This window comes from Syngnathus leptorhynchus, chromosome 5 (genome assembly GCF_054491065.1).
Source record: "Syngnathus leptorhynchus isolate UIUO chromosome 5, UIUO_Slep, whole genome shotgun sequence".
NCBI lineage: Eukaryota > Metazoa > Chordata > Actinopteri > Syngnathiformes > Syngnathidae > Syngnathus > Syngnathus leptorhynchus.
In genome coordinates this window covers 2,777,127-2,848,867 of record NC_141199.1, presented here as the reverse complement: position 1 = coordinate 2,848,867, position 71,741 = coordinate 2,777,127, and the positions used below count along the sequence as shown (strand labels likewise).

Below are 71,741 nucleotides of genomic sequence, written 5' to 3'. Positions count from 1 at the left end.
CCTTTCAAATGTGAAGCGCAGTCTACCATCATCAGGGTTGTGCCGTGTGTGTGTGTGTGTGTGTGTGTGTGTGTGTGTGTGTGTGTGTGTGTGTGTGTGTGTGTGTGTGTGTGTGTGTGTGTGTGTGTGTGTGTGTGTGTGTGTGTGTGTGTGAGAGAGAGAGGAGGAAGTAGGCGAGTGCCTGCCAGCGAGTGTATACAAACAATGCAGAAACAAAAATGCACGTTTACGGACAGATTTATAAAAACAATTGCGTGGTGTCACCAGCGTCGTGGAGCCCCTTTTTTTTCTTTTTATAAATGCTGTACCGATGGTCGTATTTCTTTTGTCTCATTTTAAGTTAAACTAAAAAGTGTTAGTGTACATATGTTTTTGCTAGTGTAAATATGTTCTTGATGTTGTACATATGTTGTTGTTATTGTAATATGTTGTTTTGTGTTAATCACCAATAAATGCAATTGATATACCTTTTTCCAAAAGTTTTTCCAAACCGAACTGATTTCAGGTTTTTCATTAGTTTAAACTATAAAGGAAAAAAAACATGGTGCCCCAAGTAGCGGTTGATTATACTGCTGGCAGTAGATTTCTGTCACCACTAACTTATTTAACTAACTGATTAATAATTTGTGACTTATTTAATTAATTCGATCGTTAATTACCCCATATTCGCCACATTAAATCAATTTTTCCATCTGTATGCTGCATGCTCACTGACTGACTGATGGATTCATTGATTGATCAATCGTGGATCGATTGATACTTAATTGATCCCGGGGGGAAATTCGAGTTTCTAGCAGGATTCATACCACAGAGTGGGCATCTAAAAGACATAGCAATGACATGAGCGCAACTCAATAGGCTTCTAGAAAAGGCTTCCCCTCAGAACGGCGCCACAAAGAAATCAATGAGTGCGAAAGTTTCAAGTCATCAAAGCAAAGCAACAAAGACAATAACAATGGAAAAAAAATAACAGCAGGCCAGCTGGTGAGAGGCCTAAATATTGTAAATGATGTATATGATCCTGAGGTCTGCCACACACCACCCCTCAATACCCAGAATAACGCCCCAAAACACACAAAAAGCCTCCACAGGGTCCACATATGGGTGTAGGGGCAGTTCAGTTCAGCGGGCGAATCGCAGACAACAGTGCGAGCCGAGTCCCGATGGACTGTGGTTGTGATTCGCCAAAACCTCACAAAGCAGGCAAACATGCATGCAGTGTGCTGGGCGCTCAGGTGGGGCAGATGCAGATGGTGTGCATCATCACCACGGGGCAGGCACGGCGAAGGTCGGCCACATCCAGGTTCCGACGAGCACGAGGAAGCGGACCTCTCACAGGGGTCGCAGCTGCGAGGCTGAGGCATGGGAGCCTCGATCAGCACCAGGCGGATGAGCAGGACATCTGTCACTGGGTCATGCCGATCCCGTCCGATGCCCACAGCCATCCCGACTGCCAGGAGAAAAGAAGGAATAAAGAGAAAAGGAGAGAAAAGAGAGAACACTGCTGGGAGGCTTCCACTCACGACGGACGCCATCAAAAAGAAAAAAGCTGAATTTACAATGAGTCTTGGTAATTTACTTCAAATGATGACCAAACAATAATCTATGGAAAATTGTAAATAATTGATGCAATAATTGCTGTTAGATTGCTGTTGATGTTATCTGTGTTAAAACAAACTCATTGTTTGTTATTTTAATTGCAAAATAAGCCCTTTTTTGTTACAATTAAATCTTCTAAGCAGCTATGCTAACACCTGAAAATGAAACAGTCCTCCTGACTCCTCATAAATAGAGGCTTACTCCTAATGAAATCCGGTTTCCATCCAATAGATTGAATAAGTATTAGAAAGATTTCTGAAACAAATTATTCACAAAGCACCAGTACAGCAATGACAAATGAAAAATATAAGACTGTGTTGAATGAGGTAGCATTCAAAGTCTGTTTTTGTAGAACAGAAGTGTGACTTGAAATGTACTTTGAATAGCTTGTCCCGTATTTTGGCTCTTTAGCACACAATGTGTCCATCATTACCTGTCAATCCGATTTCTATTGTCTTAGCGCCCTTGATACACTATAATGCTATAATAATGCAATAATGCTAATAGCATAGGTCAATTCTATTATTGAGTTGTATACTATCATCAAATATAACTCAGACTACGATGTCAGTAAGGCTGGGACAGTTGTACGTATAGATAAACCACCCCAAATGTTTTCTCTATCTTCTGTTGCTGTTAAAATTTTATACTTTATGATGTTCTGACTATTTCATTTCCATGTCACTTAAATCTGTGCACTGGATGGGCAAACTGTTATATTAATAATAGGAAACTTGCTTGAATAGCAGTAAAGATGGCAGCAGGGTTTCTCCAGCTGAAGTAATGATGATGTCGTCATTTGTTTTTTACATCAGTTAAGTCAGAAGTTTGTAATTTCTGTGTTCACGGACACTGTGCAGCCAGTCAGTGGGAGGCTGGAATTTTCCATTTGCAGAGTTTTGTCGGCTTTGCTTTCTATATTATTAAACCTTCTGAAGTAATGCTGTATTGGACACTCAACACAGTATGATTCGGGACACCATAGATGACCACACTGTAACTTTAGGAAGAGGCAGGAGGCAAGGGTTTGCAGGCAAGCAAGTGCGACTTGAGGAGCTTTCCCATGACGCTGAGAAAAGTGATCCCGCGGTTACTGTTGCCTGTGATTATTATATCCATCCATCCATCCATCCATCCATCCATCCATCTGTACTGCTTTTTCAAACCTTTAAAACAAAAAAATAAATGTTACTTTATTCTTGACCTCCTAACTGCTTGGGGGGGGGGGGGGGGGGCTGTTCTAATTTTCTACACTTACCGAGAAGGCACACAAAAAGTCAGACTAACGAATTATGGTATGCTTTCACGAACTACTCCTTGCAACCTGCAGTTGCCACGAGAGGTGAATGTTAAAATAAACATCAGTTCATAATCCCTGATGTTACAGAAACACAAGACAATTGAGAATATTAATGATAGAATAGACTGTATATATTTACACTTATCCTCCCGAGTGCAGGTTAAATCTTTAACTGACTGGCCAAATGCAAAGGGTTTCTCTGACATCTGTTCAGACAGCCACTCTATTTGAATCAACACAGTGTGCAGTTTAGCCTTTGAGGTGTGACAAGAAAGCAAAACATAGGTAGACAATGACATATCGAAGATGATCGTATTCTGCAACCTTTTAAAGCCTTCATTTAAAACCCTAGAGTGTTTTTGAGTTGCTTCATTATTTAGAGAAGATGGGAAGGGAGAAAGAGGCTATGTGCGTTATTTCATTATTAGTTGTGGAGGAGGTAGGAGTAAAGTACAAGAATTGTCCAAAGACTTAATTGGATGTCTAAAGCACCTTCTTAATTGACTTTTGTATTCTCACTCAAATAAAATGTGTACACCAAATTGAACCCAGGGGTTCAGGGTTAGCAAGAGGAAGAGATTTCATGAGTTGAACACCGGAGGCTTCTGAAAAAAAAAATCTATTTAGACAACCTTAGATTGACTGGTTAATTTCTAACACCTTACCTGTAATAGCTTTTCTTACTGTCGCCTTAATTACGTTCTCACAGTAACACATTAGCCGGGGAACAGCACTAAAAAACTGTAAAGATATGTTTCCCTGGTGGTCAGAACACACAATACATAAACAGAGAAATAAAATCACAACTGCTAATACAAGGTAAACGAGGATGCACTTCCCAATACACCGTAATTTTCTGACTATAAGTCGCTCCGGAGTATAAGTCGCACCAGCCATAAAATGCACAATAAAGTGAAAAAAAACATATATAAGTCGCACCGGAGTACAAGTCGCACTTTTGGGGCAAATTTATTTGTCAAAATCCAACACCAAAATAAGACATGAATCAGTAACAACAAGCTAAACAATACGGTATGCTAACGTGACATATACACAAAAAAGGAGCTGAGAACGGGTCTGACGTAACATTCAGAGTTAAAAGTATTACATAAATAACACGTTTATCAAACCATCTGTGTCACTCCAATTCATTAAATCCATGAATGCTTTATGTAAACAATGCCGCGTATGCGCCGCATATGCTGACGTCGGACCCGTTGTAAATTGCATTTTTAATTATTCCACAGACCCATATAACGATATATAAAGTATTTCAAATAACTATCATATTAAAACAATATTATCAAACCATCTGTGTCACTCCAAATCATTAAATCCATCGATATAATTCCTCGTTCTTTATGTCAACAATGCCACGCGTGCGCTGCAGAGATCTAGTATATAACTATATTGTAGCGTTAACAAAGTACCAGGAAAGACGTGGGTTTGGTAAACGGCTCTTTATTTAACAAAACAAGAGTTCAACGAGCCAACAACTACTGAACTTCCAGCCACGGAGGTAAAAAAAAGCTCCGTAGAGTATGACCGGGCGTGCGTAAAAGCCATGTCCGAGCCCCATCCACTGTCCCCAGACAGCCACCCGGCTGAGCGCCGGCCCCCAACTTCCATCCACGGAGGTGAAAGAGAGCTACCGTCGAGAAGGACCGGGCGTGCGTAAAAGCCATAATAGTTTTTCAAACCTTCTGTGTCACTCCAAATCATTAAATCCTTCAAACTCTTCGTCCTCCATGTCACTTACAAACAAAGCCGCTAATGATGCCGGTAGTACTTGGGGCCCTTCGTCATCTTCATCATCCCGTGATCGAATCCTTTGCCCTTTAGGTAAACAACTGCCGCGCGGCACGGGTGACGTCACTTGCAGTTTAAATGACAGTAATCCCTTGCTACATCGCGGTTCGTTTATCGCAGTTTCACTATATCGTGGATTTTTGAATTTTGAAAATTTGTGAAAAAAATCACATGTAAGTCGCCCCCCCCACCTTTGCTGCGACTTAAAGTCCGAAAATTACGATATACAAGTATTGTATTATATACAGTGCCTTGCGAAAGTATTCGGCCCCCTTGAACCTTTCAACATTTCGCGACATTTCAGGCTTCAGACATAAAGATATAAAAGTTACATTTTTTGTCAAGAATCAACAACAAGTTGGACACAATTGTGAAGTGGAACAAAATTTATTGGATAATTTAAACTTTTTTAACAAATAAAAAACTGAAAAGTGGGGCGTGCAATATTATTCGACCCCCTTGCGCTAATACTTTGTAGCGCCACCTTTTGCTGCAATTACAGCTGCAAGTTGCTTGGGGTATGTCCCTATCAGTTTTGCACATCGAGAGACTGGAATTCTTGCCCATTCTTCCTTGCAAAACAGCTCGAGCTCAGTGAGATTGGATGGAGAGCGTTTGTGAACAGCAGTCTTCAGCTCTTTCCACAGATTCTCGATTGGATTCAGGTCTGGACATTGACTTGACCATTCTAACACCTGGATACGTCTATTTGTGAACCATTTCATTGTAGATTTGGCTTTATGTTTTGGATCATTGTCCTGTTGGAAGATACATTTCTGTCCCAGTCTCAGGTCTTTTGCAGACTCCAACAGGTTTTCTTCCAGAATGGTCCTGTATTTGGCTCCATCCATCTTCCCATCAGTTTTAGCCATCTTCCCTGTCCCTGCTGAAGAAAAGCAGGCCCAAACCATGATGCTGCCACCACCATGTTTGACAGTGGGGATGGTGTGTTCAGGGTGATGAGCTGTGTTGCTTTTACGCCAAACATATTGTTTTGCATTGTGGCCAAAAAGTTTGATTTTGGATTCATCTGACCAGAGCACCTTCTTCGACATGTTGGGTGTGTCTCCCAGGTGGCTTGTGGCAAACTTTAAATGAGACTTTTTATGGATATCTTTGAGAAATGGCTTTCTTCTTGCCACTCTTCCATAAAGGCCAGATTTGTGCAGTGCACGACTGATTGTTGTCCTAAGGACAGACTCTCCCACCTCAGCTGTAGTTATCTGCAGTTCATCCAGAGTGATCGTGGGCCTCTTGGCTGCATCTCTGATCAGTCTTCTCCTTGTTTGAGATGAAAGTTTGGAGGGACGGCCGGGTCTTGGTAGATTTGCAGTGGTCTGATACTCCTTCCATTTCAATATAGTTGCTTGCACAGTGCTCCTTGAGATGTTTAAAGCTTGGAAAATCTTTTTGTATCCAAATCCGGCTTTAAACTTCTCCACAACAGTATTTCGGACCTACCTGGTGTGTTCCTTTGTCTTCATGGTTCTCTCTCCGCTTTAAACAGACCCTGAGACTACTTCTTCTTCTTCTTCGTTGGGGTTTAACGGCAGCTTGCATCCTATTAGTTGCATTGCCGCCCCTACTTTTTTTTTTTTTTTTTTTTTTTTTTTTAACATTACAACTCTAAATTCTCCTCACCAGACCAGTGCTTTTTAAAAACTCAAAAAAACAGCGCTTACCCCTCCCACTTGACCCTACTTCCAGAATGGTTTTCACCGATATTCCCTCAAGCCCTTCTGTCCGCAGCTTCTCCACCAACACAACCCTTTGCCCATAATATTTCCTACAGGAAAGCAGCGCATGTTGCACCGTCTCCTCCTCCTGACACTCAGAGCACATCCCATCCCGGTGTTTCCCCAGAAGGTGGAGAGTGCTGTTAAGAAAAGTATGTCCTATCCTCAGTCTGGCAATAATGACTTCATCCTTCCTTTTCCACCCTCCTCTCCCACACTCATGAACTGACTCAGCCACTCTACTACACACTGAGAACAGGTGCCTCCCTCTGCTCTCCTGCTCCCACCGCTGTTGCCACTGCAGCATCACTTCCCTCCACACAATACTTTTACCCTCAGACTTGGACAGTGCAATGTTGATCTCCACTCGCTCTTTTTTCACTGCCTCTTTTGCCAGTTTGTCAGCCCTCTCATTCGCCAGGATACCCACATGTGCTGGAACCCACATCAGTGCTACCTTAACCCCCCTCGCTGCGACATCCCTAACAGCCAAAAGAATTTCCTGAATAAGGTCCTGTCGGCTCAGGGAACTGCCCCTCCCAATACTTTTAACTGCAGACACAGAGTCACTACATACCAAGAAATTACAGTTTACAAGTTGCTCCGCCCATTGCACTGCCATCAGGATAGCAGCCAATTCCACAGTGAACACACTTAGATTGTCTGATGTTCTCTTACATGACTGTACATTTAATTTATTTATGTAAAATGCTGCCCCTGTAGCCCCAGTTTCCTGGTCCTTTGAACCATCCGTAAAGGCTAGTATATGGTCAGTGTAGGTCTCCACCACCCGGCACTGAAACTCATGCACCAGATTTGCCTCTTTGTCCCTTAACTTGACTTCAAGCAGCTTTAGATCAACCTCTGGGGCCCTCAGCTGCCACAGAGGAGTCACTGGCCACAATACCACTGGGCAGAAATTCATGCCGTAAACAGCCACCTCTTGCGCCACTGTCTCCCCAGTCCACCCAAAGCTTTCCCCTCTCCCTGCCCCTCTCTCCCAGCTCGCCTGAAATGCCGACTTAACTGGATGGTCATCCCCTTGGCACCTCAGGCTAACCCAGTAATTAGCCTGGAGCTGCTTCCTTCTAAAACTGAGTGGCATTTCTCCTACCTCCACTTGCAATGAGCACACTGGAGAAGACCTCACAGCCCCTGTGCACACCCTCAATGCTGCCGCTTGAACCACATCCAGCCTAGCTGGGACTTTGACGCAGACCCATAAACCACACTCCCATACTCTATTCTGGACCTTATCAAGGATACATATATCTGCCTCAAAGATGACTTACTTGCTCCCCACTCTGTTCCAGCCAGACATCTCATTACATTTAAAACTTTCTTAGATTTATCAATCACGTATGTAATGTGGTCCCTCCACGTGATCCTTACATCAAAAAACACTCCCAGAAACTTAAAACACTTCACCTTCTCCAGGCCCTTTCCATACAGCTGCACCTGCATACTCTCCTCAACCTTCCTTCTAGTAAAAAACATACATTTAGTCTTATCTACAGAGAATCTAAAACCCCATTTCCTTCCCCAATTCTCTACCTGCGTTACAGCTTCCTGTACTTTCTTCACAATATGTTTCATATTTTTTCCCCTCTTCCACAAACCCATATCGTCTGCAAACAATGACTTGCCTACTCCTGGGTGCAGGTCTGTAAAAACATCATTAATCATTACATTGAACAATAATGGGCTTATCACACTTCCCTGCGGGATCCCATTTTTAACAAAGCACCTCCTGGAGATTTCTAGGCCTATCTTAACCTGAATACTTCTGTTACTTAAAAACTCTATTACCCAATTAAACATACTTCCACCCACCCCCAGTAAGTGCAACTTTATCAAAAGACCGTCCACCCACAGCATATCATACGCTTTCTCTACATCTAAAAACACTGCCGCAACCGTCTCTTTCCTTACCTGAGCTGTCCTGATTTCATGCTCCAAGTATACCAGTGAATCATTAGTACTTCTCCCTTTTCTAAATCCACTCTGACAACTGGCCATCAGTCCTCTTTCCTCCATAAAATGCATCAGTCTCCCATTCACCAGTCTCTCCATTAATTTACCCATATGTGATGTTATGGCTATAGGCCTATAATTTGCCGGATTGCTTGCATCTTTCCCTGGCTTTCTAATGGGTATAATAACCGCTTCTTTCCACCCTGATGGGATCTTCCCCTCCTCCCAGACTTTATTATACAAGTTCAACAACTTCCGCAATCCCACATCCCTTAAATGCCTTAACATGATATAACAAACACCATCTTTACCCGGAGCCGAGTTCTTACATTTAGCCAGTGCCCTCCTCAATTCCCCTACTGTGAATGGGACATTATACTTATCTTCCAATAACCCTTTCTTGTGAAAAGCCCCTGCATACACACCTTTAGTTTCCTCTCTGTCCCTACTCTCTTCCTCTGCCAGGTTATTGGGACTATGTACTTTGCTCAGAGTGTTCACCATCATTTCTGCCTTTTCCACATTTGTTACAGCTATCTGGCCCCCATCCAAGAGGATTGGGTAACCCCACTCCCTCCTATTACCTCCCATTTTTCTAATCATCCCCCACACTTCACCTATTGTGGTTGTGCTCCCAATAGAACTACAGTACCCCCTCCAATACGGCCTTTTCGTTTCTCTGATAGTCCTCCTGACCACTGCCTGCATCCTCTTATACTCAATCAGATGTTGGCAATTATGAGTCCTCTTCAGTACTCTCAAAGACCTATTTCTGTTCTTAACTACCTCTCCACACATCATTCCACCATGGAACTGCTTTCCTCTTATTCCTGCCTGTACTTTTGGGTATTGTAGTCTCTGCCGCCAGAAGAATAAACTGCCGCACCTCTAATTCATATTCCTCCACATCACTAGTTTCTCGCCCTGCACTGAGAAGTGCATCACTCACTACCCCAAAAGTTTCCCAGTCGGCCTTACTGAACACCCACCGTCCACTCCTATCCTCTACATTCAACGCCACACTAACGTCCATTTTACACAGAATGGGATAGTGATCACTCCCTATGGTCCCCCCTTCATATACCTCCCATTCACACCTCGGTGCCAGTCTACCAGACACTAAAGTAAGATCTAATACGGATTCCTTTCCAGTTCTTACATCTATCCTAGTCTTTCTACCATCGTTAACACACACTAAGTTTCTACCATTCAACATATCTTCGATTAACTGCCCATTATTATCTGTTTTTTCCCCTCCCCATGATGTATTATGAGCGTTAAAATCCCCGCACCATATAACACTATCACCATCCTGTCCCTCTACCTTCTCCAACTCATTCAACTTCAGCTGCTTACTTGGATTATAATAGTTTATTATCCCTACTTTCCTCCTGCCCGCCCAAACTTCCACCACCACATACTCCTGCTCTGTCCCTCGACCCACTACCCTGTACGGCACTCCCTTCCTTACAAATGTTGCACACCCCCCTCCATTACCGTGATCCCTATCCCTCCTGAAGACAACATAGTCACTCAAAACGAAATCCAGGTTAGGTCTTAACCATGTCTCCTGTACACATATAATATCTGGCTTCACACTCCTGCTGTCAATAAATTTCTTAAAATCTTGGCCATTTGCCACCAAACTCCTAGCATTCCATTGTAAGAGTAACATAATCAGTAGATTATCCTACACTACCTGCTTCCTGGTTTGGCTGTCCATTCAGCCCCTCCCTTATCTCCTCCCACTTCAATCCTACCAAGCCTAGATGTTGAATAGCAGCCTTCGTGATGATTTGAATCCTCTCAGTCTTGGACTTAACCTCAGCTGTAGCATTAATTACCCCTGCAATGAATATAACCAGCTCCTTCTTCTCTCCCTGTGCCCTGGACTCCTTTTCCCTGCTTGTTTCCTGCCTCTGGCTCCCAGCATTCCCTGAGCCGACCTCCACTCCGACCTTCCCTCCACCATTCCTCTCCGTTCCCCCCACCCGTCTGGCTGCCTCAGCATAGGATACTTTGTCCTTCACCTTTACATTCTGAATCTCCGCCTCCCTTCTCATCACTTCACATCCCCAGTACGCCGCGCTGTGCTTCCCACCACAATTGCAGCATTTTGGACTCACTCCCTCACCACACTCCCCATACTCATGGTCTCCCCCACACTTAGCACATCTATTGACCCCTCTACAGAACTTTGCCACATGTCCAAACTTCTGACACTTAAAACACCTCATTGGCTTCTGCACATACTCTCTCACTCTGTACCTCATGAATCCGAGATACACCTCCTCAGGTATCTCCTTCGAACTGAATAGCACTAGCACAGACTCAGTGACACTCTTCTCAAACCCCTAGTCAACCGCTGCGCACCCTGCACCACATCACACTTCATCTTGAGGCTCCTCACAATCTCCTTCACATCCATAGACACTGGAATCCCATATATCACACCTTTACTTCCTTCTCCTCCCACCCTCGCCACCTTTTCCACCACACTCTTCCCAACTACCTGCAGCTTTTGAGCTTTTGCAACCTGCTCCTCAGAGGTACACACAAGCAACAGATTGCCGTCATTCAACACCTTCGCAAACTCCACCTCTCCAACCTGTTTTCCAATTACTTTGGTCAATTTAACTGGATCCATACCCTTCACTCCACCCTCTCCTTCAAACCTCACTACAACCCTCCATGTCTCCTCTTTCCTCTGCCTTTCTGCAACTTCCCTGAGACGCTTCACTCCCCTACTCCCCACCATTTCCCAACTCCCACTCCCCTCCTCTTCCTTATCCCCCTCATCCATACCCCAACTACTACCTTCCTGTGACCCAGCCATGGCCAGAGAAGAGAATAAAAGCAGGCGTAATGTGTTATGGCGCAATTATTATTTTTTTTTCCCCCCTCAGCCCAGCGCCGCCATAACTGGCTTGCTACCTTCGAAATATTTAAATCCTAGGTTCTTTTTGAAGAATTTCCATACAAGTTTTGTGCAGTTCCAAGCAAACGCTCCTCGAATACGTGTCAGTGCGAGTGCTCTTCCGCCTTCACTTCCGTGCGTCGTGGCTCCGCCCTCAACCTGACCCTGAGACTATCAAAGAGCAGGTGCATTTATACAGAGACTTGATTACACACAGGTGTATTCTATTTATCATCATCAGTCATTTAGGACAACATTCAAAGATCCTCACTGAACTTTTGGAGTGAGTTTGCTGCACTGAAAGTAAAGGGGCCGAATAATATTGCACGCCCTACTTTTCAGTTTTCTATTTGTTAAAAAAGTTTAAATTATCCAATAAATTTCGTTCCACTTCACGATTGTGTCCCACTTGTTGTTGATTCTTGACAAAAAAATTTTATATCTTTATGTTTGATGCCTGAAATGTGGCGAAATGTTGAAGGGTTCAAGGGGGCCGAATACTATCGCAAGGCACTGTACATATAGGATTTGTTCTTAGTTTAAACATTTTAAAAGTTAATGCTCTCATCTCACCAATACATTTGAAACAATAAAATGGGCAATTTTTTTTTAAATCAATATGAAATTAATGGTTACCAGTTGCTCAAGACCTTTGAAATTTACGCAATTTTACACATGTAGAGTATGCATATTATACAGGATTTCGTCAGCTGCCTTTGGAATCCCACCAACCAAAAAAAGCGTGATGACATTTTTTTTTCCCAGCTTGATTGCATTCTTTACCAAAGCTATTCACGAGTAGGTGGGGTTACTGTCAAGACAGGCAGTGACCACCTTAAGACCACAGCTGTGATCAGTCACCTCAGCAATTAAGGTGCAGAACATGGTCCTCTTTGTCATTCATGAGAAACGAAATTGTAAACAAGGAGGTAGGAGAATATTTGCTGTTATAGAGGTAATATCTAATGACAATAAAACGATTTAACTTACTAAATTGTGATACTGTAGACTCTACAGTGTCACAGTTCAGTAAGTTAAATCGTAATACAACCTGAAACTCAAAAGTGACATATTGCAGATGTTAGGGTTTATAAACTATCTTGATCGTATGATTATGTTGGGATGTAGACTAGAATGATGAACTTTGTTTGAACCTTTTACCTTCCCGTGATTCTGAACAGTTGAACCATTCAGTTGTTGAAGCTCTCCAGGTGGTGTGGAGGCGTCCTTGTTTTGCTCCACTAGAATTTATGTCCACGGCCTCGTGGAGCGATAAACTGGGACCCTCCCAAGTGGTTAATCATTTGCTGAGGTGCCCACTACACATGTCAAATGTCACCCCCACCTTGGCTGACTCTCACCCCCACCCTTCTTCTCTCAATAAAGACTCTCTTGCATGACTTCAACGGCAGACTTTGTTCGGACATTGCTGTATCTACAGTACCGAACAAATTCTCCACTTGCAAGTGTTCAAAAGGCATATTGTCTCTCTGTGGTTCTTGCAAAATAAGTTAGGGTTAGAACATCCCTAACATTTTGGTGCCGTGACCCGGATCCCAAACATACCCGTTGCTGACCGACTGAGGACGACGTGCTGCTTTCCGTCGACGGGCCAGCGTCTATTAGGTGGACCTGGTTAAGAAAGTCCTGGGGAGTGAATTCTTCGCTGGGCCAGCATCTTAGGTCTGCCTTCGTCTGACAGCGGCGGATTGACGGGATCCGGCAGTGCAACGAACCAGGGGACAAGTAAGTTAAAGCCCTAAAATTGTGTGAAGTGCACGGTATATAGCTTGGGTTTAAGTCCCAGTGGAAGGAACAGACTAAGGAAAACAGAGCTTCCTTTTCATTCATTGAAGAGGTGCGTAGATTCTTCTTTGTCTGTTCTTCCAAGCTGATCTGGCTTGGGTTTAAGTCCCAGTGGAAGGAACAGACTAGGGAAAACAGAGCTTCCTTTTCATTCATTGAAGAGGTGCGTAGATTCTTCTTTGTCTGTTCTTCCAAGCTACAGGATCTGGCTTGGGTTGGAGTCCCAGTGGAAGGAACGTGCTAAGGAACACAGAGCTTCTTTTTTTGTGATTCAAAGAAGGGTGTAGATTTTTCTTTGTACGTTTTTCCTAGCCATAGAATAGCTTGGGTCCAAGACCCAGTGGAGGGAACGGGTTAAAAGAGACAGAGCTTCTTTTTCTTAATTGGAGAAGGGCGTAGATTCTTTTTTGTCCGTTTTTTCCCAGCTGTTTGGAAGGGTTTTTATACCCATCCGGGATAGGCCTAAAAGTTAAAAAGCGCTAAGTTGTGTGGTTGAGTGTGTGACTGGTAGGATAATTTGACTAAGAGGCAATTGTTGTTGAACGGTCAATTTAAACCTGCATTGAGGATCCTCAAAGAAAGAATTTTTATTTTATATAAATCTTGAAAAACCAAGTTAAGATGGGAAATAAAAACGGTAAATCTCTAGCTTTTGAAGGAGATGAGAAGTACATGGCGAGTAGATTTCTTAATTGTATGCAATACATGCCAAAGTGGAAGAAAAAGTATGGAGTAGAAGGGAAGTTGAAAGTTGAAGTGTGGAAAATAGTGGTTGATGCTTTGGAGGAGAGTGTGGCTAGGAAGACAAAAGGACTGAGAAAGGAAAGAAAAGAGGGAGAATTGCAATGTGCTAGAGCAGGGGTGTCAAAGTCAAATGGACGGAGGGCCAAATAAAAAAATCAGCTACAAGACGAGGGCCGGACTGTTCGAATGTTCATTGAAAAATTTTTAAATGACGCATATAGTCTAGTGAACCTAATTGAACCTACTGAAAACCTAACAAATATATTACAATATGATCAGATAAATAAAGCAATATTTTCTTATGGCTCTGTCAGTAATCTTTAATTTTCAACAGACACAAAAGACAAATTTCCTTTATATAAATATCCCCATAACATGAACATTAAATGAAAGAAACCGGTATTCAAGGCACCATCAGTAGACTATATTTTCTATTTTAGCAAAAGTGGGCTAAATTTACTTCAAAGAAAAAACAATAATAGCAATTTTCTATCATCCACTCAACTGAAATATTTTAAAAATATAATTGGATTGAAATACAAAAAAATAAAGTGCAAAAATCTATTAATCAAAAACAACACTTTGTTTAAGGAGAAGTAACATGCAGTGAAAACAAATATTAAATTTTAACTTTTAAACTTGAACTGAGTAAAAACTCTAAATATGTGATTGCACAGTAATGTTCACTTGTTTGAGGTTGAGGGTGATACTTGGTGGTGTCCCATCTTTTCCACAAGTTCATCAATGTTCGGGGTAAGGCTCTGAGCTGAAGAAATCCTCAGAATTGAGTGGAGGTGTTCAGCAGTAAGTCGACTTCTGTGTGATGTTTTGTTCAGGTTCATCAAAGAAGTTGTTCACACAGGTATGTGCTGCCAAACATAGACAACGTTTGAGCAGCCTGGATGCGCAGCTGGGGCATTGTGCCGGGGAGGAAACGGGCGAACTCCGCAGCACCCACTGCCGCATATTTTGCCCTCAGTGCATCATTGCATTGGAGGTCAATCAACTCCATTTGGAGGTTTGGTGGTGAGCTTTCCACGTCAACAGCAAATGGGTTACCGAGCAGTTCCAACCTGCTTTTTTGTGCTTCAAAGTCAGCAAATCGGCGTCGAAAGTCAGCGGCAAGCATACCTATTTTATCAGCCAACTGTGTGCTCGGGAACGCACTGGTAGAGAGCTTCTCTTTCATGGTCTGGCAGCTGGGAAAGTGGCTCAAATTTTCTTTCCGCATCTGCGTCTCCCACAGAGTCAGTTTGGTTTTAAATGCCTTCACTGTACTGTACATATCAGAGATGACACGATCCCGACCCTGCAGCTGCAAGTTTATTGCATTCAGATGACTCGTAATGTCACACAGAAAAGCCATTTCACACAGAAACATTTCGTCTCGGAGTTGTGTTGTGTCTTTCCCTTTGCTGTCCAAGAACAGACAAATCTCCTCACGAAGCTCGAAACATCTTTGAAGCACCTTTCCCTGGCTTAGCCATCGCACCTCTGTGTGATAAGGCAAATCACCATGCTCTGTTTCTAACTCCGTCAGAAATGCCTTGAACTGGCGGTGATTCAAACCTTTGGCTCTGATAAAGTTAACTGTGCGCGTGATGATGCTCATTACATGCTCCATTTTCAAGGCTTTACCGCACAACGCTTCCTGGTGTATGATACAATGATAAGCTGTCAGCTCACCTGTCGCGTTTTCCTCTTGCATCTTTTCCCGTATCTTCGCCACCAGTCCGCTCCTGTGTCCACACATCGCAGGTGCTCCGTCGGTTGTCAAACCCACGAGTTTTTCCCAAGGCAGCTCCATCTCATTTACACATCTTGACACCTCTTCATACAAATCATGCCCCGTAGTTGTGCCATGCATAGGACGTAAAGCCAAAAACTCCTCTGTCACGCTTAGGTTGGAGTCCACTCCGCGGATGAAAATTGACAACTGGGCAATGTCAGAAATGTCGGTGCTCTCATCCACAGCCAAGGAATATGCAATAAAATATTTTCCCTTTTTCACAAGCTGCTCTTTTAGATTGATGGACAACTGGTCTACTCTCTCGGCAATGGTGTTTCTGCTCAGACTCACATTTAAAAAGAGTTGCCTTTTTTCTGGGCAAACTTCGTCACAAACTTTAATCATGCAGTTTTTGATGAAATCCCCCTCCGTAAATGGCCGGGCTGATTTAGCGATCTCTTCTGCCAAAATAAAACTGGCCTTGACAGCAGCCTGGCCTTGTGATTTGGCTTTTTTGAACAGAGCCTGTCGAGATTTGAGGCCTCGTTTTAATTCCTCTGCCTTTTGTAGCCTTTGTTCCATGTCCATATTCTTGTTTTTGTCCGCGTGTTTCGTTTCATAATGTCGTCTCAGATTATACTCTTTCAGTACCGCCACACTTTCTCCACACAGAAGACACACAGGTTTTCCAGCTACCTTCGTGAACATATACTCCGACTCCCACCTTGTTTGAAACCCCCGGTTCTCAGTATCCACCTTCCGTTTTGCCATTTTTGATGGGTATCTGAAAGTTAATTTTACTGTGATGCTGACGACTGCTGTGCCAATAAATATTGAAATGAAGCAGCCTACTGCTCGGTGCGTCACCTTTGCATTGTGGGAAATGTAGTATTGGTGCGTGTAAAAGATCTGCGGGCTGCCGGCTTGCTGCGGGCCGGTTCTAATAATAAATCAAGATCATCCCAGGGGCCGTAAAAAACCTTCTTGCGGGCCGGATGTGGCCCGCGGGCCTTGACTCTGACATATGTGTGCTAGAGTGTGGTTGAAAGCTTCACAAGAGAGAAGAGAACAAATTCAAAAGACAAAAAATATAAAGGTGAAAAGTGATGAGGCCGCAAGTATGTTTGTCAGGCCGGAAGACAATGAGGCTACAGTGCCCAGGCGCGCTGTCTCAGCCGCAGCTCAAGCAGAGGAGCAAGAAGAGCTTTCCGCTCCTGTGCAAAACTTGTATCCAAGTTTAACAGACCTGCACCCTCCCCCATACAATAGCAAAAAAGGTCAGGGTCACGTAATTAGAAGTCCTGTGCAAACAAGAACTATGACCAATGCTGCTAGATTTTCTCAAACTTTAGACAATGTTGATGTGTGCCCAATGATACAGGTGCCAAACCCTATTGTAGGGGAAGGCTACCCTCTACATACATATGTTTTTCGGCCATGGACTTTGGAAGAGGCAAGAAAAGCAGTTGAAGGGGTTACCCCTGTTGCAGAAGACCCAGATAAATGGGCAGAAGACATGGCTGGAATCATACATTCCTATAGACTGAATGGGCATGAGGCAGGAGAAGCTGCAATGTCTTCTTTGGGAAAAGACTGGGCCAAGGTTAGAGGAAATTATACAGGTAGAAATAACCAAGGACCTTTCCCCTATCCTGTTGAGGGAAATCAGTTGAGAGGGGAGTATATAGCACAATGGAATGATCTTGTGCAAAGAGTGCGAAATATATTTCAAAGACGAGCGAATTATGGTCATTTAGCAGGAATAAAACAGAAGCCTGGGAAAGATACTGATGATTTTCGCTTGAGATTTGAAAAAGAATTTAGGGTGCATAGTGGCATCCCATTTAATGATGCAGCTGAGAGTGCTTATCAGCAACAGTTTAAAAATGCACTCCTCACTGGTTTCCGTCCTGAAATTGGCAATTGGGTGAGGAAACACTTGGTGGAAGTGGACACTGCTAGCGTTACAACAACCATGCAGTGGGCCAGACATGCTGAAAAAGTGATCAAAAAAGGCAAAAGTTCTGATGTATTTCATCTCGACGATGATGATGAGGACCTAGATGAAGATAAAACGGTCTTCTTCCGAGGCTCCCAAAGGAGCAGAGGAAGAGGTCAACAGGGTCGTAGGCCACCATACAATTCAAAACCCCCATCAGATTCTGAAAACTGTTGGAACTGTGGGAAACGAGGACACTTTGCAAGAGAGTGCCGATATGCAAAACAAGACCAATCAAAGGGTGGAGGAAGGGGCAGAGGTAAAGCCAAATTCTCAGCATGACTAGATTCCTCCCCTTTGACCTCTTGTGATCCTACAGAGGAAGAAATAGTAGATGTCCATACAGCATGGGACATTTTGAGTACATTAAAAGAAAAACCACATGTTACCTTAAACGTTGGAGGAAGTAATGTAGAGTTTTTGTGTGATACCGGGGCTTGTAAAACCGTAATAAAAACTAAAGTCCCTAATCTAAAGGCCTCCCAAAATACTATTTGGGTGAAATCTGCTGATGGGCAGGTACACAAGGAGAGTATCTCCAACCCAGTTGAAGTAAGGGATGATGAAACTGGAAACATGGCTTCAGTCTCCATTGTCCTATCCCCAAAATGCCCCATAAACCTGCTGGGTCGAGATCTGATGACTAGATTGGGAATTGCAATAATTCCAGTAAAGGGTGGCATGCGAGCATGTAGAGTGAGAGATGTTGATTTATACGCTGCACAAGCAGGTGAACAAATTTGCTGTTCGTATGACATCTCTGTTGAACAGAATCCCAAGCTACCAAACAGTTTACTGAGTGAAGCCCGAAAGCAATTGTCACGACCTGAATCAGAAATGACTTGTAATCAATTACATGTCACCATGAATATTCTCACTGATCCACAAGATGAATATATTGAAAGTTTTCTCAGTGACACAGAAGTAACCTTAACAATCACTGCTCTGTACACTGATCGCAGGTCATTTGCAGCTGCTGCTGTGCTCCTGCCCGCTCCTCAAAAAGACAAATACAAGTTGTCGGCTGTACCCCACATTTCATTGTTTAAACCTCACAGTATAACATGGGCAGATGTGGGTTGCCGAATTAAACTTGCCGAATCTATCACTGATTATGAGGACAAAGGTGATGGGTGGAGCTACAGTACCAGTTGTGACATGTGGAAGCAAACAGTGTGTGAAGTGGCTCATGGAAGGGCATGCGCTTATGCGCTTCCCTGACTAGTTAATGTTTGTTTGACTGAGATGGAGGAGAGGGAATTGGCTGAGCTTCCTGAAGAGCTATGGACAAAGGGCCCATCTGATGTAGGACTTTTAAAGTCCATTCCCCCAGTACAGATCAAACCAAGATCAGAGTGGCGTCCAAGAGTTAAGCAATATCCTTTAAAACAGGAGGCAATGAATGGGATTGCCCCTGTTATAAATGATCTTTTGTCAAGAGGGATTATTAGGAAGTGCTCAGATTCTCCTTGCAACACTCCTATTTTTCCAGTCCGAAAGGCCAACAAGATTGATTGGCGAATGATACAAGATTTACGAGCAGTAAATGAGGCAATACAAACAAGAGCACCTAATGTGCCTGACCCGCACACACTTCTGAACACTTTGAAACCTAACCAGAAGTTTTTCACAGTGATTGATCTTAGCAATGCATTTTTCTCAGTGCCAATCCACCCAGACTCACAGTTTTGGTTTGCGTTTACCTTTAAGGGACAAAGTTATACGTACACCAGATTGCCGCAGGGATTTGCTGATAGTCCAACTATTTTCACTCAAGCTATCATGGCATGTTTGGCTGATTTTCAAATTTCAAACAAAAGCCAACTTCTAGTCTATGTAGATGATCTCTTGATAGCCTCTGAAACTGAAGCTGCTTGCAAGGAAGACTCCTTAGCTTTGTTACACTATCTCTGTAAAGCAGGGAATAAAGTAAGCAAAAATACACTACAATGGGTCAAACAGGATGTGAACTATTTAGGTCACACGTTGTCAGCTGCTGGAAGACAGATACAAAAAACCAGAAAACAAATCCTTGCAGATGCACCAAAACCTGAGACAAAAAAACAAATGATGTCATTTTTGGGGCTCTGCAATTACTGCAGAGCATGGATCCCACATTATGCAGAAAAGACGCAATCACTGCTGAATATTGTGCATGGAGTCCCCATGGCAATGACAGAAAAAATAATATGGACACCAGTAGCGGAAGATGCTTTTGTAGTACTGAAACAGGCTTTGATGGAAACTACAACCCTTATCTTACCAGACTACAATAAAACGTTTGTGCAAACGGTAGACTGCAGGAATGGTTTTATGACCTCAGTGTTGCTGCAGAGTCATGGCAGTAAACTAAGACCAATTGCATTTTATTCAAAAAAATTGGATCCAGTGGCTCAATCGTTACCAGACTGTGTCCAAGCAGTATGCGCAGCAGCGCTTGCAGTGACACTATCCGCAGATGTGGTCCTTTTCCACAAAATGGACTTGTTGGTTCCACATGCTGTAGATGTGTTGCTACTGCAAAGCAAAATGAACTTTTTGTCACCCGCCAGACACCTATCCTACACTGCTACACTTCTGTCACAACCGCATATTATGATAAAAAGGTGCACAGTCCTAAATCCAGCAACATTGATCCCGTTGCCAGAGGATGGAACCCCACATAATTGTTTAGATGCTACAGAATATCTACAGCTACCTAGACAAGATTTAAGTGACACTCCACTTGATAAAGGGGAAAAGTGGTTTGTGGATGGATCATGTTCAAAGGATCCTAAAGGGAACAATCAAAGTGGTTATGCAATTGTGAAGTTGCCAAACCAGATTATTGAAGCAGAGAAGCTTCCATACAATCGGTCAGCGCAGGCTGCTGAGCTGATTGCACTGACAAGAGCTTGTCAATTAGCAAGAGATAAGGAAGTCACTGTATACACAGACAGTCAGTATGCGTTTTCTACTCTGTTCTATTTTGCAAAACAATGGGAGCGCAGGGGGATGACAACATCAACCGGTAAGCCGGTTACCCATGCCTCCTTGTTGAAAGACTTGTTGCAGGCCATCCGTTTACCTGCTAAACTTGCTGTGTGTAAATGTGCTGCTCACACCACAGGCACAGATGAAGTCTCAAATGGAAACAGATTTGCAGACAAAATCGCTAAGGAAGCAGCAGCAGGGAAACATGGCCATGAAATTTTTTTAATAGATTCCGAGGACACGCAACTCATAGACAAAACTATACTGACAGACATGCAGGGCAATGCTCCAATGGTGACAAACCTGTTTTACCAAAATCACTTTTTAAGGCAGCAGCAATTGCGACACATGGGCCTTGCCATGTGTCGACAGGAGGGATGAGGTCCATCATACATCAACAATTCACTACCTTTGGTTTAGATGCTTACTTAAAAAATTTTTGTAAAGCATGTCCTGTTTGTGTGAAACATAATCCACAAGGAAACATGAGACCTAAGAGAGGCTCCTTTCCAAAACCGTCTTACCCATTCCAAATCATGCACATGGATTTTATTGAACTCACACAAAGTGGACCTCACAAATACTGCCTAGTGATGATTGATGCATTTTCCAAATGGGTTGAAATAGTTCCATCTAAACGAGCAGATGCCTTAACAGTGGCAAAAGCCATTTGCAAAACCGTCATACCGGTTCATGGCATCCCACAGATCATTTACAGTGACAATGGTCCACACTTTGTGAACCAAGTTGTACAAAACATGGCTGTACACCTTGGGATAACGTTAAAAAACCACTGTGCTTGGCACCCATCCAGTGCAGGCCTGGTTGAACGAGCAAACGCTACTATCAAAAGCAGGTTGAAAAAATGCATGGAATCAACAGGCAGAGCCTGGCCAGAGTGCCTAGACTTGGTGAAACTCTATATGAGAATCACCCCCAATTCAGAAGGGCTAACGCCTTTTGAAATTATACATGGGAGACCATATAGACTACCTGTGTTCCCTGCAGATTTGCAAAAAGCAGATGAAGAACAGACCTTGGCAGATTACATGATCAGAACACTCAAAATGAAAGATGTGTTAAATGCAAATTTACTGCCGCCTGGTCTTCTCTCCCCACAGGTTGATAACCTCATTAAGCCAGGAGACTGGGTCTACATCAAGGTCATCAAAAGAAAGAACTGGGCCAGCCCGCGGTGGGAGGGACCATTCCAAGTCTTGCTGACTACCCCCACTGCAGTAAAGATTGCTGAACAGCCCAGCTGGATTCACCTCAGCCACTGCAAGTTGCAGAGAGTGCTGGACCCCTCATTCGGAGGGGTGGGGAAGGCCGACTTCAAAGGAGTTTCATCGTTTAGGGTGGAACGTCTCAACGTCGGTGAAGAATTCAGCGATCCCCACTCCGCTAGGCGAGGAGATGTCCCGGTGTCTCTGCCATCCTAGTAGCAACGGAATTCCATATGCCAGGTGGATTCTATGCTGCGCTGTGGTTGGAGTGTGCTATGGTTTGTGGGCTCATCTGAATGGACCAATGGACAGTGTCATTCGTGGAAGAAGATGGTCACATGATGAGAATTTCGAGGACTGGTCATGGGACCCCAGAAACCCATACGAAACCAACGCTTGGTACCGATATGTGAAATTCAGTGTGAGAGCTCACACACAGGAGGGATGCTATGTGTGTTCCAAACTCCCTCCTTCCTCCACGCAAGTTCACTTGGAGGCGAGAGCAATGAATGTCACTGAAGCAAAATGTATGGCATCCATAGGAGGAATTGGATATCAACACCGTGCTGTCACAGTCAGTGATGCCGACCCTTTCCGCCCTGGACTTGCAGACGGTACCTGTGATCAGCTTTTCTGGACAAATCTCAATGTGACTGTTAAAGGACGAACATTGCCGCAAGTGGCCTACACAGAGAGACCAGCTGGAGTGAACTACACATGTTACATCCAAGGAAACGAGACCCACAAATGCATCAACGACGACTGCTCTCCAGGAGGAAACAGGATGGGAGCTTTGGACATCACCGCTGAGTGTCAGGATAAGAGAGCCATTTCAAGTGGTGAGGGATCTCCCACCGATATGGCTGCGCCATCTAACGGGACCTACTTCATACAGAATGGCTGGTGGCTTTGTGGTCACAAGGTTTATCCGATGCTGCCCGCCAACTGGACAGGAGTGTGTGCTCCAGTGTGGGTGACAGACCACACTTACAGGATACAACACCATCAGCTGACGACAGCACACAACTCTTCTGGACGTCGACGCAGGGCTGTTGCAACCTTTGACCCTCATGACCCTGTCTGGGGTGCGAACGTGCCATATGATCATAAAATATGGTCCGTCGGAGACAAAGTTGTTCATGCGCTTTTTCCTTGGATCGGAGTTGGAAAACAAGCACTCTACATCGAGACACTGAACTATCGTTTCCAATCGTTTGTGAATCTCTCGCTGCAGGTCAATGATGGTCAAAACAGAGAGATTGAGGCTATTAGGCTAATGGTCTTACAAAACAGGATGGTTCTGGACTTGATGACTGCAGTGCAAGGTGGTGTGTGCCACATTATTGGGACCTCCTGTTGCACATACATACCAGGAGAAAATGACACGCACATCAACGACGCCATGAATTCACTGAAGAACTTACAGCAGGCCATGTCAAAAGACAAAGTCCCACACCAATGGGATTTCCTTTCGTGGCTATTCTCTGGCAACTGGTGGCAACTGCTGTTGAAATTTGTGGCTCCTGTGCTTTTTGTGCTTGTGTTGATGTGCTTATTTACAACTTGTGTTATCCCGTGTTTGAAGTCTGCTGTATCAAGACTTTTGTCTTCTACCATAGCACAAGTGCAAATACAACATATCAGACATGTCAAATGTGATGACTATGACGGCTGAACAAACACGAGCAGTTTTTGTCTTGACTGTTGTTATTGATAACATTATGGTCGCCTAAGGCAGAGGGACCGTGTGAGACTTTTCCTGCATTATAACATCTTGCCGCAGGTTTTTCACTCACACACTAAAATTGATCTATGTAGATTGCGTAGATGATGTTTAGCCGAGCATGTTTTACAGAAACTTAATGATTTGACCATCGAAAATGCTTCGCAAGTGATGGGTACAATGATGTGCTGTTTCTGTGTTTTTATTTTATTGTTATTTTTCTTCATTATATTTTCTTACTTATGTTTTATTGATCGGGGTGGGCATAATCATATGATAAACAGGAGGGATATGTTAGGGTTTATAAACTATCTTGATCGTATGATTATGTTGGGATGTAGACTAGAATGATGAACTTTGTTTGAACCTTTTACCTTCCCGTGATTCTGAACAGTTGAACCATTCAGTTGTTGAAGCTCTCCAGGTGGTGTGGAGGCGTCCTTGTTTTGCTCCACTAGAATTTATGTCCACGGCCTCGTGGAGCGATAAACTGGGACCCTCCCAAGTGGTTAATCATTTGCTGAGGTGCCCACTACACATGTCAAATGTCACCCCCACCTTGGCTGACTCTCACCCCCACCCTTCTTCTCTCAATAAAGACTCTCTTGCATGACTTCAACGGCAGACTTTGTTCGGACATTGCTGTATCTACAGTACCGAACAAATTCTCCACTTGCAAGTGTTCAAAAGGCATATTGTCTCTCTGTGGTTCTTGCAAAATAAGTTAGGGTTAGAACATCCCTAACAGCAGAGTTAAAGCTGACTTAGCTTGGATAAGAAGCATGGGTGCACGTACTCGTTGAGGTAAAGCTTTCGAAAAGGGTCTCTGTGTTACAAAATTAGTGAGCTTGTTGATACAGTGGAGCCTCGGTTTTTGACCACACTCCGTTCCAGAGGCTGTTCGAAAAGTGAATCGTTTGAATTCCAAATCATGTTTTCCCATGACAAATAATGGAAAAAAATGTATCTGTTCCAAGCAAAAAAAAAAGCCTTTTTTAAGCATTTTTTCATTTAAGCATTTTTGTCCGATCCCGCAACTGCAGCGCACCGCTGAACACGCAACTGTAGCGCATCGCCGACCGCGCAACTGCACCGCGCTGGTCACATTATTGTGACAGAGCCGTCGCTGAAATTTAGAAAATATTTTTTAAGTCCTGATGTACTTTCAAAATTTAAGTGGACCTCAGTGTGCAGGGTGCTTAATTTTGTCCAATTGCGCAACTGCAGCGCACCGCCGAACGTGCAACCGTCACGCCTTGCCGACCGCGGAACTGCACCACGCTGGTCGCATTATTGTGACAGAGCGGTAGTTGATATTTAGAAAATATTTTAAAAGTTCTGATGTACTTTCCAAAATGTAAGTAGACCTCAGTGCGCAGGGAGCTTAATTTTGTCCGATTGCGCAACTGCAGCGTACCGCCGAACGCCGCTAAAATGTAGAAAATATTTTTAAAGTCCTGATGTACTTTCCAAATTTAAGTAGACCTCAGTGGGCAGGGAGCTTGATTAGGTCCTATCGCGCAACTGCCCTCAGCGTGCCGGGCGCTCACTGTTGCATTGCTTTAGCAGCATCTTTGTGTTTTAGGATAGTTTTACTGCTCCCACTTGCTTCATTTGGAGGCATGATTAGAGTTGATGCAATCCTCAGAGTAACGAAAATGTAATAACGAACGGAGTCAGTTGACATGCGGGTCCTCTCGGCTCATCTCGCGAGATTCGACAACCGAATTTCGTCCGACATCCGAAGCAAAAAATCTCGATTTTTTTTTCGAATACCGATTTGTTCGAGAACCGAGGCTCCACTGTACTAGTAAGTAATGTGTCAAGTAAAATTTTTTGAAATTTTCCACATATAAGTCGCTCCCGAGTATAAGTCACCCCCCCACTCAAACTATGAAACTTATAGTCCGAAAAATACGGTACTCAGTTTGCATGTTTACTTAACAGCGCTGGCATACCAACAGTAAAGAGAATGAAGACTAAACACTATTGCATGCTAGGTAATGGAGTTTTAAAGTTACCATGCTCATAACATCACAATTGGGAGGTGTTAAAGCCTTGAGCTTTGTAAGAGACATTGTAACGTCTAAGTTTCAGTCAGGCCCAGTTAATATGAGTCTGACGAGGACATCAGACATTTAGAAGGAGGAGGGTGTAGCCCTCTAATTGTTTGGGTTGACAGTTTGTTAACGATTTGTCTGTTTGTGTTGAAAGAAAGGGGGGAAAAAAAGAGTATTAGTAATGTTTGAAAAACAAGTTCACAAAGTTTTTACTATTGATAAGATATACGTTTGCATATAGAGGTGATTGTGTTGTATTATAAAAAACACATTTCAATGTTAATTTTATTCGAAACGCCTATTTATCCACTCTTGTATTCTATTGTATTTGTAATGTCTTTGGGTTTGTGCCTGTCAGACGGCCGTCGAAGAAGGGAAGCGAATGAGAGAGGGAAAAGAGAACAGACGTGTGGCAATGTGTATCAAAGAAAAAAGTGATAAAACGTGTTAAATACTTCTTAAGCACATTCTTTTAGCCCTCGAGTGATGACATATTGCCAAAAAGCGAGGCCACTATAGGAACCAACGGACTGCGGCGCACTCCGCTCTGTTGAAGTGATAGTCCCTTTGGAATGGTTGCTAACAGCAAGGAAGTTGGAAAAAAACTTTTTGGCCGGAATAAGCAAAGGTACCTTTGGAAAAGAAAGGTCATAGAAATCAACGGAAAAAACCTCTGTCCAGCTGTTAAGCATTTGGATGAATCAATTATGCTTTGGCATTGTATTGCAGCCAGTGGTACAGGGAACGTTTCATGAGAGAAAATGGATTCAATAAAATTTCAGCAACATTTGGACACTAACTTGATGCCAGCTGTGAAAAAGATCAAGTTAAAGATGGAGGATAGCTTTGACAAATGGATCTGAACCACACCTCATAATCCACTTTGAATCCACATGAAAAGGCATAAACTGAAGGTTTTGCCACGGCTTTCACAATCTCCTGACCTCAACATCATTGAAAATCTATGGAAGAGCCTTAAAAGAGCAGTGGATGCCAGACAATCAAGAAACCTCAAAGAACTGGAAGACTTTTGTAAGAAAAAATGGACGAAGATAATAATTGAAATACTTGACCAGCTACAAAAAGTATTTACAACCTATGATACTTGCCAAAGGGGCGGCTCGGTGGCGCAGTGGGTAGCACGTCCGCCTCACAGTTAGCAGGGTGCGGGTTCAATTCTACCTCCGGCCCTCCCTGTGTGGAGTTTGCATGTTCTCCCCGTGTCCGCGTGGGTTTTCTCCGGGCACTCCGGTTTCCTCCCACATCCCAAAAACATGCTTGATAGGCCGATTGAGCACTCCAAATTGTCCCTAGGTGTGAGTGCAAGTGCGAATGGTTGTTCGTCTCTGTGTGCCCTGCGATTGGTTGGCAACCAGTTCAGGGTGTCCCCCGCCTACTGCCCGATGACGGCTGGAATAGGCTCCAGCACGCCCGCGACCCCCGTGGGGACTAAGCGGTTCAGAAAATGGATGGATGGATACTTGCCAAAGGGGGCAGTACGAGGTATTAACTTTGCAGGGTGCCCAAATTTATGCAGACAACATTATTTTGTTTTCTGTTATTTTTAAAGTCTAAATAAAATTAAACTTTTTTGACATACTATGTGAATGTCTTATCTGTAATTTGATGCCTTTTGGGGAGTTTTCCATCTTTCCTCAGCTTCTTTTTCAACATTATTACAACTTTTTACCTGGGGTGTCTAAACCTTTTGATCTCCACTTTATACTGTGTAGTGAGTTTAGCCGTACAAAACAATTTAAGCATTAATGACTAAAACAAAAATTATAATCAGAAAATAACTGAAGATGCATAAGGAAACACAAAGATAGAAAGGTTACACATGTTTAACTAAAACAAACATGATGTACCTCATCTTGTACACCTGTTGATGCTCTCTGATGCCTGACTTCCATTTTGGACCTACAGTTGGTCATTATTCACTTGGTAGCAGGTGGCCAATTAACAGCAGCCTGAGGCAAGGTCTCCTGCAGTGTTTATGGTACCTGACCAATTAGAGTGCTTGTTTTATATGGGCAATAACTCTCATCACAGTGATGCACAAAACCATTTCTCTGTGCTCACACATGCAGGGGCGTGAAGAGGGTGGGGCCAAAGGGGCATCCAATTAATCAAGGGTATCAACAGGTATTTCTCCACTGCACTCCAATTTACATTGCAGTCAAGGAATAATGTGTTTGTAAGTGCACGCATGTAAATATATTTAAAAAAAACTCTGAATATGCACTTATTTGAGTTTTTAAAATTCTGGATAAGACCGCCGGGTTACCCCTTTTGCATGTGGACCAAGTGTGTTTCCTCCTTGTGCGACAAGATACAAGTCATCAAATTAACAAGACAAAGTAACAAAGGCAAAACAAAAACTAACTGCAGGCCTGCAGGCGAGAGGCCAAACTAATATAGACTTAGACTCAGAGGTCTGCCACACGCCCCCCTCCCAATACCTAGAACACTCTAAACCACAAGAAAACGCCTCCACAGGGTCTGCGAACCGGCGTAAAGGCAGTTCAGCGGGCGAATCACAGACAACAATGCAAGCTGAATCCCGATGGACCGTGGTTTTGTGATTCGTCAAAACCTCACAAAGCAGGCAAATGTGCGTGCAGCGTCCTGAGCACTCAGGTGGGGCAGCTACAGATGGTGTGTGTCGTCACCACGGGGCAGGCACAGTGTAGGTCAGCCACATCTAGGGTCGGACGAGCACGAGGGAGCGAACCTTTTATAAGGGACACCGCTGCGAGGCCGAGGCGCGGAAGCCGGATCGGGTCAGCACCTGCCAGAGGAGCATTCTTGAATGAATTGAAACAAAAACATTAATGTGGTCCAGAATGTGCAAACAAACAATCTGCTGTAGGTGCCTGACTGAGGTGAGGAACTAAGTATGTACAAATGAAGTACAAATTTGCCTTGATTAACTTTTTTATGTGAATATAAGATTACTTAACTTGTCTGCCCAAAGAACCAGAAAACATTTAGAATTTGGGGCATAGAAGTGCAAAGGTAAAGGTGCAAAGCCCAAATAAGTTACTAAAACACCAAAAAAAAAAAAACATCAAGTGTTAGGGATGTTCCGACTCTAACTTATTTTTGCAAGAACCACAACGGGAGACAGTATGCCCTTTTTAAACACTTGCAAGTGGAGAGTCATTCATTGCTGTGCATACAGCGATCATCGAATGAGGTCTGACTTGGGCCTCTTGCAAGAGCCTTTTTATTGAGAGAAACAGGGTGGGGTGTGAGTGGGCAGGATGGGGGTGAAACCCCTGGCCTCTGATCACATCATAGCAGGGGTTGTTTTACGATGTTGAGTAGACAGAACAACTTTGATTGCGTCTTCTACAGTTGGTCAATAAGTGCAAAGGATCTTAGCACTTTGTTCTACTACTTTGTTAAGACAGGACAAGTTTAGGTTAATTATTACAGATTACATTCCAACATAATAATATGATCAACCTAATCTATTCAACCCTAACATCAAGGGTATCTCATCAATCTCATCAAGGGTATCATGTCATTGAGACCACAACTCCTACATGAAAACCCTGAATGCGCTCAAGATGATACCTATCATTGCTGTTTGACAAAAAAAAGGGCGAGTGGGGCTGCTCGTCACATGACATGAGTTTACTGATTTGACTGAAGAGTCATCGCATGTTCTTCGCCTGTCAAAGCACACGTCACATTTTGTAGTTGCAAATGCTGTGTGACTGTTTGTGGCGGGATTGCCAAATCATCTTTCGCCACCCAATTAATACTAGATTACAATGTGTTTAACTGGGGTTTATCTTGAAGTCTAAGAAGAGAAAACTTGGTATCCTTGAACAAAAATGAACTGCCCTTCAAAACCATTCATTAACTATAGAATGAGCACATTCAAAAAAACGTTCACAAAGCGAAAATGCGTCGTGCCACTGTAAGTATTTTGTAAGTTAAAGCAAGAGGAGCACACACTCCTGAGGGTTTTGCAGACACTTCCAAAATGTAGAAACAAAAAACAAATTATTGAATGCACTAGTAGAGGTACAATACGAACAGATACGATGGATACGAACCGCACCAATTTTCAAAAAAAAAAACTCTGCTTTTGGTCCAAACCAAACGAGCGGACCAAAGGACTTTAATGGTGTGACTACATCAACAGCAATACAAACAACCAAGCTGCTTGCCTGAATCTGCCTGCCCACCAGTCACCAGCACATACAACACACAAGTACGTACAGGAGCGCGCGGGAGTTGTGAAAAAACTAAATTACTTTTAATGCAGAGTGGATTCTTTTTAAACTAGAATTTGCAATTTCTGGAGAAATTGCGTGTGAAGACGAAGAAGCTGAATTTTTGGGGGGGGGAATACTGTGGGATGATTTTGGAATGAGTTGAATTTCTCGAGAAACGTAGAATTTAGAGGTGAAAAACGGAATTTTGGGGAATTTGGTGGAATTTCAAATTTGAAAATGCGGAATTTTTGGGAAGTGGGAATTTGGGGAATAGCGTGGAAGAATATGAAGAGTTGAAAGCTGGAATGGGTTGAATCGGTTGAAAAATGTGGAAACTAGAGGTGAAAAACGGAATTTGGTGGAATTTCAAAATTGAAAATGCGGAATTTTTGGGAAGTGGGAAGTTGGGGAATGTTGAGAATCTTTCCCAATGTGATGTGAATGTGCTGAATGGTGTGAATTTCAAACTGGAACGACGTGAATGTGAAATGTTGAATGTGCCATTGAGAATGAATGGGGAAAAATTTGTCGGAAATTTGGGAATTTTGCGGAATCTGAGAATTTTCGGAATAAGAAAAATGGAAGCGCTCATCTCGGGAATATTTGGAATGCGTGAAAAGTGGAATGGAGTAAATGGGTTGAATTGTGTGGAAGAAGAAGAAGGACAGAAATCGCGGAGAATAAAATATAATAATAACTAGAATTTGCAATTTCTGGAGAAATTGCGTGTGAAGGCGAAAAGCTGAATTTTTTTTTTGGGGAATACTGTGGAATGATTTTGGAATGAGTTGAATTTCTCGAGAAACGTAGAATTTTGAGGTGAAAAACGGAATTTTGGGGAATTTGGTGGAATTTGGTGGAATTTGGTGGAATTTCAAATTTGAAAACGCGGAATTTTTGGGAAGTGGGAATTTGGGGAATAGCGTGGAAGAATATGAAGAGTTGAAAGCTGGAATGGGTTGAATCGGTTGAATAATGTGGAAACTAGAGGTGAAAAACGGAATTTTGGGGAATTTGGTGGAATTTGGTGGAATTTCAAATTTGAAAATGCAGAATTTTTGGGAAGTGGGAATTTGGGGAATTGCGTGGAAGAATATGAAGAGTTGAAAACTGGAATGGGTTGAATGGGTTGAAAAACGTGGAATTTAGAGGTGAAAAACGGAATTTTGGGGAATTTTTTGGGAATTTGGCGGAATTTTGGGGAAGTGGGAATTTGGGGAATGTTGAGAATCTTTCCCAATGTGATGTGAATGTGCTGAATGACGTGAATTTGAAACTGGAATGACGTGAATGTGAAACGTTGAATGTGCCATTGAGAATGAATGGGGAAAAATTTGTCGGGAATTTGGGAATTTTGCGGAATCGGAGAATTTTCGGAATACCAAAAATGGAAGCGCTCATCTCGGGAATAGTTGGAATGAGTGAAAAGTGGAATGGAGTGAATGGGTTGAATTGTGTGGAAGAAGTAGAAGGACAGAAATCGCGGAGAATAAAATAGAAGAAGAAGAATAATAATAACTAGAATTTGCAATTTCTGGAGAAATTGCGTGTGAAGGCGAAGAAGCTGAATATTTTTTGGGTCACTTCTGGTTTTATTTTGGTCATTTCCGGTTTATTTGGGTCACTTCCGGTTTACCTGAGGTCACTTCCTGTTTATTTGGGTCACTTCCGGTTTACCTGAGGTCACTTCCTGTTTATTTGGGTCACTTCCGGTTTACCTGGGGTCACTTCCGGTTTGCCTGAGGTCACTTCCGGTTTATTTAGGGTCACTTCCGGTTTGCCTGAGGTCACTTCCGGTTTGCCTGAGGTCACTTCCGGTCTATTTGGGGTCACTTCCGGGGTCCCTGGGGTCACTTCCGGTCCAATCAGGGCTCATTGGGGTCACTTTAGGGTCAATCCAAGATGGCCGCCACATAGTGGAAGTGGGGGTCAAGGGGGTGAATATGGGAAGCATGAGGTGAATAAAGTTGGAATGGGTTGAATCCGTTGAAAAACGTGGAATTTAGAGGTGAAAAACGGAATTTGGGTGAATTTGGTGGAATTTAGTGGAATTTGGTGGAATTTGGTGGAATTTCAAATTTGAAAATGCGGAATTTTTGGGAAGTGGGAATTTGGGGAATAGCGTGGAAGAATATGAAGAGTTGAAAACTGGAATGGGTTGAATCGGTTGAAAAACGTGGAATTTAGAGGTGAAAAACGGAATTTTGGGGAATTTTGGGGAATTTGGCGGAATTTTTGGGAAGTGGGAATTTGGGGAATGTTGAGAATCTTTCCCAATGGGATGTGAATGTGCTGAATGACGTGAATTTGAAACTGGAATGACGTGAATGTGAAACTGGAATGACGTGAATGTGAAACGTTGAATGTGCCACTGAGAATGAATGGGGAAAAATTTGTCGGGAATTTGGGAATTTTGCGGAATCGGAGAATTTTCGGAATACCAAAAATGGAAGCGCTCATCTCGGGAATAGTTGGAATGAGTGAAAAGTGGAATGGAGTGAATGGGTTGAATTGTGTGGAAGAAGAAGAAGGACAGAAATCGCGGAGAATAAAATAGAATAATAATAATAACTAGAATTTGCAATTTCTGGAGAAATTGCGTGTGAAGGCGAAAAGCTGAATTTTTTTTTTGGGGAATACTGTGGAATGATTTTGGAATGAGTTGAATTTCTCGAGAAACGTAGAATTTTGAGGTGAAAAACGGAATTTGGGGGAATTTGGTGGAATTTGGTGGAATTTGGTGGAATTTCAAATTTGAAAACGCGGAATTTTTGGGAAGTGGGAATTTGGGGAATAGCGTGGAAGAATATGAAGAGTTGAAAGCTGGAATGGGTTGAATCGGTTGAATAATGTGGAAACTAGAGGTGAAAAACGGAATTTTGGGGAATTTGGTGGAATTTGGTGGAATTTCAAATTTGAAAATGCAGAATTTTTGGGAAGTGGGAATTTGGGGAATTGCGTGGAAGAATATGAAGAGTTGAAAACTGGAATGGGTTGAATGGGTTGAAAAACGTGGAATTTAGAGGTGAAAAACGGAATTTTGGGGAATTTTTTGGGAATTTGGCGGAATTTTGGGGAAGTGGGAATTTGGGGAATGTTGAGAATCTTTCCCAATGTGATGTGAATGTGCTGAATGACGTGAATTTGAAACTGGAATGACGTGAATGTGAAACGTTGAATGTGCCATTGAGAATGAATGGGGAAAAATTTGTCGGGAATTTGGGAATTTGGCGGAATCGGAGAATTTTCGGAATACCAAAAATGGAAGCGCCCATCTCGGGAATAGTTGGAATGAGTGAAAAGTGGAATGGAGTGAATGGGTTGAATTGTGTGGAAGAAGTAGAAGGACAAAAATCGCGGAGAATAAAATAGAAGAAGAAGAATAATAACTAGAATTTGCAATTTCTGGAGAAATTGCGTGTGAAGGCGAAGAAGCTGAATATTTTTTGGGTCACTTCTGGTTTTATTTTGGTCATTTCCGGTTTATTTGGGTCACTTCCGGTTTACCTGAGGTCACTTCCTGTTTATTTGGGTCACTTCCGGTTTACCTGGGGTCACTTCCGGTTTGCCTGAGGTCACTTCCGGTTTATTTAGGGTCACTTCCGGTTTGCCTGAGGTCACTTCCGGTTTGCCTGAGGTCACTTCCGGTTCATTGGGGGTCACTTCCGGTCTATTTGGGGTCACTTCCGGGGTCCCTGGGGTCACTTCCGGTCCAATCAGGGCTCATTGGGGTCACTAGGGTCAATCCAAGATGGCCGCCACATAGTGGAAGTGGGGGTCAAGGGGGTGAATATGGGAAGCATGAGGTGAATAAAGTTGGAATGGGTTGAATCCGTTGAAAAACGTGGAATTTAGAGGTGAAAAACGGAATTTGGGTGAATTTGGTGGAATTTAGTGGAATTTGGTGGAATTTGGTGGAATTTGGTGGAATTTGGTGGAATTTCAAATTTGAAAATGCGGAATTTTTGGGAAGTGGGAATTTGGGGAATAGCGTGGAAGAATATGAAGAGTTGAAAGCTGGAATGGGTTGAATGGGTTGAAAAACGTGGAATTTAGAGGTGAAAAACGGAATTTTGGGGAATTTGGTGGAATTTGGTGGAATTTCAAATTTGAAAATGCGGAATTTTTGGGAAGTGGGAATTTGGGGAATAGCGTGGAAGAATATGAAGAGTTGAAAACTGGAATGGGTTGAATCGGTTGAAAAACGTGGAATTAAGAGGTGAATAACGGAATTTTGGGGAATTTAGTGGAATTTGGTCGAATTTGGTGGAATTTCAAATTTGAAAATGCGGAATTTTTGGGAAGTGGGAATTTGGGGAATAGCGTGGAAGAATATGAAGAGTTGAAAACTGGAATGGGTTGAATCGGTTGAAAAACGTGGAATTTAGAGGTGAAAAACGGAATTTTGGGGAATTTTGGGGAATTTGGCGGAATTTTTGGGAAGTGGGAATTTGGGGAATGTTGAGAATCTTTCCCAATGTGATGTGAATGTGCTGAATGACGTGAATTTGAAACTGGAATGACGTGAATGTGAAACTGGAATGACGTGAATGTGAAACGTTGAATGTGCCATTGAGAATGAATGGGGAAAAATTTGTCGGGAATTTGGGAATTTTGCGGAATCGGAGAATTTTCGGAATACCAAAAATGGAAGCGCTCATCTCGGGAATAGTTGGAATGAGTGAAAAGTGGAATGGAGTGAATGGGTTGAATTGTGTGGAAGAAGAAGAAGGACAGAAATCGCGGAGAATAAAATAGAATAATAATAATAATAATAATAATAATAAAGTGAATGGAGTAGAATAACATATGTGTGAAGGCCTTCGCCTTCACACAATAATAATAATAAAGTGAATGGAGTAGAATAACATATGTGTGAAGGCCTTCGCCTTCACACAATAATAAAGTGAATGGAGTAGAATAACATATGTGTGAAGGCCTTCGCCTTCACACAATAATAATAATAATAATAATAAAGTGAATGGAGTAGAATAACATATGTGTGAAGGCCATCGCCTTCACACAATAATAATAATAACTAGAATTTGCAATTTCTGGAGAAATTGCGTGTGAAGGCGAAAAGCTGAATTTTTTTTTTGGGGAATACTGTGGAATGATTTTGGAATGAGTTGAATTTCTCGAGAAACGTAGAATTTTGAGGTGAAAAACGGAATTTTGGGGAATTTGGTGGAATTTGGTGGAATTTGGTGGAATTTCAAATTTGAAAACGCGGAATTTTTGGGAAGTGGGAATTTGGGGAATAGCGTGGAAGAATATGAAGAGTTGAAAGCTGGAATGGGTTGAATCGGTTGAATAATGTGGAAACTAGAGGTGAAAAACGGAATTTTGGGGAATTTGGTGGAATTTGGTGGAATTTCAAATTTGAAAATGCAGAATTTTTGGGAAGTGGGAATTTGGGGAATTGCGTGGAAGAATATGAAGAGTTGAAAACTGGAATGGGTTGAATGGGTTGAAAAACGTGGAATTTAGAGGTGAAAAACGGAATTTTGGGGAATTTTTTGGGAATTTGGCGGAATTTTGGGGAAGTGGGAATTTGGGGAATGTTGAGAATCTTTCCCAATGTGATGTGAATGTGCTGAATGACGTGAATTTGAAACTGGAATGACGTGAATGTGAAACGTTGAATGTGCCATTGAGAATGAATGGGGAAAAATTTGTCGGGAATTTGGGAATTTTGCGGAATCGGAGAATTTTCGGAATACCAAAAATGGAAGCGCCCATCTCGGGAATAGTTGGAATGAGTGAAAAGTGGAATGGAGTGAATGGGTTGAATTGTGTGGAAGAAGTAGAAGGACAAAAATCGCGGAGAATAAAATAGAAGAAGAAGAATAATAACTAGAATTTGCAATTCCTGAGGAAATTGCGTGTGAAGGTGAAGAAGTTGAATAAATACTCGGGGAATGCCGAAGAATGATGTTGAAACGAGTCGAATCGGTTGAAAAATGGCGAAATTAGAGCGGAAAAAGGAAAATTCGGAAAATTCGGTTGAATTTCAAATTTGAAAATGTGGAATTTATGGTAAGTGTGAATTTGGGGAATAGGGAGGAAGAATATGAAGAGTTGAAAGTTGAAACGAGTTGAATCGGTTGAAAAATGTAGAAATTAGAGTGGAAAAGGGAAATTTTGGAAAATTTGGTTGAATTTCAAATTTCAAAATGTGGAATTTATGGTAAGTTTGAATTTGGGGAATAGGCAGGAAGAATATGAAGAGTTGAAAGTTGGAATGGGTTGAATCGGTTGAAAAATGTAGAAATTAGAGTAGGAAAAACAAAATGTGGAATTTGGTCAAATTTAAAATTTGGAATTACAATTGAAAGTTGGAATGGGTTGAATTGGTTGAAAAATGTGGAATTTTTGGTAAGTGGGAGGTTTTGGAATAGGTAGGAAAATGATGAACAGTTGAAAGTTGGAACGGGTTGAATGGGTTAAAAAAATGTAGAAATTCAAGTTGAAAAACGATATTTTGGAGAATTTGGGAATTTTGAAAATGTTCCTAATATGATTTGAATGTGCTGAATGCTTTGAATGTGAAGAAGCTCACAAACAAATCCACAAACACATTAAATAAGAGATACTCAGTGTCAGGATAGGGATCTTTAGCTATTGATTAGACTTCAAATTGCGATCAACACTTAACACAAGTTGCTATGTCCCAATCCACACACTGGCGCACCTAACAATTTTGCGAATTAGTTCTGTCAAAGAGAAGACCAGTAGATCAATCAGAACAAATTGACCAATTGTTTATTCCTAACAAAGCGCACTAATACAGGCCTGGGTCCCGGGTCCCTGACACTAAAACTCGTGCGTTTTTGTAACCACCAAAACACGACACATTCTTCCGGGTTGCCCAGTTTTAAAGAAACACAATTTGAATATTAATGCATGCAAAATATTGCGTGATGATTGGTCGATGGCCATCTCCTCCCCGTCGAGGTGTCATCACTGTGGTCAGGAGTGGGGTGTTTTCCTCTCGCAGCCCGACCACCTGGACGTGGTGCTGTTCTCGTTCCTCACCGACCTTGAGGTGTTATTATCACTAAAAGAACACAAAAGGACACTTTGTTAGAAACTTCAACATTAAACATTTACGTATCACCATTCCTTCACACATTCAATTAATTTCAAGCATTCAATTACTGTCAACCATTCATTCATTCAAATATACAACATTCATTCATTCATTCAAGAATTCATTCAAGCATTCATTCAGGCATTCGATCTTTGTCACAGCGCCCTGGACACGCGTGACAATGACGGGGATCCCATCTTGTGGGATATGGGGGGGCTCGGTGAATGTCAGTTTCCAGACGTCAAGATTGATACTGGTGACGTCTCCTGTGTTTGACAGGACCTCCACCAGCTCTTCCCCATAGTGGATCCCTAAAATGTTGAAGGAGAGGCTGGAGTTGCAGGCCTGTTGAATAAAAAAACAACAACAATCAAATTAGTTTTGATGAATGGATAACAATGTTTACCAATGGTGGAAAACAACAAAGTACAGATATGTGAAGCCATTTACTAACCTCTACTTCTGTATAACCTGTGGAGTGGAGCATCACTCCCGAGTCATTCACCCGAGCACTCAGATGAGTGAATCTGAAGGAACCGCCGACCTTCAGCTCCACGAGATTGGCCTCCCGCCAGAGGCCAATTTTGACAGAGGCCTCATCCTGCAGTTGTTTAAAAATGCATTAAGTATGTGTGCAAAGTGCTACAAAACGTGACGTACAAATGGCTACTTACCTTTTTCAGCGTCACACTCCGAAACGGCACAAGGTGGTTGCCTCTCTGGCAGACCATGCGGATTGGACGCATCTAAAGTGGACCAAATTGATATCCCAATTACAATAATTGCGTTTGACAATGAGCGTGTCGTGTCTGTGTACACAACCTTAACGATGACAAAAGAAAAAAAACTTTTGATACCTTAGTACTAAACAGAGGATTTCAATGATTTTGTGTGTGTGTGGGTGGGGCTTAGCATCCGCATGCATGTACATCATTGCACATGCATCATGTCTTCACAGATGTACACAAATACATGTGTGTATATGTGCATTTGTGGGTGCAGGTAACTTACATCACTTATGACGCCATCAAGTGACACCATCTCCTCAGGAAGCTTTCTCACTACCTCCTGAGGAGATGATTCCACCGAGTCAGGGTATACGAGGGCCCTGGCCTCTGCTTCCAATTCCGGGCTGGTGGTTACTTGAGCCCCGGTAAAAATTTTGGAGCCGGGTTTGGTGAGGAGCACAAGGCCCCGTTGGTCCAAACCAAAGTTTAAAAAGATGTAACTGTTGCCCTCTGTGACAAGGGCTGCCAAGTGCTCAAAGAGAACAACTTTATATGCCTTCTTGTCGTCGCAGAGAGCAACAGACACATTCTTGTGCTGTCCTTGCATGGACAAGGTGCCATCATCAGCACAGATCCAGCTCCGTGCTCGAACAGCACTCCTGATTGCGACAACCTTCGCCGGGATCATTTTTGTCGCCATTCTGAAAGAGAAGAAAAAAGGGAGAAATTGACTTGTTTAGTTTGTAGATGAAAATTGGCAAATTATTCTTGTAATAATTACTATTATAATACATCTGACTGAGTGACAAAGTCAATAGTTCACGAGTGTGTAGCATATCAAGACTGCTACAAATAAACACCGGGCAATGATTCAATACTACGAACGTTACTCGGTCAGTACATATCAGTTCTTACAGTTACAATGTCATCTGCTATATAATTTTGGAAGCACATTTCATAATGGCGCCTGTGCATTTTTTTGGGGGCCAACCAAACTCAAAGAATTTCATAAAAGAACACTATAAAACTTGTTTTTATCCATTTATGTGTGGGGAACTACGAGATGTCATCTGAAATAAATGAATTACGCGTCGTGTATCTTTCCAGAAATGTCCTTACTCCGTAACGCAAAGTGCATGCATTATGGGCGTGGCACGTCCATTTTGTCGATTGTGGCCGATGCAAACGGCGGACGCTAGGTGCAAATAGTCATACCAAAGAGCAATAAAAAGGGGAATACTCCGTAATTAATTGGAACGCAAAACAAACATGTAGTTTTGACTGACTAATTAATTACTAATTACAAGTTCATTTGCTATATGCGCATTTCGTAATGGCGGGCGGATCTTTTTTTTTCTTTTTCTTTTGCTCGACGGAAACCAAAGTGAATGGACGAAGGGTCGGAATTTGTTATTATCCATTTATGGATCACTCACTAAGAGATGTTGACTGAATTAATGAATTTTGCGTCGCTGTACATGTATAGTTAATGCGTAATAAGATGTAATAGTACAGTAATTGAACTGTGACGATCTTAATTAACTTCAGTTTGAAGTGAGGAAGTGCTACTTTCCCCACAATCGCAAAAATCCTGCTTAAAAATTAAGCATATACTCAGGGTTTTTAAGAAAGTTGTGAGAAAATCTCGGGTTGGGGGTGAGACATCTGAAAAACCACTTACCTTTCTCGTCTTCAAAAATTCTCAAATTTTCCTGCGGTGCAGAATGTGTGTGAAAGTCTGAAAAGGGAGGGTAACTTTTAGTCGTAGCGTCAAAACTTTTACACACAGAAGAAAAACACTGAGAGCGGAACACATCGCTCTAAATCCATGTGAAATATGATTACACCATTGAGTGAACATATACATGTTTATATTTAAGTGAACTCAATGCTTTTAGATCACCCTTTTTATGCCATCCGCTATATAATTTGAGACGCACATTTCATAATGGCGCCTGTAAATTTCTTTGGGTGCCGACCGAAATCAAATATTTAAATTAAAGAACACTGTAAAACTTGTTTTTATCCATTTATGTGGGGCGAACTACGAGTTGTCTGAACTAAATGAATTACGCGTCGTGTATCTTTCCAGAAAAGTCCTTACTCCGTAACGCAAAGTGCATGCATCATGGGCGTGGCACGTCCATTTTGTGATTGTGGCAGAAGCAAACGGCGGACGATAGGTCCAAATAGTCACAGCCAGGAGCAATAAAAATGGGAATCCTCCGTAATTGATTGGAACGCAAAACAAACATGTACTTTTGACTGACTAATTAATTACCAATTATAAGTTCATTTGCTATATGCGCATTTCGTAATCGCGGGCGGGTTTTTTTTTTTTTTTTTTTTTTGCTCGACGGAAACCAAAGAAGTGAATGGACGAAGGGTCGGAATTTGTAATTATCCATTTATGTGGGGCGGACTACGAGTTGTCTGAACTAAATGAATTACGCGTCGTGTATCTTTCCAGAAATGTCCTTACTCCGTAACGCAAAGTGCATGCATCATGGGCGTGGCACGTCCATTTTGTGATTGTGGCAGAAGCAAACGGCGGACGATAGGTCCAAATAGTCATAGCCAGGAGCAATAAAAATGGGAATCCTCCGTAATTGATTGGAACGCAAAACAAACATGTAGTTTTGACTGACTAATTAATTACTAATTATAAGTTCATTTGCTATATGCACCTTTCGTAATGGCGGGCGGGGTTTTTTTTTTTTTTTTTTGCTCGACGGAAAGCAAAGAAGTGAATGGACGAAAGATCGGAATTTGTAATTATCCATTTATAGATCGCTCACTAAGAGATGTTGACTGAATTAAATGAATTTTGCGTCGTTGTATATGTATAGTTAATGCGTAATAAGATGTAATAGTACAGTAATTGAACTGTGCCGATCTTAATTAACTTCAATTTGAAGTGAGGAAGTGCTACTTTCCGAACTATCGTAACAATCCTGGTTAAAAATTTAAGCATATACTCAGGGTTTTTAATAAAGTTGTAAAAAAATCTCGGGTTGGGGGTAGACGTCTGAAAAGCCACTTACCTTTCTCGTCGTCAAGCAGAGAAAGAGAGCCAGTGCACCAATTTGTCTCCACCCACATCTCAGTGGCGCGAAGGTCTGTGCGAAGTCTGAAAAGGGATATTAACTTTTTGTCGTAGCATCCAAACTTTCTTCCACACAGAAGAAAAACACTGAGAGCGGAACACATCGCTACGAGATTCATGTGAAATATGATTACACAATTGAGTGAACATGTGCATGTTTATATTAACGCGAACTCAATGCTTCTAGACCCCACCCCCCACCCAAGGTGAAAAATGGTAGCGCCGACTTTAAGGCGGTAAACACAATCACGCGATACGTAACGATACGATCGAGTGACCGTGCTTCAGCATCTTTAGAACTGGTCATGATAGTAATCAAATAGTTGTACAGTAATGCTAATAACTTTAATCGCCACAGTTCATGAGATTACCGATATTTTTCAAATTATTTCAATGCAACGTGATCAGTACAATCGCAAAGATAAAACAATATACAGTATAGCAAGTTATAGAATGTACATACAAGACAACATAACAATAAACTATGATCACAAGACAATATTATAGTAAACTTTCTATAATTTTCTCATTCCCCAAAAACAAACCTCCGACTATCCCAACTCACTCCAGCCCTGATGCATGCATTGGCTGATGAATAATGACAACATGACATTAAAATAGTGAGTAGTGTGAAAGTAATGAATGAACATGCAAAGTTTAGATAAAACATAAGTATTTATTTAAAGTTTCATAATGTCATTCAAAACAGGTTCTTTTATACGACAAATCACAACATAAGTAGTCAACATACACTTTAGACTTTTCTTTCTAAACAAGAATGAAAAAAAAAGTTGCATGGTGCTTTTTGGAACAGAAATACAGTACGATTTTGGGGGGGGGGGGGGGGGGAGAATCGAATATATAATGCTTGAAATATGAAAAAAAACTCTTCAAAACTAAAAAAAAAATCAAATGTTTTACTGTTTCAATAAATAATAAACATAACAAATGACAAACAAGAATAAATCAATTGGACTTCACTTGTATGTGAATATGTAATGCTTGAAATTTTATAAATAACTTTTAGAAACTCTGAAGAAATAACAGAAATTTAAAAAACCATAAATGTTTCACTGAATTGATAATTTGATGTGATAATGTTTTTTCCCCCGACTGAATCAAACTATTTTTATTAAAAAGTTTAAGTGTAGCATGATTGTAGATGTGAGTCAGACTGGGGGTACATATGATATACAAAAGATAATGTCAACATAATTTAAGGCAAAGAGATATAGAAAGGCCGACAATTGTGCAACGCAATACGGTTAAAACGTCTAAGTTCAAAGCAGTGTTAAAAATAGCCAAAAAAATAAATCAACAACAAATAAATAAACAAATAAATAAATGAGAACAGAAAACAGACTGTATGCTACGAGGCTTCGCAGAGGGACAGCTTCCGACAGTTAAAGGGCAAGGTGTTCTTTGTCTGCATGACTGCATGCGTGTAGAACCACAGGCAAGACCCAAGACTCTTGGGCCAAGAGCATACTAGAAAAACATGAAGGAGGTGTTGAGGAGAAGCGATAAAATTGAAGAGTGCTTCCTGACAATTTTGCTTGTTGGCTACTCACAGAAGAATCAGGAGAAGTCATGTGTGTTTGGGAGTTTGCGCTCCATGATGCAGGGCTCCCTTGTACAAGTCTTCTTGAAATGCTTGGCTCTCGCTGTACATAATATCATAATCAATTCATTTTTGAAAGTCACATTACAATGAAGTCATACTTCCAGCACATGTACAACGAGTATCTTTGTACTATAGAGCGAATGACATGAAAACATTCACATACCTGTATCCTATTTTCGGGCACAACCATTTTGTTTTGGCTTTACAAATGTAAGAGTTTGGAATTAGGCTTACTTACGTTTTGCTTTCAGTCAATAGAAAGTTAAGAAGAACATTGGGCGCATGGATCTTCGTAAAATGTCATTCATTTCTCCGGCGAGATAGGTCGGTTCTCATCAAGGTTGATTCCCAGGGTGGCCGAGCTCCTGTCTAGACAAAAGGAGCGTGTGGAGCCACAGGCAACGTGAAAAAATAAAAAAACAAACATTGAGGTGGAGATGACATGAGGTGGAAAAGATATTCAAATTTAAAGAGGCTCTTTCATGACAATCGTCTTATTGGCTACTCACGAAAGAATGAGAAGTCCGCTTCTCGCCACTTTGGTTTGGGAGTCATTGGTCCATTATGAATGTTTTGGCATGCTCAAGGTCTTTGTGGAGAAAAAAAGGACAATCCCAAAAAATTGAATAAAAATGTACGATTCTGCAGAGGGCTTACACAACCTTGCCTATGAATTACAATACATTCAAATGTAATACTTTCCTTTTCTACACTTACATTACAATAGAGTAATTTGTCATGCCTACCTCTGGCCTCGATTCTGGGACGAGCTGCTTTTTGGGAATGGCGACAAAAATGATTCGCGGATAAGTCAACGCAATAAGGACTGATGTTTGTGCGAAGAGCTGGACTTGTGCACCTGATGGCACACTGGCCTTGATTCTGGAATGAGCTGCTTTCGCCAGATAAAGGAAACTGTTAAAATACAGAAGAGTGAAATGGCAGCATTTACTGTCTCTTGAAAGAAAGATAAAACATGTGTCATGATGAGAAACTTACCTAGTCTGTTTTCTGTTCTCGCCTCATGATTATGATGTAGAACAATTATAATAAATAAATAAACAAATAAATAAATAAATTGGTGTGAAAAACAATTAAAAAATAAATAACGTTTAAAAGGCCTTCCTATAACTCATCTTTAAAATGTGGTGGTAAAATCAGAAATCAAAAACGATAAAAAGTCTCCCCTTAACTCGTCTATAAGTTAGTTTAAAAATTCTAAAAGTTTCAAAAGTTAAAAATTTAAAAAGTTGAAAGTTTCAAGTTAAAAGTTTCAAAAGTTAAAAGGTTTACAAGTTAAAAACTTAAATCAACTCGAGCTAAGGGAAGGCTTTTTGAAAACTAATAAAACAAATTAAAAAGTTTAAAATATTAAAAAGTCACATCAAGTTAAGGGAAGGCTTTTGAGATTTTAAAAAGCCTTGGCCTTCCCTTAACTGAACTTGAGTCAACACCAACCCCCATTCCATCTCAACATACAGGCCCATCCTCAACTCACCACCACAGGCATGAATGACTTCAACTCTTCTTATCTTTGCATGTATCATTTACTCATGATACTTTTTAATCACAGTTCCATGTTTGGCTTTACTCACTATTTGTTTCCATTAACACTCCTATATGATTTACCTTTGAAAATGATAATAGTTCATCCAAATTAAAAAGGCCACACCTCTCCATCTCCCCTTCACTCACTCTGATGCATGCTTCTCGTGTCAAGCCAATCTTTGTCATCGATAACTATTTTCCAAGTCAATGTTTTCTTCATTTGTAATGCCAGCAAGGCAACCGGTTTATTGCTAGCATCAAGCAGAAACCTCAGTGTACAAAATTGGGGTGGATTTCATTTTGTTTGCCACCAATTTACATTAGCGGTACAAGGCTGCTATCGCAGCTATCGCTATCCACATGGGTCGATAGTTATTTTTTATGTGGAAATTGTGAGGTTTCTGCCAAATGCCAACATTACGTTTACCATTCTGAGCCACCTTGGCCCCAGATCCCATTTCACCTCAAGTCAACAAGTCACCCACCACTATTATCATACACTTACGACACCATTCACGTTTCGATTTCCATCCTTGTTGTTTTAGAAAATGCTGAACCGCATGATTTAGCCGTGACTTACCTTTCACTGGTCAAAACACAGAAAACGGGATTGTGATAGCTGTAGTAGGTTCGCAAGACACCTGAATGAAGAGCACACTGAGGTCGAGAGACAAAAATGAGGTCAAGCAATGTGTTCTTGTCAGTGGTAGCAGTGGTTATGAGTTGCGTGTAACCTTTTGAGCAAAACAAATCAAGAATGGGCTTGAATGAGGCAGATAGCATATCTTCATTAAAATCTCCACATACCAAGATCTGATGATGGTCCATTACTTCAAGGTACCGCAACAGATTTCCCAAGCTCGGCAGAAAAGTGCGCAGACTGTTGCCCGGAGGCCTGTAAACGGCAGCAATCAACACATTGAGTGGCGCTTCAAGTTTCACCACAACAAATTCGATGTCGGTCACGCCCTGAATGTATTTCTTTTCCTGGGCTGCGATGTGACTTTTGACACAAATACCTACGCCACCACCAAGTTTGGTCGCCAAGTCAGGAAAGTTTGTGTAAGAATCCCTTCGGTTCCTGTGAAACATGGTGTAGCCTTGCAAGCAAGCGCGGCCATCGGCCACTGGTCCTTGGCGGTGTGTCTCTGTGAAGCACAAAACGTCGGCAAAAAGCAGTTCGTGATGAGACACGATATCTTGCACGTGACAAGACAGCCCTTCGGTGTTATGATGGATGACAACCAGGTGATTTGCCCGATCTACCGACGGCATCAGGTGAAGGAGAGGCATTACGCTGTCCAAAGAATCCACTGCCATCTCAGCAAGAGCAGCAGTGATTTCTGGATTCGCGTGGATTCTTCTCTCATCCATATGCAGAATATGGAGACCACTGAGCGAAGTGACTCTACTCAGAGCTACGTACCCCATGCCGTGTTCGAAAACACCTTTCAGCGAAACTGCAGCCTCTGATGTCGTCATGCCTTGTACCTTATGGATGGTGCAGGCAAAAGCAAGCTTAATGGGAAACTGTCGGCGCACCACTCCGGCCTTCTTCAGCTTTTCCTCCTGTCTGTCAATGTACACGGGGTTAGCAGTACGTGCGGTCTTACTCACATGGTCGAGTTCCAAGGCAAGTTTCTGGACACGTGCTTCATTCGGATAGTTGACCAATTGGACAACTTTTGCAAACATCCCATTGCACAGACCTGCTTGAACATCGATATTGCGAGTGATCATAACACGTGCGCCCAAGGCAACTTTGATTGAGTCCGGGAGCTCATTCTTAGCGCCTTGCACAGGGTAAGCTTGCCTTGCCATTCTGCCAGTACCTTTGTCTTTCTTGTAGTCATCCGCGTCAATTTGCACAATGTCCTTATGAAGCAGATTCAGCATCGCGGAGTTATGGCCATCCACCTGTTTATTGGTGGCAAAAACGTGCAGAATATGCTTTGGACACATTTCCGGGCAAGTGTACCTCGTGGCAAGGAGAGCTCTGTCCAGTTCCGACAGTTCGTCAGACTTTTCTTTGACGCGGAGTCGGTTCAGCAGTTCGGCAAAGGCGATATCGTCTTTCTGCCGCATGATGTCGCTGAGTGTGATGGTTGTGAAGTTGTCACGCCAGTGGTCCAGCCGCGTGGGATCGTACACGCACAGAGGTTTGGACTGTCTCACGGGAGGGAGCTGGAAGAAATCTCCAACAGCAAGAACAGACATGCCACCAAAAGGTAAAACAATTCCTTTGATTTGTTTCAACCTGGCGTTGACGTAGGCGAAGAGGTCTTTCGACACCATGGAAATCTCATCGACGATGAGTATCTGGGCCATCGACAGCTCGGCTCGGACTTCGTCCAGCTTATTGCCCAGGCCGTGGTACGGGGGTTTGAGACTTCTCTGCAGTTTGAGGAGACAATGCAAAGTTGTCCCAGAAATGTTGAACGCCGCCGTGCCTGTGAAAGCTGCGAGAACAACCGTTGCCTTGGAAATGTCGGCCTCCTCAGCCAGTCGTGGTAGTCTCTGCAGTATTCTGGTAGCCTCTGCGTGGATACATTTGATCAGATGGGATTTGCCGGTCCCGGCGCCACCGTTGATGTGGTAGAAGAACTGCTCGATTGGCTTTGAGCTACACACACGTTTAATGCACCAATCTCTGACCTTGTAGAAGACACACGCTTGCTTTTGGTTAAGGTTACGATACATGTCGCGTAACACTGCGGGATCGATGGCGGCGGCCTCTGTCACGATGGACATTTGTGTTCTTTCTGACCTGACGTCGTAGTCCGGGACATTCTCCGCCACGTTGTCATTCGGTTCATCTCTCGCGTTGATTTCCTCAAGGCATTCAAGTCTCTGCAACTCACTCTCGGGAGCCAGGTGGCACCATTCGTTGATGACGAGCCCACTGTCCTCCACCTCTTGGATGGCGTTGTCAATGTCTCGACTGTGTTTCTCATACCTGTCTCTGTTCCTTTTGACGATCTGGCACACACGCTCCACAGAGTCGTCGTACGGTAACTGTACACAGGCGTGATCATGAAACAGCTGAAATGTGGGAAAGCGCTCAGATTTTAGCTGGCAATCGGCACGGTGAGGCAGGTACAGCTTGAGCAAGGCGCAGAAATACTCCTCGGGATTCTTTTGTTCAGAGTACTTACAGTATTTGATGACCGCGTGTTTTTCCGTTCTTTTCTGGACAAAGCCCATCTCGTTCAACAGAGGCAAAACATTCTTACCTTTGACTTGTTTGCCGTAAACAATTCTGCACGTCGATGCAAAATCAGCCAAGCACATGACTTCAAATTCCTCCGTTTGAGGTCTGCATTTGTACTTGTCTGGCAGGCCAGTCATCCACACCTCATGAGATTCCTGCGTTTTGCCCTCAAGCAGTGAGAGAGGGTAACTCATTTTAAGCGCATTGTCACTCGTTTGTATAAATACCACACTGCGGGAGGACTGTTTCATATGCAAGCCGCATGCGCGTGCGACACATTCCTGGGCGCTCACTTCTCTCTTTTTGGAGTACGCTTGCATAATCTGCTTCATCTCATCGCTCTCGTTGACATTTTCGCTGCGGGAGTTTTCAATCACAGATTTCAGGTATTGGCTCAAACCGTGTTCAGCTTTGCTGATGTAGCTGCAGATGTACGCGATGCAAGAGTAGGCATTCAGGATGTATTGGACGTCCAGGTTCCCATCCCAGGCGAGAAGCAAATGGCGGTTGTAGTTGTTGACCCAGCAGTCTTTCGGTTCACGCTTCAGCACGACAGAACTCGAGGAGGCAGTCGTCTGCAAATAGTTCATGTACTCGACACCGGTGAGGTTACATTTAGCCAGTACCTGCGACAGAGTCAGGGATGAAGCCTCGGGCTCATTCAGCAGACGTAGCACGGGCAGAAGCTTGTCATTTGCCGCCGACCGATTGTCCTTGTGTCGATCCCGATTGTCGTCATCGACGGGTAGAGGTCTGACGATCGTTGTTTCGTCGCAGGGTTGTTTGGGGAATCCAAAGCGGCAATTCGCACCTTGGTGTTTGACACACGTTTTAGAGTGGCTCTTACTGTGCATCTGAACCTCTGTGACCTTCTTGTACAACTCCGGTTCCTTCTCCGGGTCCGGCAGCTCAGCCGAGATGTAGCGAGACACAAAATGACAGATGGCTCCATCTGAGGCTTCCTCAAATACAGGGGCACCTCGAACCCATATGAGGCAATGAATGTGAGGACTTCCTCTGTGTTGAAACTCTAGTCGGTAGAAGTAGTCGACGACCTCACCAATCGGTTGCGCCGGAGATAGGATCAAATCTCTGAAAAGAGCTTCCACACGTTTGTTAAACATGCGCATCGTCGTCACAGGATTGCTGCGTAGGATCTCACACTTAGTCGCCCAGTCAAGTTGGGCGAAATTCACTACTTCACCTTGTTGCGCTTTGATGGCAGTGATGACTTCTTCCCAACGCATTTCGGCAGCAGAAAACGTGCAAAAGAAGGTGGGTGTGCCCAGCTGTCGGATCATCGCAAAAAGATCATTGGTGGTTCTCTCCCAATAGGCCGGCGTACCTCTCAGTGGTGTCATGAATCGGACGGCATCCTTGCTGCGCACCAATTTCTCAACTTCACGTTTGTCCTGAAGCATGGCGTTGTTGATCCTTCGACCATCCCTGGTGAAAGGCTTACCTTTGCGCAGCTGTATCGTCATGCTCGACGTTGCCTGGTAAATTTCAGTCACAAACTGGGCAAAGAACAAGTAGTTGGTATCTCGAGCAAAACGTTCATCGACACAACACAGACGCGTTTTGAAATATTTGCTTGGTGTGAGTTTTACCGCTCTCTCTTCATCAAGGGTGTTTTGACCAGTGGGAAACTGCACTGGAAAAGCCATGGCCTCAAGTTTGGGCGTCTTGAAAAAGCTTACCGGGTTGTTTCTCTCTGCAGGAGCAACGCAGTAAATGCCCTCTGTAAAACTCATGATTTCCTCCGACACATCATTGGGTTGGAGACACGATTCAAGGATCACTCCACCATTTGGTTCATCACCATCATCTGCATTTTCTCGCTGCTGTTTCTTACCACTGTTGTCATCTCGTGAGTCACTGTTCGTCCCACACAGAGCTTCACTCTCAAATCTGTAGATCTCCTCCAGAGCTTCCTCATTATACTCACGGTCACTCATTTCCGCTTCGTCCGAGCTGCTCTCGTCATCGGTGAGGGTTGGGTCGCAAAGGTCCGCGTCGTCGCGAATAGTTATGTCTCTGTACTGTGGATGGATTTGTTTCAGTTTCAGCAGAGCACTCATAAGCTTGGACCAAGTGACGGTTTGGAAAAACTGATGGCCTTTGTAGCAAAGCCGTCTCTTCAGCTTCACTCTCAACATCTGTGACTTACTTCGTAGTCTCGGCAAGACATTGACCGTCTCTTGTACCTCAGATGGCACGCACACAACATTTCCACGAATGGCTCGTTGTTGACCTTTGGGAAGAGGTACGATTTTGGCAAATGATATGCATTTTGAAATCAGGTGTCTCTCCAGGATGTTCAATCCACACAGCTCCTTTGGAATATCAGAAAGTGTTAGATTGTTTGCAACAGCAAGTGCAGGCATTTTACCATCTTTGAGGTGACTAAAACAAGTGTGACATATCCACTCCAGTTTTCTTTCAGCTGGTACTCTGCACGAGGGCTGACATTCATCATCACAAATATGGACAAATTGTCCCGTGAGACAACGTGCAACAACATGACTGTTTTTCTTATAAAAGCTACGATGGCAAGGGCGTACCTGGTTCGGAAACAATGCTCTGTGGCAAACTGTGCAGACAAATGTGGGGCCGTTCTTAACTTCGGCTTTGAAGAGCTCAACAGCTTTCATAATCACACAGTCATTTCGCTCCCTACATAGTTGGTTAATGACTTTGTATTTTAGTAAAAGCGTACTTGCTCTGCGCATTGTTTTAGTCCTCAGTGAATCAGATGTTCTTTTCATTATGCGCCTCATGATTTCCTGATGTTTGACTCGGAATTTAGGGTTGTTTAAGTAACGGCGCGTAATGTAATTGCGCTGCCTGTTTCGAAACCCAACATCGTCACGGTAACGTCCTCTGATGTAACTGCGCTGTTTGGTTTTGAAACCATCGTCGTCACGGTAACGTTCTGTGATGTAAGAACACTGTCTGTTCTTAAAGCCAACATCGTCACGGTAACGTTCGGTGATGTAAGAACGCTGTCTGTTCTTAAAGCCAACATCGTCACGGTAACGTTCGGTGATGTAAGAACGCTGTCTGTTCTTAAAGCCAACATCGTCACGGTAACGTTCGGTGATGTAAGAACGCTGTCTGTTCTTAAAGCCAACATCGGCACGGTAACGTTCGGTGATGTAAGAACGCTGTCTGTTCTTAAAGCCAACATCGTCACGGTAACGTTCGGTGATGTAAGAACGCTGTCTGTTCTTAAAGCCAACATCGTCACGGTAACGTTCTGTAATGTAAGCGCGTCGTCTCATCTTAAAACACTCATCTGTCTTATAACGACGTAACACACGGGAACAATTTCTCTTCTTAAACTCATTATCCATCTGACAACGTTGTGTAAAATAGGACTTCTGTTTGGAACTAAATCCCTTGTCTTGTTGATAACGCGTTGTAATGTAACAACGTTTTATTTGTCTTATCTCTGCGTTTTTACTGTAATTGTCCTTCTGCTTGGAGTTCTTTTTAATTCTCCTTAGTTCCTGTTTTTTACGACTCACTTCAGCTGTTTCTTTTAACTTTTCCTGTGCTTTCATTTGTCGTTGGAACTTTCTCCGCCTAGATTTCGCAATTTTTGACACATTTAGCAGCTGTTTACCTGTTGTTGGCAATACCACTTCACTGTCGTTATCGATCAATTCTTGGTAGTGACGTGCACCTGTACACGGTGTAGTCTCGCCCGTCTCATCACAGACAATCTCAGCAACAGGTCTGCTTGTGGCAGCGTCACGGATGTTCATCACGGGAGGTGACTGTGTACATGTCGTCATCTCATGGTCATTTCTGGGAACTTCAACAGGTTCAAAGCAGACTGGTACAAGCTCATACGGTTCATTACCAAAGCATCTCAAGCTTGTGTAAACCTCCGTCAACTTATCGATGAGGTCGGACACATGTGTGAAGCGCATCATGACCGCTGTGCCGTTGTCAGCATGGAGGCCATCTCGTCCTCGAGAGTGGGGATCAAAAAATCCATACCTGCCTTGGTGGTCTCGGAAAACAGCAATGCACGTTAACCGCATAATCAGCAGAGCATAATTGACCTCTGAGGTCAAGCACTGGAGTCTGTCACGAAGGTTCAGAAACAGCTCATCTCCATTGAAAGTGGTAAACATACCACCCATTGACTGATTCTTTATTAAGACATGCTGCTTTGAAAAACCACGTACAATCCCTGGAAGTTCATCAGCTGTCAGAAATCTGTCTAAGAAGCATCCTTGGGCTTTCAATGCAGCAACAGTACATGTATACAGTTCATTGCCAACATTAAGAACAGCATCAAGGTCAGAGCTGGTCAGGTGATTGAGCTCCTGCAGGAAAGCCAGAAATGTAACAGAGTTAGCCACACATTGACTGTTTCTGAATTCTCCATATATCGGATGAGCTTGGCTGTGAGATGCCAACACATACGTTACCAAATGAGGTTGCACAGAAGCCATAGCTGCAGCGGGAACGTCAGGTCCAGTGTCACAGGAATCAGTCTCAAATTGTGCATCAACGGCACGTTCAGCAGGTGGACAAAGTGGATCATCGCCACGTTTGTCAGTCTCAATAAGTGCGGTTAGGTTTTCAAAAGGTGCGGTTAGGTTTTCAAAAGGTGCAGTTTGGTTTTCAAAAGGTGCAGTTTGATTTTCAAAAGGTGCAGTTTGATTTTCAAAAGGTGCAGTTTGATTTTCAAAAGGTGCAGTTTGATTTTCAAAAGGTGCAGTTTGGTTTTCAAAAGGTGCGGTTAGGTTTTCAAAAGGTGCGGTTAGGTTTTCAAAAGGTGCAATTTTGTTATGCCGGGTAGGTAAGGTTGGATCAGTGCATGTAATTAGCGGCGGCGAGCATCGACGATTTTTGCGTCGCTCCCAGCTCAACTTTACAGCCTGCGATCGCCTCCCTTTCCTCGGCATATCAGATTCTCAAAGGATGTAGATAGAAGGAAGACAGAGGACAAAAGATAGAGCAACGACAAGAGAGGGTATAGGGGGTCAGCCACAGGTCCCCGAGCGTCGCAGAAGGACAAGTCCACAGAGCGTCGCAGAAGGACAGGTCACAGAGCTCTGCAGGAAAAAAAGAACAAATATCAATAATCTACTGTAATTAGTTACAACTAACTCAAAGCAAAATTAAATTATAATCGATTAATTTATTTATTAAAAGAAGACATTACATGAACATTGGAAAAATCTGATGCACAACTGTGTTAACTGTAATTTTAACTTGTATACAAGAGGCCCATTAGTGAGAAGAATGTGATACAAATGAATTAGTGGGTGAAAATAGTATGGCACAATAGTTACAATAGCAGCAAGGAAATAAAATGTAATGAGGTACAGTGATGGCCACCAGAGAGGGTATACAGGGTCAGCCACAAGTCGCAGGACTACAAGTCCACAGAGCGTAGCAAAACCACAGATCACGGAGCTCTGCAGGAAAAAAAGAACATATATCAATAACCTATCGTGTAATTAGTCATGCTTTGAATTTACAACTACCTCAAAGCAAAAGTATCTTTTTAATTGATTATTTTTTTTCTTTGTTAAGAAGACATGACATAAACATTATAAAAATCAGACACAAAACTGTTTTAACTGTAGTTTTACGATTATTAGTGAAGAGAATGTGGTACAAATGAATTTGTGGGTGAAAATATTATGGCACAATAGTTACAATAGGAGCAAGGAATTAAAATGTAATGATGTACAGTGATGGCCACCAGAGAGGGTGTACGAGTCAGCCACAAGTCGCAGGACTACAAGTCCACGGAGCTCTGCAGGAAAAAAAGAACAACTATCAATAACCTATAATGTAATTAGTCATGCTTTGAAATTACAACTACCTCAAAACAAAAGTATCTTTTTAATTGATTATTTTTTCCTTTGTTAAGAAGACATTACATAAACATTATAAAAATCAGACGCAAAACTGTTCTAACTGTAGTTTTACGATTATTAGTGAGAAGAATGTGGTACAAATGAATTTGTGGGTGAAAATATTATGGCACAATAGTTACAATAGGAGCAAGGAATTAAAATATAATGATGTACAGTGATGGCCACCAGAGAGGGTATACGAGTCAGCCACAAGTCGCAGGACTACAAGTCCACGGAGCGCAGCAAACCACAGATCACGGAGCTCTGCAGGAAAAAAAGGAACAAATATCAATAACCTATAATGTAATTAGTCATGCTTTGAATTTACAACTACCTCAAAGCAAAAGTACATTTAAATTTTTTTTTTTTTTTAAGATTACATAAACATTATAAAAATCAGACGCAAAACTGTTTTAACTAACGCTTATTAGTGAGAAGAATGTGGTAGAAATGAATTTGTGGGTGGTATCGCGCATCATAAAAAATATTATGGCTCAATGTAATTATGTACAGTGACATTTTCTGTCGCACTAGAGTTTATGAGATGGAGAAAATGAAACTTTGATCATGGCGTAAGCATGCCTAACTTACAGTATTCAATGTTACCTCAATGTACAAATGTAAATGGTACAGTGACCCCAATTATAACAAAAGAAAGCTAAACTAATAAATTGCTCTTGGATGCTTCTTTTGTATCAGATCAGGACTATGTAATTTTGTCATCCACCATGGGAAAAGACACCTAGGTTTTGAACTTTAGTGCTCACTACTTAACCAAAAGCACAACAACAATACACAAGCAGAGTAATCAAAATTAAACAAACCGTTGACTAAATTAAAAAAACAGTAACCAAATGTAATCACTGTTTCAAAACCGTCATCACAGGAACTTGAAATACAATCGCTTTATAATGATGACAACATAAAATTGACTAACTGAATCATGCCTCACCTTGGAAATTGAGTTGTGTCCTGCAGTGGAATAAAACAGAAAGGGAAAAAATATAATTAAGTGACATTAGTTTCGTATGACGTCAAATTGGCGTCACAATATGACGCAATATCCTGTCTCCGTGCGCCACCGTCAAAATTTCGATGAAATAAAGACTTAACATTTTATTACGATTATTGAAAGAATCAAAGTTGAATATAAAAAATAAATTCGACACAGCAACAGCCTCTTATGTTAAACCTCTTTACGCCTATTGAACTCCGGAGCCGAGCTGCAACCAAGGTAGTTGCTATTGTCCGTTTCGCTAATGCTAGCTCGTGGCGATGCTTCACAGAGAAAATGAACCAGGGCCTTTTTGATTCTCAAACGATTGTAATGAAAATGACTTCTTTTGTGAAACATCGCCGAAGCTACCAACCAAACAGCGCACACACGAAACAATCTGGGATTACACAAACAGCACAACCGTAAAGAGGATTAACACTTAAATATTTATACTCACTTTTTGGCAAATACGCGCAAGATCACAGCTACAGTCTCATTCGATATCCGCCGTCTGTGACTTAGCACTGCGCGCGGGCTGCAACAATCGCGATAAGCGGATATAACTCACGCGAGACTTGGCGTGGTGACGTAACTTTCCAACGCAACAATCAGCCCCAAAATATACATTGATTTTTCAACATAAGGCACTGTGAAACACAACCGCTTGTCAAGAAAACATCAAAATGTATTTATTTTACAGTATGCTTAAGAATAATTAAAACCATTAAGTTCGAAATAATTGTGGCATCCACGCAAACACGAGGGGAAAAAAACTACAATATGACGCCATATCCTGTCTCCGTGCGCCACCGTCAAAATTTCGATGAAATAAAGACTTAACATTTTATTACGATTATGGAAAGAATCAAAGTTGAATATAAAAAAAATAATTCGCCACAGCAACCGCCTCTTATGTTAAACCTCTTTACGCCTATTGAACTCCGGCGCCGAGCTGCAACCAAGGTAGTTGCTTTTGGACGTTTCGCTAATGCTAGCTCGTGGCGATGCTTCACAGAGAAAATGAACCGGGGCCTTTTTTGATTCTCAAACGATTGTAATAAAAATGACTTCTTTTGTGAAGCATCGCCGAAGCTACCAACCAAACGGCGCACACACGAGACAATCTGGGATTACACAAACAGCACAACCGTAAACAGGATTATCACTTAAATATTTATACTCACTTTTTGGCAAGTACGCGCAAGATCACAGCTACAGTCTCTTTCGATATCCGCCGTCTGTGACTCAGCACTGCGCGCGGGCTGCAACAATCGCGATAAGCGGATATAACTCACGCGAGACTTGGTGTGGTAACGTAACTTTCCAAAGCATCAATCAACCCCAAAATATACATTGATTTTTCAACATAGGGCACTGTGAAACACAACCGGTTATCAAGATGCGTTGTTTGTCGAGGAAATCAAAATGTATTTATTTTACAGTATGCTCAAGAATAATCAAAACCATTGTGTTCGATATAATTGTGGCATCCACGTAAACGCGAGGGGGGAAAAAACTACAATACGACGCCATATCCTGTCTTCGTGCGCCACCGTCAAAATCCCGAATAACTAAAGACATTTAGGTCCTTACGTATTATCGGGAGGACCTTTGATTTTTACTTTTTCTTTTTTTTCACATGGTTTGTTGGTTAGTATGAAGATCTTTGATTTACCGCGCACTGAGGAAGAGGCTGTTGTGTTCCTTCAGGAGAAAAGGGTTAGGGTTAGGGTTAGGGTTAGGGTTAGGGTTAGGCTTTCATCACCTCAACGTCAACCACAAGTACAACTTTGTGGATCCGAACACCGGGGCTCATACGCAGACAGTGGAACGCCTATGGGGATCGGCAAAGTGGCGAAACAAGAAGCACTGTGGCACTACACGTCACCATTTGGAGTCGTATTTGGCCGAATTCATGTGGCGGAAGCATGTTGCCTGTACTGATGTCTTTGAGTCACTTTTGGAAGCAATTGCGACGTTCTGGCCTCCGGAATTACAAATGTAATGTTATCGTTTCAATAAATAATTTACTTTAATTTTTGAGTCGTTTTTTTAAAGGTCCTCCCGATAATACGTAAGCACCGACATTTATATACATTTTATTACGATTATTGAAAGAAACTCCGGAGCAGAACTGCAACCAAGGTTGTTGGTATTGGACGTGTCGCTATTGCTAGCTAGCGGCAATGATTCACTGAGAAAATAGGGAAATTTAGAACGAAACGAAATATATGGCTTCAAAAGATTCACGTTCGAGGTTAAATGTTGTAGCGGGTTGAATCGGACAGAAATTGTAAAAGTTAGAGCAAATGTTTAATCCCCATTGAGAATGAATGGGAATTTTAAAAAAAATTGCGCCAAAATGTTTTCAAATTCGGAACGGAACAAAATATACGGCTTCAAAAGTTTCACTTTCGGAGTTAAATGTTGAAACGGGTTGAATCGGACAAAAATTGCAAAAGTTAGCGAAACGTAGCTATTTGAGGCACTTTGTGTTGGAATACGGTCACTTGCGGTTTGATTTGAGTCACTTCCGGTTTAACACAGATCACTTCCGGTTTAGCACGGGTCACTTCCGGTTCAATTTGGGCCACTTCTGGTTTAGCAGTGGTCACTTCAGGTTTTTTTGGGTCACTTCCGGTTCAGTTTGGGCCACTTCTGGTTCAGCTGAGGTCAATACCGGTTTATTTGGGCAACTTTTGGTCTATTTAGGGTCACTTCCGGTATGCTAGAGGACACTTCCGGTTCATTGGGGGTCACTACTGGTCTATTTAGGGTCACTTCCGGTGTGCCTGAGGTCACTTCCGGTCTATTTAGGGTCACTTCCGGTTTGCCAGAGGTCACTTCCGGTCTATTTGGGGTCACTTCCGGTCTATTTAGGGTCACTTCCGGTTTGCCTGAGGTCACTTCCGGTCTATTTAGGGTCACTTCCGGTTTGCCAGAGGTCACTTCCGGTCTATTTGGGGTCACTTCTGGTTCATTTGGGGTCACTTCTGGTCTATTTAGGTTCACTTCCGGTTTACCAGAGATCACTTCCGGTTCATTTGGGGTCACTTCCGGTCCATTCAGGGGTCACTTCAGGGTCAATCCAAGATGGCCGCCACAGTGGAAGTGGGGGTCAAGGGTTGAATTTTGGAAGCATAGTGGAAGTGGGGTTGAAGGGGCTGAATATGGTAAGCATAAGTTGAACAAAGTGAATAAAATTGGAATGGGTTGATTCGGTTTAAGAATGTTGAAATTAGAGTGGAAAAAGGAAATTTTGGAAAATTTGGTTGAATTTCAAATTTGAAAATGTGGAATTTATGGTAAGTGTGAATTTGGGGAATAGGGAGGAAGAATATGAAGAGTTGAAAGTTGAAACGAGTTGAATCGGTTGAAAAATGTAGGAATTACAGTGGAAAAAGGAAATTTTGGAAAATTTGGTTGAATTTCAAATTTGAAAATGTGGAATTTTTGTTAAGTGGGAATTTGGGGAATAGGTAGGAAGAATATGAAGAGTTGAAAAGTGGAATGGGTTGAAGAATGTTGAAATTATAGTGGAAAAAGGAAATTTTGGAAAATTTGGTTGAATTTCAAATTTGAAAAATGTGAAATTTTTGTTAAGTGGGAATTTGGGGAATAGGTAGGAAGAATATGAAGAGTTGAAAAGTGGAATGGGTTGAAGAATGTTGAAATTATAGTGGAAAAAGGAAATTTTGGAAAATTTGGTTGAATTTCAAATTTGAAAAATGTGAAATTTTTGTTAAGTGGGAATTTGGGGAATAGGTAGGAAGAATATGAAGAGTTGAAAGTTGGAATGGGTTGAATCGGTTGAAAAATGTGGAAGTTAGAGCAAATGATAAATCCCCATTGAGAATGAATGGGAATTTTTAAAAAAAATTGCGCCAAAAAGTTTTGAAATTTGGAACGAAACGAAATATACGGCTTTCTAGTTGTCACTTTCGGAGTTAAATGTTGAAACGGGTCGAATCGGACAAAAATTGAAAAAGTTAGCGAAAATGCGTAAATTGAACAAAGTGAATACAATTGGAATGGGTTGAATCGGTTGAAGAATTTTGAAATTAGAGTGGAAAAAGGAAATTTTGGTTGAATTTCAAATTTGAAAAATGTGGAATTTTTGTTAAGTGGGAATTTGGGGAATAGGTAGGAAGAATATGAAGAGTTGAAAAGTGGAATGGGTTGAATCGGTTGAAAAATGTGGAAATTAGAGTGGAAAAAGGAAATTTTGCAGAATTTGGTTGAATTTCAAATTTGAAAATGTGGAATTTATGGTAAGTGTGAATTTGGGGAATAGGGAGGAAGAATATGAAGAGTTGAAAGTTGAAACGAGTTGAATCGGTTGAAAAATGTAGGAATTACAGTGGAAAAAGGAAATTTTGGAAAATTTGGTTGAATTTCAAATTTGAAAATGTGGAATTTTTGTTAAGTGGGAATTTGGGGAATAGGTAGGAAGAATATGAAGAGTTGAAAAGTGGAATGGGTTGAAGAATGTTGAAATTATAGTGGAAAAAGGAAATTTTGGAAAATTTGGTTGAATTTCAAATTTGAAAAATGTGAAATTTTTGTTAAGTGGGAATTTGGGGAATAGGTAGGAAGAATATGAAGAGTTGAAAAGTGGAATGGGTTGAAGAATGTTGAAATTATAGTGGAAAAAGGAAATTTTGGAAAATTTGGTTGAATTTCAAATTTGAAAAATGTGGAATTTTTGTTAAATGGGAATTTGGGGAATAGGTAGGAAGAATATGAAGAGTTGAAAGTTGGAATGGGTTGAATCGGTTGAAAAATGTGGAAGTTAGAGCAAATGATAAATCCCCATTGAGAATGAATGGGAATTTTTAAAAAAAATTGCGCCAAAAAGTTTTGAAATTTGGAACGAAACGAAATATACGGGTTTCTAGTTGTCACTTTCGGAGTTAAATGTTGAAACGGGTCGAATCGGACAAAAATTGAAAAAGTTAGCGAAAATGCGTAAATTGAACAAAGTGAATACAATTGGAATGGGTTGAATCGGTTGAAGAATTTTGAAATTAGAGTGGAAAAAGGAAATTTTGGTTGAATTTCAAATTTGAAAAATGTGGAATTTTTGTTAAGTGGGAATTTGGGGAATAGGTAGGAAGAATATGAAGAGTTGAAAAGTGGAATGGGTTGAATCGGTTGAAAAATGTGGAAATTAGAGTGGAAAAAGGAAATTTTGCAGAATTTGGTTGAATTTCAAATTTGAAAATGTGGAATTTATGGTAAGTGTGAATTTGGGGAATAGGGAGGAAGAATATGAAGAGTTGAAAGTTGGAATGGGTTGAATCGGTTGAAATATGTAGAAGTTAGAGCAAATTATAAATCCCCATTGAGAATGAATGGGAATTTTTTAAAAAAATTGCGCCAAAAAGTTTTGAAATTTGGAACGAAACGAAATATACGGCTGTCTAGTTGTCACTCTCGGAGATAAATGTTGAAACGGGTTGAATGGGACAAAAATTGAAAAAGTTAGCGAAAATGCATAAGTTGAACATAGTGAATACAATTTGAATGGGTTGAATCGGTTGAAGAATGTTGAAATTAGAGTGGAAAAAGGAAATTTTGGTTGAATTTCAAATTTGAAAAATGTGGAATTTTTGTTAAGTGGGAATTTGGGGAATAGGTAGGAAGAATATGAAGAGTTGAAAAGTGGAATGGGTTGAATCGGTTGAAAAATGTGGAAATTAGAGTGGAAAAAGGAAATTTTGCAGAATTTGGTTGAATTTCAAATTTGAAAAATGGGAAATTTTTGCTGAATGGGAAGGTGTGGAATAGGTAGGGAAAAGATGAACAGTTGAAAGTTGGAACGAGTTGAATCGGTTGAAGTATGTTGAAATTAGAAGTGAAAAAGGAAATTTTGTGGAATTTTGTGGAATTTTGTGAAATTTTGAAACGTGAATATGTGAAAATTTTGAATTTGCCAAGTTTGGGAATGTCCCCAATGTGATTTGAATGGGTTGAATGATGTGAATTTCAAACTGGAACAACGTAAATGTGAAATGTTGAATCTGCCATTAAGAATGAATGGGGAAAAATTGCCGGAAATTTGTGAATTTTGTGAAAACGGAAAATTTTTTGAATGTTTGAAATGTGAGCACAATTGTCATGAATATTTGAAATAAGTGAAAAGTGGAACGGAGTGAATAGGTTGAAGTATGTGGAAGTAGTTAAACGCCGAAAAAGTAGGCAGAATAAGTAAAATAATAATAATAACTAGAATTTGCAATTCCTGAGGAAATTGCGTGTGAAGGTGAAGAAGTTGAATAAATACTCGGGGAATGCCGAAGAATGATGTTGAAACGAGTCGAATCGGTTGAAAAATGTCGAAATTAGAGCGGAAAAAGGAAATTTCGGAAAATTTGGTTGAATTTCAAATTTGAAAATTTGGAATTTATGGTAAGTGTGAATTTGTGGAATAGGGAGGAAGAATATGAAGAGTTGAAAGTTGAAACGAGTTGAATCGGTTGAAAAATGTGGAAACTAGAGGTGAAAAACGAGAATTTAGCGGAATTTGGTTGAATTTCAAATTTGAAAAATGTGAAATTTTTGCTGAATGGGAAGGTGTGGAATAGGTAGGGAAAAGATGAACAGTTGAAAGTTGGAACGAGTTGAATCGGTTGAAGTATGTTGAAATTAGAAGTGAAAAAGGAAATTTTGTGGAATTTTGTGGAATTTTGTGAAATTTTGTGAAATTTTGAAACGTGAATATGTGAAAATTTTGAATTTGCCAAGTTTGGGAATGTCCCCAATGTGATTTGAATGGGTTGAATTATGTGAATTTCAAACTGGAACAACGTAAATGTGAAATGTTGAATCTGCCATTAAGAATGAATGGGGAAAAATTGCCGGAAATTTGTGAATTTTGTGAAAACGGAAAATTTTTTGAATGTTTGAAATGTAAGCAGCCGTGTCATGAATATTTGGAATAAGTGAAAAGTGGAACGGAGTGAATAGGTTGAAGTATGTGGAAGTAGTTAAACGCCGAAAAAGTAGGCAGAATAAGTAAAATAATAATAATAATAATAACTAGAATTTGCAATTCCTGAGGAAATTGCGTGTGAAGGTGAAGAAGTTGAAGAAATACTCGGGGAATGCCGAAGAATGATGTTGAAACGAGTCGAATCGGTTGAAAAATGTCGAAATTAGAGCGGAAAAAGGAAATTTCGGAAAATTCGGTTGAATTTCAAATTTGAAAATGTGGAATTTATGGTAAGTGTGAATTTGGGGAATAGGGAGGAAGAATATGAAGAGTTGAAAGTTGAAACGAGTTGAATCGGTTGAAAAATGTAGAAATTAGAGTGGAAAAGGGAAATTTTGGAAAATTTGGTTGAATTTCAAATTTGAAAAAGTGGAATTTATGGTAAGTTTGAATTTGGGGAATAGGCAGGAAGAATATGAAGAGTTGAAAGTTGGAATGGGTTGAATCGGTTGAAAAATGTAGAAGTTAGAGCAAATTATAAATCCCCATTGAGAATGAATGAGAATTTAAAAAAAAAATTGCGCCAAAAAGTTTTGAAATTTGGAACGAAACGAAATATACGGCTGTCTAGTTGTCACTCTCGGAGATAAATGTTGAAACGGGTTGAATCGGACAAAAATTGAAAAAGTTAGCGAAAATGCATAAGTTGAACATAGTGAATACAATTGGAATGGGTTGAATCGGTTGAAGAATGTTGAAATTAGAGTGGAAAAAGGAAATTTTGGTTGAATTTCAAATTTGAAAAATGTGGAATTTTTGTTAAGTGGGAATTTGGGGAATAGGTAGGAAGAATATGAAGAGTTGAAAAGTGGAATGGGTTGAATGGGTTGAAAAATGTGGAAATTAGAGTGGAAAAAGGAAATTTTGCAGAATTTGGTTGAATTTCAAATTTGAAAAATGTGAAATTTTTGCTGAATGGGAAGGTGTGGAATAGGGAGGAAGAATATGAAGAGTTGAAAGTTGGAACGAGTTGAATCGGTTGAAGTATGTTGAAATTAGAAGTGAAAAAGGAAATTTTGTGGAATTTTGTGGAATTTTGTGAAATTTTGTGAAATTTTGAAACGTGAATATGTGAAAATTTTGAATTTGCCAAGTTTGGGAATGTCCCCAATGTGATTTGAATGGGTTGAATGATGTGAATTTCAAACTGGAACAACGTAAATGTGAAATGTTGAATCTGCCATTAAGAATGAATGGGGAAAAATTGCCGGAAATTTGTGAATTTTGTGAAAACGGAAAATTTTTTGAATGTTTAAAATGTGAGCACCCATGTCATGAATATTTGGAATAAGTGAAAAGTGGAACGGAGTGAATCGGTTGAAGTATGTGGAAGTAGTTAAAGGGCGAAAAAACAGGCAGAATAAGTAAAATAATAATAATAATAATAATAATAATAATAATAAAGGACAGGAATAACAATAGTGTGAAGGTCTTCACCTTCACACTAATAAAGGACAGGAATAACAATAGTGTGAAGGTCTTCACCTTCACACTAACTAGAATTTGCAATTCCTGAGGAAATTGCGTGTGAAGGTGAAGAAGTTGAAGAAATACTCGGGGAATGCCGAAGAATGATGTTGAAACGAGTCGAATCGGTTGAAAAATGTCGAAATTAGAGTGGAAAAGGGAAATTTCGGAAAATTTGGTTGAATTTCAAATTTGAAAATGTGGAATTTATGGTAAGTGTGAATTTGGGGAATAGGGAGGAAGAATATGAAGAGTTGAAAGTTGAAACGAGTTGAATCGGTTGAAAAATGTAGAAATTAGAGTGGAAAAGGGAAATTTTGGAAAATTTGGTTGAATTTCAAATTTGAAAATGTGGAATTTATGGTAAGTTTGAATTTGGGGAATAGGCAGGAAGAATATGAAGAGTTGAAAGTTGGAATGGGTTGAATCGGTTGAAAAATGTAGAAGTTAGAGCAAATTATAAATCCCCATTGAGAATGAATGGGAATTTTAAAAAAAAATTGCGCCAAAAAGTTTTGAAATTTGGAACGAAACGAAATATACGGCCGTCTAGTTGTCACTCTCGGAGATAAATGTTGAAACGGGTTGAATCGGACAAAAATTGAAAAAGTTAGCGAAAATGCATAAGTTGAACATAGTGAATACAATTGGAATGGGTTGAATCGGTTGAAGAATGTTGAAATTAGAGTGGAAAAAGGAAATTTTGGTTGAATTTCAAATTTGAAAAATGTGGAATTTTTGTTAAGTGGGAATTTGGGGAATAGGTAGGAAGAATATGAAGAGTTGAAAAGTGGAATGGGTTGAATCGGTTGAAAAATGTGGAAACTAGAGGTGAAAAACGAGAATTTTGCAGAATTTGGTTGAATTTCAAATTTGAAAAATGTGAAATTTTTGCTGAATGGGAAGGTGTGGAATAGGTAGGGAAAAGATGAACAGTTGAAAGTTGGAACGAGTTGAATCGGTTGAAGTATGTTGAAATTAGAAGTGAAAAAGGAAATTTTGTGGAATTTTGTGGAATTTTGTGGAATTTTGTGAAATTTTGAAACGTGAATATGTGAAAATTTTGAATTTGCCAAGTTTGGGAATGTCCCCAATGTGATTTGAATGGGTTGAATTATGTGAATTTCAAACTGGAACAACGTAAATGTGAAATGTTGAATCTCCCATTAAGAATGAATGGGGAAAAATTGCCGGAAATTTGTGAATTTTGTGAAAACGGAAAATTTTTTGAATGTTTGAAATGTGAGCACAATTGTCATGAATATTTGAAATAAGTGAAAAGTGGAACGGAGTGAATAGGTTGAAGTATGTGGAAGTAGTTGAACGCCGAAAAAGTAGGCAGAATAAGTAAAATAATAATAATAATAACTAGAATTTGCAATTCCTGAGGAAATTGCGTGTGAAGGTGAAGAAGTTGAATAAATACTCGGGGAATGCCGAAGAATGATGTTGAAACGAGTCGAATCGGTTGAAAAATGTAGAAATTAGAGTGGAAAAGGGAAATTTCGGAAAATTCGGTTGAATTTCAAATTTGAAAATGTGGAATTTATGGTAAAAGTGAATTTGGGGAATAGGGAGGAAGAATATGAAGAGTTGAAAGTTGAAACGAGTTGAATCGGTTGAAAAATGTAGAAATTAGAGTGGAAAAGGGAAATTTCGGAAAATTTGGTTGAATTTCAAATTTTAAAATGTGGAATTTATGGTAAGTTTGAATTTGGGGAATAGGCAGGAAGAATATGAAGAGTTGAAAGTTGGAATGGGTTGAATCGGTTGAAAAATGTAGAAGTTAGAGCAAATTATAAATCCCCATTGAGAATGAATGGGAATTTAAAAAAAAAATTGCGCCAAAAAGTTTTGAAATTTGGAACGAAACGAAATATACGGCTGTCTAGTTGTCACTCTCGGAGATAAATGTTGAAACGGGTTGAATCGGACAAAAATTGAAAAAGTTAGCGAAAATGCATAAGTTGAACATAGTGAATACAATTGGAATGGGTTGAATCGGTTGAAGAATGTTGAAATTAGAGTGGAAAAAGGAAATTTTGGTTGAATTTCAAATTTGAAAAATGTGGAATTTTTGTTAAGTGGGAATTTGGGGAATAGGTAGGAAGAATATGAAGAGTTGAAAAGTGGAATGGGTTGAATCGGTTGAAAAATGTGGAAATTAGAGTGGAAAAAGGAAATTTTGCAGAATTTGGTTGAATTTCAAATTTGAAAAATGTGAAATTTTTGCTGAATGGGAAGGTGTGGAATAGGTAGGGAAAAGATGAACAGTTGAAAGTTGGAACGAGTTGAATCGGTTGAAGTATGTAGAAATTAGAAGTGAAAAAGGAAATTTTGTGGAATTTTGTGGAATTTTGTGGAATTTTGTGAAATTTTGAAACGTGAATATGTGAAAATTTTGAATTTGCCAAGTTTGGGAATGTCCCCAATGTGATTTGAATGGGTTGAATGATGTGAATTTCAAACTGGAACAACGTAAATGTGAAATGTTGAATCTGCCATTAAGAATGAATGGGGAAAAATTGCCGGAAATTTGTGAATTTTGTGAAAACGGAAAATTTTTTGAATGAAGAAAATGTGAACAGCCGTGTCATGAATATTTGGAATAAGTGAAAAGTGGAACGGAGTGAATCGGTTGAAGTATGTGGAAGTAGTTAAACGCCGAAAAAGTAGGCAGAATAAGTAAAATAATAATAATAATAATAACTAGAATTTGCAATTCCTGAGGAAATTGCGTGTGAAGGTGAAGAAGTTGAAGAAATACTCGGGGAATGCCGAAGAATGGTGTTGAAACGAGTCGAATCGGTTGAAAAATGTCGAAATTAGAGCGGAAAAAGGAAATTTCGGAAAATTTGGTTGAATTTCAAATTTGAAAATGTGGAATTTATGGTAAGTGTGAATTTGGGGAATAGGGAGGAAGAATATGAAGATTTGAAAGTTGAAACGAGTTGAATCGGTTGAAAAATGTAGAAATTAGAGTGGAAAAGGGAAATTTTGGAAAATTTGTTTGAATTTCAAATTTCAAAATGTGGAATTTATGGTAAGTTTGAATTTGGGGAATAGGCAGGAAGAATATGAAGAGTTGAAAGTTGGAATGGGTTGAATCGGTTGAAAAATGTAGAAGTTAGAGCAAATTATAAATCCCCATTGAGAATGAATGGGAATTTTTAAAAAAAATTGCGCCAAAAAGTTTTGAAATTTGGAACGAAACGAAATATACGGCTGTCTAGTTGTCACTCTCGGAGATAAATGTTGAAACGGGTTGAATCGGACAAAAATTGAAAAAGTTAGCGAAAATGCATAAGTTGAACATAGTGAATACAATTGGAATGGGTTGAATCGGTTGAAGAATGTTGAAATTAGAGTGGAAAAAGGAAATTTTGGTTGAATTTCAAATTTGAAAAATGTGGAATTTTTGTTAAGTGGGAATTTGGGGAATAGGTAGGAAGAATATGAAGAGTTGAAAAGTGGAATGGGTTGAATGGGTTGAAAAATGTGGAAACTAGAGGTGAAAAACGAGAATTTTGCAGAATTTGGTTGAATTTCAAATTTGAAAAATGTGAAATTTTTGCTGAATGGGAAGGTGTGGAATAGGTAGGGAAAAGATGAACAGTTGAAAGTTGGAACGAGTTGAATCGGTTGAAGTATGTTGAAATTAGAAGTGAAAAAGGAAATTTTGTGGAATTTTGTGGAATTTTGTGAAATTTTGTGAAATTTTGAAACGTGAATATGTGAAAATTTTGAATTTGCCAAGTTTGGGAATGTCCCCAATGTGATTTGAATGGGTTGAATTATGTGAATTTCAAACTGGAACAACGTAAATGTGAAATGTTGAATCTGCCATTAAGAATGAATGGGGAAAAATTGCCGGAAATTTGTGAATTTTGTGAAAACGGAAAATTTTTTGAATGAAGAAAATGTGAACAGCCGTGTCATGAATATTTGGAATAAGTGAAAAGTGGAACGGAGTGAATAGGTTGAAGTATGTGGAAGTAGTTAAACGCCGAAAAAGTAGGCAGAATAAGTAAAATAATAATAATAATAATAATAATAATAATAATAATAAAGGACAGGAATAACAATAGTGTGAAGGTCTTCACCTTCACACTAATAATAATAATAATAATAAAGGACAGGAATAACAATAGTGTGAAGGTCTTCACCTTCACACTAATAATAATAATAAAGGACAGGAATAACAATAGTGTGAAGGTCTTCACCTTCACACTAATAATAATAATAATAAAGGACAGGAATAACAATAGTGTGAAGGTCTTCACCTTCACACTAATAATAATAATAAAGGACAGGAATAACAATAGTGTGAAGGTCTTCACCTTCACACTAATAATAATAATAATAAAGGACAGGAATAACAATAGTGTGAAGGTCTTCACCTTCACACTAATAATAAAGGACAGGAATAACAATAGTGTGAAGGTCTTCACCTTCACACTAATAACTAGAATTTGCAATTCCTGAGGAAATTGCGTGTGAAGGTGAAGAAGTTGAAGAAATACTCGGGGAATGCCGAAGAATGATGTTGAAACGAGTCGAATCGGTTGAAAAATGTAGAAATTAGAGCGGAAAAAGGAAATTTCGGAAAATTTGGTTGAATTTCAAATTTGAAAATGTGGAATTTATGGTAAGTGTGAATTTGGGGAATAGGGAGGAAGAATATGAAGAGTTGAAAGTTGAAACGAGTCGAATCGGTTGAAAAATGTCGAAATTAGAGTGGAAAAGGGAAATTTTGGAAAATTTGGTTGAATTTCAAATTTGAAAATGTGGAATTTATGGTAAGTTTGAATTTGGGGAATAGGCAGGAAGAATATGAAGAGTTGAAAGTTGGAATGGGTTGAATCGGTTGAAAAATGTAGAAGTTAGAGCAAATTATAAATCCCCATTGAGAATGAATGGGAATTTTTAAAAAAAATTGCGCCAAAAAGTTTTGAAATTTGGAACGAAACGAAATATACGGCTGTCTAGTTGTCACTCTCGGAGATAAATGTTGAAACGGGTTGAATCGGACAAAAATTGAAAAAGTTAGCGAAAATGCATAAGTTGAACATAGTGAATACAATTTGAATGGGTTGAATCGGTTGAAGAATGTTGAAATTAGAGTGGAAAAAGGAAATTTTGGTTGAATTTCAAATTTGAAAAATGTGGAATTTTTGTTAAGTGGGAATTTGGGGAATAGGTAGGAAGAATATGAAGAGTTGAAAAGTGGAATGGGTTGAATCGGTTGAAAAATGTGGAAACTAGAGGTGAAAAACGAGAATTTTGCAGAATTTGGTTGAATTTCAAATTTGAAAAATGTGAAATTTTTGCTGAATGGGAAGGTGTGGAATAGGTAGGGAAAAGATGAACAGTTGAAAGTTGGAACGAGTTGAATCGGTTGAAGTATGTTGAAATTAGAAGTGAAAAAGGAAATTTTGTGGAATTTTGTGGAATTTTGTGAAATTTTGTGAAATTTTGAAACGTGAATATGTGAAAATTTTGAATTTGCCAAGTTTGGGAATGTCCCCAATGTGATTTGAATGGGTTGAATGATGTGAATTTCAAACTGGAACAACGTAAATGTGAAATGTTGAATCTGCCATTAAGAATGAATGGGGAAAAATTGCCGGAAATTTGTGAATTTTGTGAAAACGGAAAATTTTTTGAATGTATAAAATGTGAGCGCGCGATTCCTGAATATTTGGAATAAGTGAAAAGTGGAACGGAGTGAATCGGTTGAAGTATGTGGAAGTAGTTTAACGGCGAAAAAACAGGCAGAATAAGTAAAATAATAATAACTAGAATTTGCAATTCCTGAGGAAATTGCGTGTGAAGGTGAAGAAGTTGAAGAAATACTCGGGGAATGCCGAAGAATGATGTTGAAACGAGTCGAATCGGTTGAAAAATGTCGAAATTAGAGCGGAAAAAGGAAATTTCGGAAAATTTGGTTGAATTTCAAATTTGAAAATTTGGAATTTATGGTAAGTGTGAATTTGTGGAATAGGGAGGAAGAATATGAAGAGTTGAAAGTTGAAACGAGTTGAATCGGTTGAAAAATGTAGAAATTAGAGTGGAAAAGGGAAATTTTGGAAAATTTGGTTGAATTTCAAATTTGAAAATGTGGAATTTATGGTAAGTTTGAATTTGGGGAATAGGCAGGAAGAATATGAAGAGTTGAAAGTTGGAATGGGTTGAATCGGTTGAAAAATGTAGAAGTTAGAGCAAATTATAAATCCCCATTGAGAATGAATGGGAATTTTTAAAAAAAATTGCGCCAAAAAGTTTTGAAATTTGGAACGAAACGAAATATACGGCTGTCTAGTTGTCACTCTCGGAGATAAATGTTGAAACGGGTTGAATCGGACAAAAATTGAAAAAGTTAGCAAAAATGCATAAGTTGAACATAGTGAATACAATTGGAATGGGTTGAATCGGTTGAAGAATGTTGAAATTAGAGTGGAAAAAGGAAATTTTGGTTGAATTTCAAATTTGAAAAATGTGGAATTTTTGTTAAGTGGGAATTTGGGGAATAGGTAGGAAGAATATGAAGAGTTGAAAAGTGGAATGGGTTGAATCGGTTGAAAAATGTGGAAACTAGAGGTGAAAAACGAGAATTTTGCAGAATTTGGTTGAATTTCAAATTTGAAAAATGTGAAATTTTTGCTGAATGGGAAGGTGTGGAATAGGTAGGGAAAAGATGAACAGTTGAAAGTTGGAACGAGTTGAATCGGTTGAAGTATGTTGAAATTAGAAGTGAAAAAGGAAATTTTGTGGAATTTTGTGGAATTTTGTGGAATTTTGTGAAATTTTGTGAAATTTTGAAACGTGAATATGTGAAAATTTTGAATTTGCCAAGTTTGGGAATGTCCCCAATGTGATTTGAATGGGTTGAATGATGTGAATTTCAAACTGGAACAACGTAAATGTGAAATGTTGAATCTGCCATTAAGAATGAATGGGGAAAAATTGCCGGAAATTTGTGAATTTTGTGAAAACGGAAAATTTTTTGAATGTTTAAAATGTGAGCACCCATGTCATGAATATTTGGAATAAGTGAAAAGTGGAACGGAGTGAATTGGTTGAAGTATGTGGAAGTAGTGAAGCGCCGAAAAAACAGGCAGAATAAGTAAAATAATAATAACTAGAATTTGCAATTCCTGAGGAAATTGCGTGTGAAGGTGAAGAAGTTGAAGAAATACTCGGGGAATGCCGAAGAATGATGTTGAAACGAGTCGAATCGGTTGAAAAATGGCGAAATTAGAGCGGAAAAAGGAAATTTCGGAAAATTTGGTTGAATTTCAAATTTGAAAATGTGGAATTTATGGTAAGTGTGAATTTGGGGAATAGGGAGGAAGAATATGAAGAGTTGAAAGTTGAAACGAGTTGAATCGGTTGAAAAATGTAGAAATTAGAGTGGAAAAGGGAAATTTTGGAAAATTTGGTTGAATTTCAAATTTCAAAATGTGGAATTTATGGTAAGTTTGAATTTGGGGAATAGGCAGGAAGAATATGAAGAGTTGAAAGTTGGAATGGGTTGAATCGGTTGAAAAATGTAGAAGTTAGAGCAAATTATAAATCCCCATTGAGAATGAATGGGAATTTTAAAAAAAAATTGCGCCAAAAAGTTTAGAAATTTGGAACGAAACGAAATATACGGCTGTCTAGTTGTCACTCTCGGAGATAAATGTTGAAACGGGTTGAATCGGACAAAAATTGAAAAAGTTAGCGAAAATGCATAAGTTGAACATAGTGAATACAATTGGAATGGGTTGAATCGGTTGAAGAATGTTGAAATTAGAGTGGAAAAAGGAAATTTTGGTTGAATTTCAAATTTGAAAAATGTGGAATTTTTGTTAAGTGGGAATTTGGGGAATAGGTAGGAAGAATATGAAGAGTTGAAAAGTGGAATGGGTTGAATCGGTTGAAAAATGTGGAAATTAGAGTGGAAAAAGGAAATTTTGCGGAATTTGGTTGAATTTCAAATTTGAAAAATGTGAAATTTTTGCTGAATGGGAAGGTGTGGAATAGGTAGGGAAAAGATGAACAGTTGAAAGTTGGAACGAGTTGAATCGGTTGAAGTATGTTGAAATTAGAAGTGAAAAAGGAAATTTTGTGGAATTTTGTGGAATTTTGTGAAATTTTGTGAAATTTTGAAACGTGAATATGTGAAAATTTTGAATTTGCCAAGTTTGGGAATGTCCCCAATGTGATTTGAATGGGTTGAATGATGTGAATTTCAAACTGGAACAACGTAAATGTGAAATGTTGAATCTGCCATTAAGAATGAATGGGGAAAAATTGCCGGAAATTTGTGAATTTTGTGAAAACGGAAAATTTTTTGAATGTATAAAATCTGAGCACAATTGTCATGAATATTTGAAATAAGTGAAAAGTGGAACGGAGTGAATAGGTTGAAGTATGTGGAAGTAGTTGAACGCCGAAAAAGTAGGCAGAATAAGTAAAATAATAATAATAATAACTAGAATTTGCAATTCCTGAGGAAATTGCGTGTGAAGGTGAAGAAGTTGAATAAATACTCGGGGAATGCCGAAGAATGATGTTGAAACGAGTCGAATCGGTTGAAAAATGTCGAAATTAGAGCGGAAAAAGGAAATTTCGGAAAATTTGGTTGAATTTCAAATTTGAAAATGTGGAATTTATGGTAAGTGTGAATTTGGGGAATAGGGAGGAAGAATATGAAGAGTTGAAAGTTGAAACGAGTTAAATCGGTTGAAAAATGTAGAAATTAGAGTGGAAAAGGGAAATTTTGGAAAATTTGGTTGAATTTCAAATTTCAAAATGTGGAATTTATGGTAAGTTTGAATTTGGGGAATAAGCAGGAAGAATATGAAGAGTTGAAAGTTGGAATGGGTTGAATCGGTTGAAAAATGTAGAAGTTAGAGCAAATTATAAATCCCCATTGAGAATGAATGGGAATTTTTAAAAAAAATTGCGCCAAAAAGTTTTGAAATTTGGAACGAAACGAAATATACGGCTGTCTAGTTGTCACTCTCGGAGATAAATGTTGAAACGGGTTGAATCGGACAAAAATTGAAAAAGTTAGCGAAAATGCATAAGTTGAACATAGTGAATACAATTGGAATGGGTTGAATCGGTTGAAGAATGTTGAAATTAGAGTGGAAAAAGGAAATTTTGGTTGAATTTCAAATTTGAAAAATGTGGAATTTTTGTTAAGTGGGAATTTGGGGAATAGGTAGGAAGAATATGAAGAGTTGAAAAGTGGAATGGGTTGAATCG

The 71,741-nt window shown here is 40.5% G+C and overlaps 2 protein-coding genes, 1 long non-coding RNA gene and 1 pseudogene across 7 annotated transcripts; all 4 read right to left on the bottom strand.

Moving 5' to 3' along the window:
* Positions 1-14,687: 14,687 nt before the first annotated feature.
* Positions 14,688-16,605, bottom strand: LOC147056243 (general transcription factor II-I repeat domain-containing protein 2 pseudogene; annotated as a pseudogene).
* A 19,970-nt stretch (positions 16,606-36,575) lies between these two features.
* On the bottom strand, positions 36,576-40,840 carry LOC147056242 (uncharacterized). The gene is made up of 6 exons (XM_085911792.1): positions 40,693-40,840; positions 39,330-39,386; positions 37,932-38,349; positions 37,595-37,666; positions 37,375-37,521; positions 36,576-37,265 (listed from the first exon to the last, which is right to left on the bottom strand). The coding sequence occupies exons 3-6, from the start codon at positions 38,346-38,348 to the stop codon at positions 37,026-37,028; spliced, it is 876 nt and encodes a 291-aa protein (XP_085767918.1). The 5' UTR covers position 38,349; positions 39,330-39,386; positions 40,693-40,840; the 3' UTR covers positions 36,576-37,025.
* A 594-nt stretch (positions 40,841-41,434) lies between these two features.
* Positions 41,435-49,842, bottom strand: LOC147056241 (uncharacterized). Its single transcript, XM_085911554.1, has 11 exons — positions 49,308-49,842; positions 49,086-49,179; positions 48,748-48,851; positions 46,399-48,654; positions 45,759-46,320; positions 44,507-45,635; positions 43,125-43,293; positions 42,888-42,967; positions 42,617-42,747; positions 42,326-42,418; positions 41,435-42,242 (listed from the first exon to the last, which is right to left on the bottom strand). The coding sequence occupies exons 1-8, from the start codon at positions 49,365-49,367 to the stop codon at positions 42,941-42,943; spliced, it is 4,401 nt and encodes a 1,466-aa protein (XP_085767680.1). The 5' UTR covers positions 49,368-49,842; the 3' UTR covers positions 41,435-42,242; positions 42,326-42,418; positions 42,617-42,747; positions 42,888-42,940.
* Positions 49,843-51,285: 1,443 nt separating this feature from the next.
* LOC147056240 (uncharacterized) lies at positions 51,286-56,537 on the bottom strand. 5 transcript variants are annotated; one of them, XR_015066030.1, is made up of 5 exons: positions 55,207-56,537; positions 52,869-52,922; positions 52,453-52,578; positions 51,583-52,212; positions 51,286-51,477 (listed from the first exon to the last, which is right to left on the bottom strand). It is a non-coding gene; the product is annotated as an uncharacterized LOC147056240 (long non-coding RNA). The 5 variants fall into 5 exon arrangements; XR_015066032.1 differs by having other exon boundaries at positions 51,578-52,212; positions 52,487-52,578; positions 55,207-56,536; XR_015066029.1 differs by having other exon boundaries at positions 52,487-52,578; positions 55,207-56,535.
* Between the last annotated feature and the right edge of the window lie 15,204 nt (positions 56,538-71,741).

Bases quoted from the DNA above. Each gene is read 5' to 3' on its own strand.
- LOC147056242 (XM_085911792.1), bottom strand. From the start codon at position 38,348: ATGGCGACAAAAATGATCCCGGCGAAGGTTGTCGCAATCAGGAGTGCT. The intron at 37,667-37,931 runs GTAAGTTACCTG...GGTCCACTTTAG, and splicing joins TTGATGGCGTCATAAGTGAT to ATGCGTCCAATCCGCATGGT. The intron at 37,266-37,374 runs GTTAGTAAATGG...TTTATTCAACAG, and splicing joins CAGGTTATACAGAAGTAGAG to GCCTGCAACTCCAGCCTCTC.
- LOC147056241 (XM_085911554.1), bottom strand. From the start codon at position 49,367: ATGTTGTGTGCGTGCCATCTGAGGTACAAGAGACGGTCAATGTCTTGC. The intron at 48,852-49,085 runs GTGAGTATAATG...TTGCTCCTGCAG, and splicing joins CGAAGCGGAAATGAGTGACC to AGAGAAACAACCCGGTAAGC. The intron at 46,321-46,398 runs GTTGTTCTCGCA...CTCAAACTGCAG, and splicing joins CCGACATTTCCAAGGCAACG to AGAAGTCTCAAACCCCCGTA.